The sequence below is a fragment of the Corvus cornix genome, chromosome 11, assembly GCF_000738735.6.
Source record: "Corvus cornix cornix isolate S_Up_H32 chromosome 11, ASM73873v5, whole genome shotgun sequence".
NCBI lineage: Eukaryota > Metazoa > Chordata > Aves > Passeriformes > Corvidae > Corvus > Corvus cornix.
In genome coordinates, this window is record NC_046341.1 from 3,460,704 (window position 1) to 3,532,037 (window position 71,334).

Genomic DNA, 71,334 nt, shown 5'->3' on the forward strand with positions numbered 1-71,334 from the left:
AAATCACTCAATTGCACACAGCATTTATTCATAGCTTTGGATTTATTCACTTTCTTGCCAGCTGGTTTCAGAAAAATAACCTTTAACAACACCACGCAAGGGCTTCACAAGGTAAGGAGGAAATGCTAATTGGTTTCATCCTTTTGTGCAACAATCCATCCAAAGTTAATTAGAACAGGTTTGCTTTTTCCTCGCAGAAATAATCCATAGGAAAGACTGATGGGCAGAGCAAGCTGCATCCTGCACAACGGTGGTGGGATTTAAGTGATTCCGAGCTGTGCTCCCAGAACTCTGTAGCCTTCAGGCATGTCTCTGGTCTTTCTCTGTGGATGGCATAATTAGGGCTTGAGTGAAAACCCCAGTGGTGCAGCCTGATAAGAAGTTAATCTTCTGGGCACCACGTGGGCCAAGAGAGATGTGCGCCAAAAGTCCAATTAGCAAAGGCTTCCCGTCCCAGGCTGTGCCATAGCCTTGCTCAGCCCTGGTAAAGAGCTGAGGAGCAGCAGCTCAGGGGTTCACCAGCCCTGCACACATCACAGGGGTGAGGAGCACTTTGTCCCCATCCCACTTCTCCTGGTGACCTTCACACTCCCACGTAAATCCCACAGATTCACACAGGTCTCTGGGAGCAGGATTCACCTCAGAGCCTTCAGCCACACTGGGTGCCAGCTAAGGTACTGACTGGGGAGCCCCACAGAGAATATTTGTCAATAGAACCTGACCCAGCTTTCCTGGACCCTCTGACCGAGGACAAGCAAGCAGAATTTGTGTGAAATCTGTGTCATCCCCATCGCAGAACCCAAAAGCATTACAGCAACTCAGTCCCTTGCAGCCGTGCATGAGCAAAGCAAGAAAACAATAAGGTTTGATTTCCCATCATCTGGTAAGAAGAAAGGAAAAAGTTCTTGGCTGTTGGAAAAGCACTGCAGATCTGGAGAAGAGAGTGCTCAGCACCTGTGCTTTACAAGCCAGAGGTCCTTTCGTTTACGGGAGGAAAGCACCTCCCTAATAGCCAAAGGAATGCTGAGGCACAGCACCCTACAAACTCCCCTTTCCATCTAGGGATATTAAAGAGCAAATCCCAGTTTCAAGAGGGGTGCAGGGCATGGAAACTGCTGCTGAGGTATTTAAGTGGTTTCTCTAGACCAAGCGACTGTAGCATGACTATGATGGAAGGAGTTAATAGACACTGAAATTGTTTTATTAAGTAGATTTGCCAGAATTTACTGATTATTAAACCTCATTAGCCGGGGACTTGTACTCCATGTTCTTCCCCAGTTGCTGCCTGCTGCCTGCTGGATACACGGACGGATGCTGGAGAGATTATTTCTAAGCCCTTCCCCCTTCCCTCTCCCCTCCTCTTCCAGGACCACACTGACAGTCCCGGGGGAAAGAGAGGAGAGACAGGGAGAGGGCAAGATCCACCAGCTCTCCCTCAGCATCTTTCAGCAGGAAGCCCCAGGAGCCCAGGAGAGGAGCTGCCCCTCGGGACACCTTCGCCGCGGATCCTTAGCACAACATATGTTACATGAACACGCGCGGCTGCTTTCCCCTTCCAGGAAAGAAGGAGAGAAGGAGGAAGAGGAAAGAGACAGCCAGCTCCAGAGTGCTCCAGCGCTTTCCCATGTAACCAGCCCTGGAGAACCCCCCCAGGAGCTCCTGCCGGACCCTGCTCCGCGGGCGGCATGTGAGCATCACCTGCGGGGCAGCGTCGCTCCCGGCAGCTGCCCCTGCTCGGCTGGTAAGTGACTTCGGGCAACTTTCCTTGCAGTGCTCGCACTTGGCTGACTTGGGGTAAAAAAAGTGCTTTTTAATCTCCAGAGACTACGGACAAAACCAGGGGTTTGTCCTTGAAAGGAGGCGGGGAGTGCTTCAACTGCTGCCCCGCTCCCAGCTGATAAGACACTTTCTGCCTGCTTAAAAAAGTTTTCTCCGCGGTGGGCAAAGGTTTCCCTCCAACTTCTCAGCAATTTGCGGTGGCGCGAGGTCGGGTTGATAACAATAATCATCATTTAGACAGCACTTTCCCACTTAAGGCATTTTGTAAACCTCTCCCAGGTAATCCTTGCAATCCCCCCGAGAGGCAGAACGGGCGTGCAGCGAGAGGCAGAGGAACCACGATCTGAGCAGTCCAGTTAAAGCAATTAGGAACTTTGCATCCAGCTGATGGCAGGTAATTGACCACTCCATCTCTAATAACTATTAAGCAGCTTAGTTGAGTCAGCGCGTGGTTAAGGGTTTATAGAAATAAGAAAGCGAAGCGACAACGACCGGAAAACACCGATCTAACGATGCCCTAGATCTCCCGGGGAAGAGCCCGAGGTGTTCCCTGTTGGATTTGCAGGCATCCGAGGCTCGGTGATAATTATGAATGAGGCTGTAGCTCTGCTCCGTGCCTGTGTTGCCAGACAACCAATGAGGCTGCAAACCAAAGCTCATTCACAGACTGCAGGTTTCGGGAAGAAGCACAGAGGTGACTTGTACTTACAAAACAGGCACTCATTAATTTTGTGGTTGAGGAAAGTGGCTGGAAACACCTTTTCTCTTGCAGTAACCTCTGCTATGTTTTCTCCTCCTCCCTGTATCTTCTGGCTGACAGCTCCCCCTGCTCTGATGCCATTCTGCATGTCCCGGTGAGAACTCTTAGAGATGCCTATTCTCTCCAGAGGCAGTGACCAAGACTATAGTAACATTAGCTACAACTCGTGTAATTCCTTGAGCCACCTCCTTCCCATCTGCGTGGAAACCCCTTCTGTCAAGGGCGTCCATTACCAGAGAGCCAGGAGGATTTACCACCCTGAACAAGTGTCTGCAGTTGATCTAAAGACAGAGATCATGATCAACGTCGGAGGCATCAAGTACCTGCTGCCTTGGAGTACTTTAGATGAGTTTCCCCTGACCAGACTGAGCAAACTAAAGCTTTGCAGCAGCTATGAAGAAATCATCCAGCTGTGTGACGATTACGATGAAGACACCCACGAGTTCTTCTTTGACAGGAACCCCAACGCTTTTGGGATGATTGTCAGCTTCCTAGCAGCGGGGAAGCTGATGCTCTTGAGAGACATGTGTGCCTTGTCTTTCCAGGAGGAGCTGAGGTACTGGGGCATTGAGGAATCCAACCTGGAGAACTGCTGCTTTCGGAAACTGTTCCAGAAACTGCAGGAGCTGGCTGAGATACGCAAGGAAGAGGAGCTCCGGAGGAGCAAGGAAGCCTCGTGCGTCTTGGATGAGAAAACCAGATTTGGACAGTTCATGAACAGACTCAGAGATATGGTGGAAAATCCCCAGTCAGGACTGCCAGGCAAAGTCTTTGCTTGTCTCTCCATCCTCTTTGTGGCCACCACAGCTGTAAGCCTTTGTGTGAGCACAATGCCAGACTTAAGAGCTGAAGAAGACAGGGTAAGTCAGTCTTTTTTAACTGGTCTAACCACAGAATTAATGAAACAGTCTGTGGCAGAAAACGCAGCAATGGCTTAAATTAGTTCTATCATTTTCAAGGTGATATCATGTTAAGAATAATGGGAATAAATATTGTACTGATTTTTAGCTAAAATACAAGAAAGCTTTTGGACAGAGCAGATATTTCAGCTCTCCAGTATAGGACTGCTTTTCCTTCTTGAGAAGCAGCTGCCAGTGTAAGATTAACTTGTTAGCACTGAGACTCTCAAACTGACATTGTGGAGTTTCCAAGATGCTTCACTCTCTAGTTACAAGCAGTCTCTCCTTTGGACACATCAGCTACAGAAATATTTTCCTCTGACATCTTTGCTTTTAAAACAGCTGGGTACCTTCCCGTGTGATAAAAGATTCAGGTGCTTAAAGAGGAAGAAATATTAATTAATTTTTATATGTTACATTTCAGAAGTTGCATAAAGATTGAAGGATGAGAGGCAGATAAAGTATTTTTGCACATGCTGATACTTAAAAGCTGTGCCTCCAAAAATCACAATTCCATGCTAAGAGAATCCTGTATTTGCCCCACATATATGTAGATATTGTAGGAGCAATACCAAACACTATCTGAACTGCTAACTGCCTTTAAACCCTTCTCGAACTCATCCACATTAATTCAGGGCAAATAAATCAAGCCCATATCACACATAAAGGATCTTCTCCATAACATTGCTGTAAATATTTCAGCATTTAAAAGATTTATTTTTGTAATAATGAACCAGAGGAAAGTCAGAATCCAAAGTTATTTCAGACATGGCAACGTCCAAATTCATCAAATAACCTTGACTAATCTCTATCATGAATCCTGCGCTTCATTTGCAAATTGCCCTTCCAAAAGTGCTGAGGAAATCTGTGTGAAATAAACTCCCTGCTGTAAGACAAGACACTCCTCAGAGTGTCATATATTGATGAACAAAGTCATTTTTACTTTTATAGCACAGCCTGGTGTGTACAATATAAAAATCTGTACCTATTTTACTGCTCAAGCCCTTGGTCGAAGCAGCCTTGTCATGGTTAAAATGTGTCCTGGTATCTGATGTCTCTGAGTAAAACTGAGGATTGCGCAGAAGGCTGAAACCTAAGATCATTCCCTGTTCCATTTTAACCCCTTGGATACTAACTTCCATTTGCTCAGGAAGGCTCTAACCTTTCAGGAATAAGCCTGGTGCTCTTGCAGTCTTCCTCAGCTATTACTTTTTGGCTGAAAAAAGGAAAAACTGTGTTCACAGGAAAAGCTGTTAACACTGTTCCAATGCTTCTTCCAAGGAAGCACTTTAAATATAGAACATCCTTCTTCCAGCTTGATGTACAAACATTACAAACTCTGCTCCAGCAAGTGCTTCCTACTAACTTTGTTAATGGAAGTGGCTTGATGCTTTTTATCTTCATTTCCCAACCACTGCAGAAAAAGCTTTGATAAGTAAGTCCCATGCAAAAGAACCAGCACATGAGCAGAGCTCAGCTAGATGTAAGAGGTTGTGTGTTTTAAAAATAATTAACTAAGTTAGAAAGAAAAGCATGCTGAGGGTTATAAGTGTGTCTGGGAGCTGCAGTGAAGCTGCTGCTCCTGGATTTCCTATAAAACACGGATGACATTACCTCTTAATAGATTTGCATATATACTACTACTTTAAAAACAAGCAAACTGCATCAAAACAATCTCAAAAGATGGATTGGTTCAAGTGCAGGGGAGAGGATGAAGGATGAACTTGAGGAAAGGACCACATTTGTCCAAATATTTGGAAATATTCCATTGTTTACACTTACAGCACCAGCCTAATGCACTTTGTCATCATGCCCCAGAAGCACAGAGTATTAAAAGTCCTATTCTTTGAATTATGTGATGTTCTCCCAGAGGAAACAGAGGGGAATATATGAGACAAAAGAGTCATGCCTTGTGGAAAAGCAGAGAATCTGAACTACTAAAGAGCAGTGTCTGCATCCGTAGATTCCCATCCCTAAATTCTTAACCTGCAACAACTATGATTTTCTTACTGGGATCTCAAAAGAGCATTTTAACTAGAGCTGGACAGATAACTCCATGAAGTTAATTGACTAAAATTAGGACTTCTTGGCTGCAGCTGAGTCATATTCAGCAAATTGCAACTCTCCGTTGATTTGTAACTCAGAACTGTTCACTGACCTCAGACAGGGAGTGCAAGGTGGGGCCACATTTACCAGGAACCTAAGACAGGCATGCAGGATCTGAAATTTTTCCTTTTTGGGCTGAACACAAAGATGATTCGATATCTGGTTGCCCAGTGACAGAAAACAGTCAAATTCCTTCACAAAGTTTCTGAACAAACTGAAATTCCACACCTGAATTAAAAAATGCCCTGTCCTGAGGTTTATTCAATTCTGAGTTAAAGCTTGCAAAGCCTCTGTGGTAAATGTCCTTAAAAGTACTTCAAGGATCCATTTTCCAATGTCACCAACACTGGAAATTGAATTTATCCATATTATCCATTCTGAAAAACAGACAAAAAAGGCTTTACCTCTGCTGCACATGTACCACTCTAGGGTCCTGTTCCTCCTCGTCACAGCCTCATTAAGAGAGTGGAAACTGGCTGGACTCCAGCTCAGGAAGGATCAGAATAAAAAAAATAAAGGAAAAAAAAAAAAAGGAAAAATAATGCAAGGTGACTTCCACTTCACTCACTTGGCTCAGAGGCTGCTGATCCCACCCTGCAGGCACAGCAGATCCCTTGTTCTTTTAGCAGCTGCTAAACCAGGTCTGCTCAGAAAGGAGAAAAGCTGCCTGGGCAGGCAGAAGAGCAACCAGGAGTCCTCACTATGTGAGGGAAAGTGAAAACTCCGGTCTGCCTCCGGGAGAGGGATGGCAGGGAGCCAAGAGAGAGCATCTGCATCAGGGAAACCCAGTCACCCTGGCAACCAGAGGGGAGGGATGGAGCCATCGCCAGGGGCAGCAGAGGGGAGCGGAGGGGGAGCTTAAAGTCAGGAATGCAGCTGAAAGCGAAATAAAGAAGGAGTTCTTGTACCTGGCACCATGAACACACTCCAGAATACGTCAAATGGCATTTAGGAACCTCCTCAGGAAAGCAAAACACAGAGATTTGGGCAAACAGTTCTGTAAGTTTATATCACATAAGCACACGCCGTGAATCCCCACCCAGAGACAACAGCCCCAGGTGAAGGGTGCACCAAAAGTTCAGCAAAACTGTAGAGCAGCAAATGAACAGCTCTGGTGAGCTCAAGTTTAAGTCTGACCATGACATAAATGCACAAAAGGTTTTATCACTTATGAGGCTAAGGAAAGAAGAGTCATCAGTAACAAGGTTCTGTTATTTAGGCATAAAACAACGGAATTATCACATTCTCCAGGGGCAATGTATCCTTGACCATAGCATTTGCATCTGTTCTTTATGGAGATCAAACTGTCTTTGGTTAAGAAGCAGATTTAGTATCATCAATGTGTAGTAATTGAGGCACGTAGAGATAAGAAAAAAGGCATATTTGGAGGTGAGGAAATCTGTTTTTGTTCTGACCAGGCAGCTTGAGAGAACTGCAAATCTGAACTGGAGACCAAGCATACAGAACACGAAAGCTGAAGTGACAAAATTCACCAGTATTACCCTCAAACGAAAGAATTCAGATCATCCCACTAGAGACAAGGCAGAAGTCCCACCAAAGTCCCCCAAAAGTCCCAGTCCCACACAAGAGTTACAATCAGGATCTAAGGGGGGGTCACTGAAACAGTCACTGCTCAGCACATCCAACCCAAAGGAAGAAAACATCATTACACCAGAAAACTGTGGAATAAAACCACTGCAGAAGAGTCTGGAGAGGGAGAACACTTTGAAGTACTCTTGGGACTTTCCTTAGGACAAGACATTTCATTTAATGAGTCCCTAGAATTGGCATCCTCTAGAGAAATGACTCAGCAGAAAGGCTACAGCAAGGTCTGCACTTCAAGAAGGCAGCAAATTAAGGTCAGGGGGAAGAAAACCCCCAGATATTTCCGTTCCCTGACCTTGTTACTACTAATTTTTGTATTTGCTCTTAGCTGACCTTGAGAAGCTTGATATTGCTTTAGGTATTTTATAGGACCTAATGACACATGACCAACATGAGCTGCAACCACTGTTGTTTCATGTGAAGATTTTATCCTGAAATTCACAATACTCATTTTTTTTAAAGCTTCTTTTCCTGGGATCATTTGATTATGTGAAAACCAAATTCCCTTTAAAAGAGTAAGCTTTTAGTCTCTGATTGCACTCTAGAATCCAGAAAACATGAACAGATGAGGAGAACCCAGTACTTAACACGTAGAACTACTTCTAAATTACTTTTTTTTTTGTTCCACACCATGATTCTGGAGGCCCTGATTAGTTTTTTTCCGTGCTTGATGCTGCTGAAGTTTTCTGTATGATACCAAAGAATATTTGGCTTGCACACTGGAGGAAACTGCCAAGAAGCAAGTTTTCTTTAAAACTGGAATAATTTTACTTTACAGGGGAAAAAACCCAATTTATTTGCCTTACTGTGAAGAGAAAGAAAATGCAGTGCTCACTTAAAGTGTAAGACTATAAAGGCATATGTGTACATGCCTAGCTATAAATACACTGCTATATACATATGACTTGAAATTACTTAGAACAAAATAAAGCTTTGGCTTTATTGCATCTGCTCAAGCACTTTATTCTGGGTTTTTATCAGGTCACTTTCTGTAGACAATCCCTCTCCTAAATTATCCAAGAGTCCAGGGCAATTTTGATTCCTTCTGACCATTTTGGTCAGCAAGGAGTGTAGGAAAATGTGCTTCACTGGAGCACCAAAAACCTCCTGGTCTAGGTGTACTCAGCACAGCTGATTTATGTGCTCCATGGACTGAATTAGCTAAATTAATAATGATTGAAGAAAGATTAAATAAGAAGCCACTAAACAACAGAAATCAGAATGTTCAAGCCTGGGACTTTGATGTACATTTATTTATAAATTATTGGGATCTTTATGGGATCTGCCTTTTTTTGAGGTCAGAAACACCAGGAGCTTTGACCTTCAAATTGCACCATTATGTTAAGACCCTGATTTCAGAGTTCCACATGATAAGTGACCATTTCCCAGGCACCCCCACCCAGAATTGCATAACTCAGCACTGAGTCTGTTCTGTACAACACTGATAAAGTTCGTATCACTTAAGCCCTGCTCTCCACAGCCACTGCGGGGGTGGTCGCCGCTGACCATCTGGGCCCCAGCTCACCCCCCCTGCCACACAAAATAAGTGTCTGCACAAACTCCTGACCCTCCAGGGAGGGAAAGGATCCTGCCTGGCTTTCCAAAGCCATGGTCCAGTGTTCAGAAAGCACAGTTAGACATTATTAGTTTGCCTTATGCTCATCCCCTTTTGGCTGTGTTCCAGCAGCGCTCAGGCTCTGAGCTTTGCACGCCATCCTGGGGGGACACCCAGCTGTTCCAGCTGTTCCAGCTGTTCTGCACTGGGCAGTGCACCAACAGCTGTGCCAGCACATGTGTCCCTCACTGGGAACCAGGATTTCTTTCCCCTCTTGCTGCTTTTAGGGTTGTAATCGTTACAAAGGGGCCGAAGCCTGTTCACTCTCCTCACCTGACTCACCTCAGGGGGCTCAGCACAGATGAGTGTTTAATAAATGCCTTCTTTGGGAAGATGGGTGTTCCCCTTCATGGAGCCATTCCATCTCTGCAAAACTCTGTTTGAAACGAATTCATCCTCCAAGTTCCTTCCCACAGTGTCAGCACCTCCTCTGAGCACCAGTATTTTCCCTAATAACAGATTCAACCATATTTGGGACCCTCTGTACTCCCTGTACTAAACAGTTACAATAAGAAGGAATTTCTGTCCCAAAGAATTTACAGTACAGTGAGAAAAGAAACAAAGAAACAGTAATAGGCAAAACGCTTTGACCAGCAGCAAAATTGTCAGTTGAAGGTTATCCTCCCACATCCCAGATATCCTCCTTGTCATTTTGATTATACCACTCTTCACAGTTACACAATTAAGTCTGCTAGATTCCTTACTAGAAAAACAAGAAAAAGTTTATTCTTTCTCACCTTTCCCCTAACACCAACACTCTGGAGTCCTGCTTTAAATCAAATTCAGATTCTTCAGACTGACTCTCACAGTGTTTGCAGACTAAGGATCCAAGTTTAAAAGTTAATTGAAACATTTTATTTTAAGTACGTTTCTGCCCCAGAGGGGATAATTATTTGTTGGACATAGAGCAATAATTTCTTTCTGTCTTCTTTCTAATGTCCACATTAATACAATACCAGTATTAGCTTAGTTTCCTCAAATGTTGTAGTAATTGTTTTCCTAAGGCCAGGCTTCTCTCCCATCAAGTAGGACAAGTGGGAACTCATTGTGTTCTCAGAATATGCAGCACTGCTTTAACAAGCTCATCATTCCCTAAATCAGGTTAGAGTCTCTTTCTCAGCAGCCTGTAACCTTCTGACTTTATTGCATCAACCTGAAACCATAAATCCAGGTGCTGATGTGATCCATAACACAGGGTTTTCAAGCTCTCCCTACCCATCATTTGATTCAGCAGAGCGTGGTTTAATTATTCAAATAGCAGCGTCAATGCGGCCGCAGTGATTCAGCAGAACCTGCAGCACTGCAGCTGGATCCCACAGCCCAGGTATGCAGGGAACACGGATTGGCAGCACATTTCCTAACCAAGCCATCCCTTCACAGCCAAAGGGGATTTCTCCCTTGTGTCTGTTCATTTCCTGCTGCCGGTGGGATAAGAACAGCCTGGAGCCAGCTGGGAACATCAGTTCCCTACACCGAGGTCTTGCTCTGCCTCTGCTCCTGCCTAACCCCTCTCTAGACTTGCAGCCCGCCCGTATTCCCACTGCCTTGGATCTGTGGGCAGGCAAGAGCGTGAACCAAAGCTTGTTTTCCCACTATCCCATTAGTTCATGTTTTCCCTGCAGAGGGAATTGCTCAGGGAGGAGTTCTAGACCAGGATGCACTGCCCAGATTTAACTCTGAGAAATGAAAAAGGCTGGAACACAGCCCCTGACCCAGGAAATGGCAACCTTGGGTTTAGAGAGGAGAATTCCTGCCAGTTTCACTTCTAAATCCTGCACCTAGAGGGCTGACTGGTTTTGGCCAAAGGGCCAGGCTGCAGGAAGAGCAGTCACGCTGGGATAAGTGCTGGACAGCACAAGCTGGCAGAAGGCAGGCTGGGAGCCACAGTACAGGCTGATCCCATCTGCTGCCACTCCAGTGGACACTGGCCTCTGTCCACAAAGCAGTGTGTGCATCACAGCAAGGATCTGAGCAGCAACTTGGCCATGCCAAACAAAACCTGGGCCTGCCAGGATAAATTTAGCAGATGTGAACCGTGACCTTGCATCAGCCACGGAGCCAGGCACGCTCCTGGTGTGACCGGTGATGTTCTGGCAGTGTCCTTCCACTGCAGAGGGATAAGGAGGTGCAGCTCCTGTGTCTTTTAGGACTTCAGGACTCCAGTAGAATGGAGCATATGCTCTATGGGCTCCTTCCCTGCCTGGTTCTGGCTCCATCAGGTACGGGTCACTGAGCACCAGGACTGCCTTTCCTCGGGAGCAACCACTGCTGCATCTCGGGCGGAGCTGGCTGGGAACAGGGCTCAGACCCTTTCAGTCCATTGCTCATTTGTTTTATGATGATGAGCCAGCTGGTTCCCATAAACATGCCCCGGGAATAACAGTGTTTGCACACAGTGCTTCAGTCATGACTTCTAGCTGGGTTCAAGGACTTTTATCAGCTTGGTTCATAAATAACACGAGATGCCCTTCTCACAAGTGTGCTGTGTGAGCAGCATAGATACCTTGCCCTGAGGTACACATTGATTTCCACTCTAAAGCTCTGGAAATATGGCATGATTGTGAAATAATCCAGATACTGATCAAGCTGGGCTTATCAGCAAAGTGTTCTACGAGCATTGGAGGAACTTTTGCTATTTAACTTGGGAATAGATCATTTGACACAAGAAACACTTGTGTCACACTGACACCATCCTGAGCAGTGTTCACTGGCAAGCACAGGAAGGAGACCACGGGAAGTGCTGTAGTTTTGCTTGTTTCACATCTCAGACTCCACCCCGTTTATAGAAGGTGGGAAATCCCAAATTACTCACCACAGCAAACAGGCTCAGATTGATGCCAATAAACTTCCACGTAGAGTCGATCACACCAAGGGCAGAAAGTTGGTACTGATCCAATTTTATCCTCACACAGCTGCAGCACTGCACTCCCAACATAATGGGAATAACAGGATTTCTTTACTTGTACTTCAGATTAAGAGGGAATAAAGGGCAAATATCCACTGCAAAAGGTATTGGGGTAAATCTCTGGCAGTAGGAAAGTAATTGGCGGATCAGGTAATGATTCAGAACAAGTTTTTGATTGTAAAGTGTCTTAGAGTGCAGAAATGTGGGACACAAATGATCAGCACAGAGCAGACCCTGAAGGAACCAGAGTGGTTCCTTGGTACTGTCATTTATTCAATAATAATACATTTTTTTCTTGTCTAGAACACATAAAAAAGTGAGCAGCATCTGGAAACCAGCATGGATAGATGAGAGATACATTCTGCAGGGGAAATTCTGATTCAGTCTCCCTGGGCATTACTAAAATTATTGATGCATGTAAAGATATTATGTTCACTAGATGAGATTTATACCTGTTGTAAGTTAGGTTAGCACTGCACAATTCTAGGATCTGATTTTGTTTTTTATCCTAGATGTCATTACACTTAAATTAATGTTTCCTGACAAATTAAGAGGCCAGATAATTTATCTCTTTTTATCTTGTGAGTGGCACATATCTCAAGCGCATTTAGCTGGAATTCACAATTAGTGAACCAATTTCTTTTTTGCTGCCCCATCCCTGGAAGTATCCAAGGCCAGCTTGGACAGGGCTTGGAGCAACCTGGTCTTTAAGGTCCCTTCTATCCAGACCATTCTTGGATTCTGTGAGTGGAAAACAGAAGCCAGGGGAGTTGCCTTGGGCCACTGTTTCCTCGGGCTGTTGAGGGAACTGGGCTCAGTACTGTTCTTCTATTTGTTCTTCTATTTTGTTATGAACCTATATTTTTTTCCCATTTAAGGAGAAATTAACAGAAATATCCTAACATGAGCAATCCCACTGTAACGCCATAAACACAACAAGCACATAAGAGAACATGGAAAATAAGCCCCTCTCTTATACACCAGAGGGGAATAATGAAAAGGAAGCTTGAATTGCTGACTATCTCTGGTGGTAGAGGAGCTTGAAACAACTCCTTTGCTTCTTTGAGGTGGTTTATAAGTCTATGAAACCACTCAGTATTTCAGGCATCAGGCTCAGTATACATCTTTTTACACACAAAATACTGTTTCATTCATTGCTGAGCCAAATGTTCATTTCACACAGAAGATCAATACCAGGCACTCATTTTATTACATTTATATCATAGGTTGTAGAATTTCTGCTGGAGGGAAGTTCCATAAATCCTGATAAAGTCTTGCATTGTTGAAAAGTAAATCTGCAGGGTGAATAAAGAGTTACATACTCACTGCTGGGCCTGTCATAGCTGTTCTCCCATCAAAGTCAGTGACAAGTAGAGTACTGATTGAAGCTATGGTGGTATAAAACATGTCAGGGGGTTTTGCTGGAAAAGAACACTCCCAAAAAATAAAAAATAAAAATAAAAATGAAAATAAAAATAATAAAAATAAAAATAAAAATAAATAGAACCTCATCTTCCCCTCTTGCTCACAGTCAGCACCACACCAGCTTGGAGCTTTTAGAGCTCCCACTCCACCATGCGTAAAACTGCAGCAGGAGGAGAAAGACCCCGGTGAAAATTTGACCCAAAGATCTGGAAATAAAAGCTCAGAATTCTGCTCTAGTTAATGGTGAGGTGGAGGGAGGGAGTTTGTTGTGGTTTGTGTTGGTAGGTGCTGAACACAAGAATATCCCAAATGTGTCTGGTTTGTTCAGAAAGAGGAATTGTATAGAAGTTGTTGTGGCACAGAGATTTCTTTTTTGGACATTTAGGCAAAAAAACCCTGTCATGGATCAGAGTATTTGGGCCATACTGAAAGTAACTAATGGGAATGTGGTGGCAAAAATATTGAAATCTCCCACTGACACAGGGGCATCAGTATTCCAGTGAGAACAGAGATTTGAAGTCACTGTGCTCTGCCTGTTCTTTGGACAACAGTTCTGAGAGCAACATAAAACACTGAGGTGTAAAAATCCTCAAAACTACTGGGAGAAACAGAAGTCAGCTTTGGTGCTTAATATTTCCTTTTTCCCCCCACTCTTATTTCAACATTTGCTGCTTTTGAACAGGATGTTCAAAAGGATGAAGGATGTTTGAAGAGACTGACATTAGAGAGGGATATTCTACATAAATCAAGTCAGGTGCATTCCATAATATATACAAATGTTCCTAATATATAAAACATTCACATGCAAACTCATGGGATGAAATCCATCTCCCAGTGTAAAGCCAATGAACATGTTCTCATTATGCTGACAGCATAAATTGCCTCCTCTAAGTAAATATAAATTTCCATAGGGAATACTGAGGTCACTGAGGGTGGCAAGAATTAAAAATCTCCCAACCAGTCTCTACATTGCTACACCTTGAAATTTCACACTCAGTCCAAAAGACACCCTACATCTTATTGGTTAAACCTTCCAGCAACCAAAATGTCTTTTCCTCTAGTTTCTAAGGAAGGTATAGGGAAAATCCCATGATGATCTGAGAGCAATGTCACCTGCAAATATCTAAAGGTAAATAAATAACAGATGTACTGGAAATTCAGCCCAGTTAACAAAAAATAAAATAAATCTTGAGGGGAGCAATGAATAATTCAGAGGCCACATCGCTGGAGTGACCAGAGGCAGGTCTGTGCAGAGTCCAGGCTGCAGTGCACAAATAATTCAGGGCTCAGAAAGAGTGAGCACTACATAACACAACTGCTGATTGCAGGCAATCTTACCAAGCCCAGTCAGCAGCTCTGCAAACATCAGTGCACTCCAGCACTGACTGCAAATGGAGCCACAGCCTGACCCGACATGCAGAGCTCTGGCAGGGCCAAGCCTTCATTAGCTTTTGTAGTGTTTCATTTTAGGGGTAAAATATGGCATTGACAGTTTACTGTGCAGAAAGGAAAAATCCCCAAATGGTGCTACAGAGCTAAATTGTTCTGAGGGTTAGGCAGGGTAAAACACACTCGTGAGGGGGGAACCTCAGCTGGCCAATTCTAGAACACAAAAAGACTTGTTACTCCCAAGTGCAGCAGAAAGTGGGAATTACTCAGGACTTAACAGCCTGCATGCCAGGACTTCATACAGAGATGGGTTTCATTCAAGTAGGCTGGAAGAAGCAACACAGTAAAATGAGGCAGGTAGAGAGATCTGCTCATTCAGCTATTTCCTGCACTCAATATTCTCTGTACAGCACCGAAGGACAGCTGCCACACTACCTGTGAGCTGCGACTTGTTGATCTCTGGTACCAGCTACTCAGGCAGATCCTTATTGCTTCTCCCTCAGTGTTTTTGGATACTGGTTCACAGACCGTTCTTTTATTTATTTCCCTCTCTGTTTCATGTCAGGGTGAGTGTTCCCAGAGGTGCTATTACATCTTCGTCATCGAGACCATCTGCGTGGCTTGGTTCTCCCTGGAGTTCTGCCTCCGGTTCATCCAGGCGAGGAGCAAGTGTCAGTTCTTCAAAGGACCCCTGAACATCATTGACTTCGTGGCCATTTCCCCCTACTACGCCTCCCTCATCTTCTCCGAGGACGACTCCAGCAAGGAGGAGGACAGGCCGAGCAGCAACTCGTACCTGGAGAAGGTGGGCTTGGTGCTACGGGTTTTACGTGCCTTGAGGATCCTGTACGTCATGCGCCTTGCCCGGCACTCCCTGGGCCTGCAGACCCTGGGCCTCACCGTGCGCAAGTGCACGCGGGAATTCGGGCTGCTGCTGCTCTTCCTGTGCGTGGCTGTCACCCTGTTCTCTCCCCTGGTCTACCTGGCCGAGAACGAGTCCGGCAGGGTGCTGGAATTCACCAGCATTCCCGCCTCCTACTGGTGGGCCATCATCTCCATGACCACCGTGGGCTACGGAGACATGGTCCCGCGGAGCGTGCCGGGCCAGATGGTGGCTCTCAGCAGCATCCTCAGCGGGATCCTCATCATGTCCTTCCCCGCAACGTCCATATTCCACACCTTCTCCCACTCCTACTCCGAGCTGCGCAAGGAACACGAGCGGCTGCAGTCGCGGCTGAACCGCGCGAGAAACGCCAATCGCTCCGGTGAAAGCGACACCTTCAACGAGACTGACAGCCTGACCCTGGAGGGCCAGGCATCCCCCATCAAATACATCTACACAGGGAACTGAGCCTGGCATCCCCCATCAAATACATCTACACAGGGAACTGAGCCTGGTGTCCCCCATCAAATACATCTACACAGGGAACTGAGCCCTGGTGTCCCCCATCAAATACATCTACACAGGGAACTGAGCCTGGCATCTCCCATCAAATACATCTACACAGGGAACTGAGCCTGGCATCCCCCATCAAATACATCTACACAGGGAACTGAGCCTGGCGTGGAGCGTTCCCAAAAACACCGACAGAAAGGTGCACGTGTGAACATCAGCAAAATACGCAAAGCAAAGCAACGACCCGGGTTACAGCACTATCCTCTCTCCTGGCATAGGTATAAGCAGCAGCCAACCCAACATGGCCAGCTCCAAAAAATCCCCATGGAGCTGGAGGTTGGGAGAATGTAAAAAAATCAGAGTTTATTCAGTGATAAATGATCATTCTTCTCTATGACTACTAAGAATAAACTTTGTCTCTACCACTCATGCATCTTGCTGATTACCTAATGCTGAATGAGTAACAAAGCCGGCTTCTGTTGGTGCAAACACACTTGTTATTTTATTTGCCTTTGAGTTTCCAATGTTCTTGCAATTAATACCTTGAGCCAGGCATTAGGACACATTCTTTCCGGGCTACACACTGGTGTGGTTATCCACAGCTCATCCACCAGGCATAGAGATACAAATCTGAATTCTGTATTTAAAGTCAGTAACAAGCTTAAAATAAAGGCCCTGTATGTGACAGCTTTCAAAGTTTGCCTGCAGCCAGACGATCAATCTGTAACTAACAAATTGCACTGCTTTGCATTAAACACATACTGTTTGCAAGAGCATTTGCTTGAAATGCATTTGTGGTCTGCAGACTGTAAACATATCTTACTAGACAGCAAAAGTCTTCAAATTTCTTTTTCATATATTTATTTAAAATAAAAACAAGGAATAAAAGAAGCCCAAGCTTATTGACCATATCAAAAAGCCTTGGTGTTATATTTTTTGTTGAATGGTGATGGTTTCTCTGGAAGAAAGATAAAAAATAGGCTTCTTGAAAATGTGATGACAGCTCAGAAGTATCCAAAGGTATAAAGAGTAAAGAATGAGGGGAATGATTTCCAGAGAGGCAGTGGGAGTGATTTTCTGATGGGAATGGAAGATGCCCCCTTTGGGATATCCATGTATAGCCAGAAGGAAGCAACAGGGTTTTGCAGAGGTCAGCAACACTCCTTTGTGGATAGTCTGGATGGTTTTGTGCAACTTGACCCTTTGGATGGTGTGAATGTGGTCAGTGAATTCCATACAGGTCATGAAGGCCAGGGGTGCACAGACACCTGTGTGCTCAGGGCCCCTGTCAGCCACAGTGGGAGAGCGCTCTTGATACCCACAGGACTCTGAATTTCAGGCATGTAGTTAAGCACTGAGATTAATCAAGGCCTAAATTAGCTTTTAATCAGTTTTTCAGCTTTCATTACTCCATTTCTTAAACCTTGCCAAGGTCCCCATGTCCCTGTGATGGGGCAAAGCTCAGTGAAGTGACCATTCACCAGGGCCAGCTTTTGGCAGGCACCACTCATGCCCAGCCTGGTGCTGTTGGAAGCCTGGGGACGCTTCCAGGCACTGCCCCATCTCCCATCTTGACACCTAAACCCAGTCACCTGCAGAGTTCTGCAGCTTCCTGCAGGCATTTGGGAGCCTTGGTGCTCAGATATTCCCCTCCCTCCTGCACAGCTGAAGTGGAGAAAAGCACAGTTGTTGGCACAGCCGGGATGACGTGACTGGAATTAATCTCTTGGGCTTATCTTGCTATTGACCTTATGATTCAAACCAGAGGAACTGTAGCGGATTATTCATGTGGATGTTCCAACACAAGAGGAACAAGTTGACTTCAGATGACAGGCATTTACATTTGCCCCATTCAATGTGCAATTTCTGCTGGTTTATGCACAGGTCCATCTGATTTTTTATTTTTCACAACCAGCACTTATTTTTTGCTGGCACTTCTCTACAGTAGGTCCACTAAGATGGTAAACCAGACAAAGTCCTGGTCTGGGCTATGAACCAGACCTCTCCAGGGTCCTGTGCATGGTGATGCCACCTGGATTTCTCTGGAGATTCCTCCCCTCTGGTCCCGCAGTGCCAAATCTGATGCTTGCTCCTGCTGACTGGTGGCTGCTGGGACACAAATCCTGATGCAGAATCACTGCAGCTTTTAAAAGGCGCTTCTCCCACTGACACATACTTTGGAGATACAATCAGGCAGGGTAAGTGATTATTTTTTTCCAATTAACAATTTCCTTATTAGCTCAGGAGTTAGTTCAACATGGTTGCACATAAAATTAGCCCAGCCACATGGTTCTAAAAATGTACATATCTGGTGAAATATTGGGGGTTTTACTGCTCAGGTGCTGGTAACAGCTCCATGTCCAGCAGGTTCTGTGAGGTAGGTGGGACTGTGGACAGTGACAGCGATCCAAACCTGACTCAGTCAAATGTTTAACCCCGTGTCAGTTCCAAAACACAACCCGAGAATGTGCTGAATCACGGAGTTCGAACAAACAAAGCACCAGTGCTTGACAGGGAAGTGAGTGTTTGCACTTCCAGCAGAATTTGGACCACCACTCGCATTTCTGATTTTAACCTAATCTCCTCCAATAGCTGGGTCTGGACTGCACCAGCTGTCACAGAAAAAAAGTCCTGCATGATTCATGGTGTTACAGGGGAGGGAAAAATATGTTAGGAACATTTAGTGCCGGTGTAACTCAACTGAGTAACAAATTCAGAACAAGCAACAACAATTAGCAGATACTGTTGTTGCCAAGATCGTATCATTTCATAACCAGATTTAATTAAAAGAGCAGTTCAGCTGCCTGGCACCCGGCTTCTCTTACTTCAAAGCCTTTTCCCTGGGTCTATATCCTAGAAACAGCAGAGGAACAGCACCCATTACCCAGGGGAACCACATTGCTCAACCCTCAGCAATGCATGACATCTCTTTTTAAGCTTCTGATTGCTACTCTGACACAGAAAGAGCTCCTATTGTTGTAGGAACCTGCAAAACCCCCCACCACGATGCTTTTTTGGGGAAGGCAGGAATATCTCCTGCTCTGCAACCCAGCTGTGGACACCAGAGTGTGGGAGTCACCTGAGAACAGAACACAGGACCCTTCCAGTTGGTCTGACCTGGACCCAAAACACAGAGAGGGGCTTTTGATCAGGGGCTAAATGTAAATTTTCTGTGATGTTGAAAACCCACTGAGGGGTTGAGTCCTTTGCTCTGACCTAACTCTCATTTCCTCAGGGGTTCTGCAGATTGTTCCAGGTTTCCCTGCAGCCCTGGTACCTCCCTGCTCTCCTCCAGCTGTTTCTCCTCTGTGGCTTTCACCAGGTCCTCTGGTAGGGAAGCATTACATATGGTGGACATATAATTATCTCAGTAATTAACTTCCTTTCATTTCATGGGTTCAGTATTTTATTATTTCAGCCTACTGTCAGAACTCTGCAATGTGCTTTTCACCTGTCTTTGCATCCAGTTGCTAATATTCATAACCTAAAGTTATCAGGCTTATTACATCACAAATTCATTGAGGGAACAGTGTTTTATTTTAGGAGCAAATTGCAAAAGAATTCACGGTGTGTACTGCATATGCTATGCATTAAATATAGGAGAACTATTCAAAACATTGCATTGGTCAACAATTTTATTTCAAACACACCCAAACACTGTTCTGCAGTTATTTTGATCACATTAATTAAGCACATCTGCTGACAGAAATTACACTCAGCATGTCCCTTCTGTTTTATTTTCCCCATGAAAGATTTTCTCCCTTTTTTTTTTTGGTTCAGAAAATTATTTTAATACATTGCAGTAATCTACAAATAATGGTGAAAACCTAGAAGGTCAAGGAGAGGAAGAAATACAGCACATTTCCAGGTTTTACTTCTACAAGTAATAAATTGTTAGCCACATGTTGAAGTTAGAACTGATAAAAGGCTGATATAAAAGCCATGTTTCCTAAATGAAAACTGGTTTCTGCATGGTAAAATTCAAGATATTCCAGCACATGTTACTGAAAGTATTGAATTCCTTCCTGTGAACTGCTTTATTTTGGTAGCAGTGTCTGATCCGAGCTAGGTGGGGCTTTCACCCCTTCCAGTCTCTTCCACCCCTGAGTCCCAGCCGTGGCACAACACCCAGCAAAGCCCTGAGGAACAGGCTGCAGATCTGCTGGGGAAGCTCCAGTCCTTAATTTGCAATATTAGGATGAAACTTAATACCCTGGGTTACTCTATTTCTTTTTTTCCTGGGTGATTAAAATGATGCTCACAAGAAAGAAGAAGAACTGAGGTGTTTCCCCTCCCTCTGCGCTCCTTTCTTTACCATTTTACTTGTGATAGAACACAGCTCTCAAAAAACTTATTTTCTCCAAAGTTTAGTGTTCCTGTAGTTTCCTTATGCCAGGGAAATGCTCATAGAAGGGGGAGAAGCATGACCCAAAGCTCTTGTGCTGTAAGAAAGGTCTGCAATCAGAACAGTACCACAGGAACTCACTCAAAAATCCAAGCCTGGATTATCAGCACTAAGAAGTGCTTAAGGAGCACTTCAGCAGATTATTACAGCAGATTCAGCAAGAGGGATAAAAATCCAGCTCAGATTTCATTATTTTCATAGTTGATTCCTGCCACAACTACAGCAGTTGTAAAAGTCAAGCACACATCTAAAAGGGAAGGGCTATAGAAGAGCCCTCAGGTGTTTCTCCTCTGGAAGCTGCAGCCTGTTACACCATCAGTAATAAAACATAATCATCCTGAAACAACACTGCAAATGTTAATGAAAAGCCTTACTGCTTCATACCTGACAAATTTTGTTTAAGAAAAATCATTTAGGACTTAATGTATTAGCACAGAACTCCAGACATGCATATAATTAAGTCATAATGTCTTCCAAAATGTCTTTCTTTCCACTTGTAATGTTCAGCCAGATATTAACCAGTCAGACGAGCCAACAGGTTTTGTTTCAGCTTCTTCAAAATAATTTCACTGCCTTTCAAGAGGCTGTTCTCAGCAAGAACAAATGGAGCAATACAGAATTTTTCTTCTGCCTGAAGCTCAAGCAGATGAGGAACAATTAATGTTGAACTTGCAGGGCAGTGAAGCCTCTGTGAGAATCCAGGGATGTTTAAATTTATTTCAAACTGCAGGAGCATTTGCTGATGTTTCACATTTGGCTTTAACTCTGCATCCAGGCCCACAGGACAGACAGGACACAGACCAAGTCCTTCCCTAATTCCACGGCTTCTCTTGCTTTCACCTGCCTGCATCAGGAATTGCTCTTTTGCTCTGCAAAGCTAAAGAAATTTCTAATTAAAATTCATAACCTTGTGTGAGAAATGCTAAAGATAATTGGGTTGTGCTCATGGATAGAGACTATTAATAAAACAAAGAAAGTGCTTTTATGTTCTTCAGCCAACAGCTCTTGTAGTGCCCTGTGTCTTATACACTCTTTTAAGAAAATAGCCATTAAAATTTTCTAATTAAAGTTTCATTTGCAAATCCCTGGTTTTGAACTATCTTCAGCAGAGCAACAAAGCAGGTAACAATCATAGGAGTTCATGCCTCGAGGATCTGCTTTTCCAAATCATTGGTGTTTTCATTAGTCTGATGCTTTACTTTCACCTGACTGTCCCGAAGCTTTCTGAGATGTCTTGTTCCACACCAAATTAGTCAGAGCTCTTCTACCTCTGAGACACTCCTGTATGAGAATTTCACAAAAACCAGCTCAGCTCAAAGACAACAAACTCCAGGAAATTTCAAAGCTTCAGAGAGACAAAAAGCTACGAGCTCATGATTAAAGAAAAAAAAAATATTTACACAGTTCCCTGAATACATTCCTACAGCACAATTATTATGATTTTTACAGGATATTTTTAGGGAAGAGAGGGTGAAACCACACAGGCTGAAACCACTTCATCTGTAATTCCAAGTCAGATATAAGGGTTCATACCCTGAATGGGGCTGGCAGGATTTAGAACAGTCATTTCCAGAGCTGATCAAGATAACGCTATCAGCTCATTAGGGTGTGAGTATGCATGCTTAAACAAATTAAACTCATTTCATGCTGATACAAAGATATCTGAGGAAAATTGAAGGTCAAAGAGATTTATCCCATGAGATTTCAGAGTTTGAGAAATGTTCCAACATATTTAAAACTCCAGAAACCATGCATTTCTGAATAAAACTGTAACAAGGGTCCATTCCTCTGAGTTATTACACAAATGGCATTAAAAAAAAAAAAAAAAACAAACTACCCAAAACAGGAATGAAAATACACAGAAATGCATCTTTCAAGCAAGGATATTGAAGAGAACACTACACAGAACAGAAGAAAAATAAGTTCCAAATTATCTCCCAAGAGAGCAAAATATGTCAGTAGATAAATTTGCTGGTCTTTAATCCTTTTTATTGAAATAACAGCAAATTAAAGGCCCATTTTTGCAGGCTCTGGGATAATTCCCATGCTAAGTGCTTCCAGCTTTTTGAAAGTCTAGAGAGCTTCAATCACCCAGTGCACTGAAATCTCTAAAGAGTACAACTAAATATTATGATAAGGTAGTTAAATTTTATACTTGATTTTATTGAAGTAGCGCAGATTCTGACAGATATTTCTTCCTGCCTGCCTCTATCAGTGTGGGACAGCAGAGACAGAAAGAAAAGCAGCCCAGACATGCTGTAAATCTGTGTTCTCCTAAAATCCAGAGGCTCAATCCAACTCAGCCCAGTTCAGCAGGAGGCTGTGAGCACTTTGACATCACTGCTGAGTGTTCACTGCCGTCCTCATCCTTCCCCCAGGGATTCTGAAATGTCACAAAGTTGATCAGGAAGCTGAAGAGAAAGATCAGTGTTTCTTTTACCACCAAGATCAACACTGTGGGTTCACAAGTTTTGTTGGACTTTTGTGAGTCCTGCAAACTGCTCACGTGGTTTGCAAACGCAGACACAACCTGCAGCCTTTGCATTCCACTTCTATCTTTATTCCTACCACTGCACCCTGTAGTTTTACATTACATACTGACTGTATATATCTAATGGTTACACAGAACACTCCCAAACACTTGCATTTTCAAAAGGGAGGGAGTTTCACAAGGTCTTCAAAGATTTCCAGGATGGCTAATTCTGGTGGGAAACAGGAGCAGAAAAGGATGCAATTCTTGATTTGTTCTGTTTCCAACAAAAAGGATCCACCAAAGGGCCACCACCAGCAAGGAATATCCCAACCTGTAAACTGTTAGGCAATAGTTGTGTCCCTGTGTATGAGACAGAATAGCATCCAGTCATAACTACAAGGAGGTGCTGAACCTGCTCCTCAAGGGCATGTTCATTTTGAGAGAGAAATTGGCACAGTCTGAGCTGTTTGCTGGCTCAGCTCTGGCTAAAAAGCATCACCGAGGACTGCCAGTATTTATGTGATCCTCCTGTTTTATTCAGAGAGCAAGAACAACCAGCCAAAAAGTCCTGGACCAGCACACTGAACAAGGCAGATCATTTCTCGTAACTGCTTTTCTGCTGAATAATCAAGCTTATGTGAGTTTGGGAAGTTTCTTTCTTGCCAGGTGTGGTGGGGAAGTCAAATGGCTTCTATGCTGAACACTCTGCACAGGGCTTAACCCTGCCAAAATCTATCCAAGGAAATTGTCCCAAGGTACTGTGTTTGCATGGCTGGGTCTCATGAGATAGCAGGGAAGCAGGTCTAGAGGAACAATACTAATGGGGGTTTTTCCTCATGAAACCTCTGGGTTTGCCCATAAGAAATTACTACAATTTCTACAGCTCATGGGGTTGCCACAGATACAGTTTGCTCTTTTTTTCTTCCCATTCATTGTTGTGCTGCTGCATGGGGCAACCCAATTTTCCTTCATTGGCCATAGGAGGATCAGTAATTCCAGAGTGCCAGAGCAGGCAGTTTTCAAGCTGGCACCTCCCCAGCTGTGACCTGCAGCTGCACTTCTTGAAACCCCTGTAACTTTGCCTTGGCTCCCCTCCAGCAGAGTCACTCGGTGACTTTTACTGACTGAAGGAAATTACGGAGGAAGTGTCTTATCAACAGATGCTCCAAATGTCCCAGTGAGCGCAGCTGATTCTGCAGGAACAGTGCTTTGGGGCTGAGCCAAGACTCAGGCATCAGTGTTGAGGATTTTCTCCCACTCCTCCAGTCTCTCAAGGAAGTGCAGCACACATGGATGGATGATGTGCTCACTCTCCAGGGGCTGCGTTCCAGCTCTGTTACAGACAGATCTGAGCCCAAGGCTGGGGCCAAACAGGACCCCCCAGTCAGGTCAGTGTGAGGGTAAGCTTCTTATTTCCTGTCTTTTCTGTTTTGTTAACATTTGAACTACCAAATCAGAGCACTTAACCTGACAAAAGGATATCTCCAGCCTATGAAAGCCCACAGCAGGCTGTGAGCACCCTGCTTCTGAGGCAGACTTTGGGCTGGAAGGGATCTTAAAGATCATCCAGTCCCACTCCCTGCCATGGGCAGGGACACCTTCCACTGTCCCAGGCTGCTCCAAGTCCTGTCCAGCCTGGCCTTGGGCACTTCCAGAGATCCAGGGGCAGCCACAGCTGCTCTGGGCACCCTGTGCCAGGGCCTCAGTACCCTCACAGGGAAGGATTTATTCCTAGTATCTAATCTAAATCTCCCCTCTCTGAGTTTAAAGCCATTCCTCCTTGTCCTAGCATTACATGTTGCTTTACAACAACACTTCCAACAAATGCATCTGGAGTTTTCCAGTTTCCTCCTCAGTCACAAACTGGATCCTTTGGTAGTCTAAATGCTCCAATTTACACCAGAAGCACCTCAAGATCTTTGTCATGCCTTTATCTTCAGTTCTCCCCTCCTGTAATCTCCTTTCACCTGAGCTTTGCTCTGCACAGTCCCCAGCAGAAACCAGAACAAATCCTTTGCATGACAAAGTAGCAGAAGCCACACAAACCTGGGCACATTTCCAAGCTCAGCAGAGCGTGGCACCCATTCCTAACTGGAGACATCGTTCACCAGGCTAGAGATTTTACAGGTGCTGCGTTGCCTTGAGGTTCTGAGAGCTGTGAAATGAACAATAAAATACCTTGGGTAGCTTAGCGTGAAGGCGAAATTGCAAATTAACATTAAGTTTTATCCAGGTTTACCCGGAGGGCAGGAATGTTGAGGGATGGAAAAAAAAAATTAGAATTGGAATCACAGGGACCTACAAGGAGTCCAGCTCTGAAGTGAATGGGGATCAAACCCACATCCTTGGCATTATTAGCACCAGGCTCTAACAAACTGAGCTAATCTCAGAGCCAGGTATGATTATTCCATAAATTACCCACAGAACACCCACTGCCAGCAGTGTTTGCCTTTAGCTGCACATGGAGGGGTTAATTCCCAGACTAACTCTGGATGCTGAAGTTCAGGGGAACAACTCATCACCCAAAGTGTGATTTACCCCAACACAGCACCTTGCCAAGCTACCACCTGCGTGGATCAGGAACATTAATTAGCCCAAGGTTCCTGCTGGAAACAAAAGTTGTAAATAGGATTGGGAGGAGCAGGAATTGTGGTCAGCTACCAAGATAAGGATATCGGGCAGCTCTCAGCACACTGCACTTCAGGCCTGCTTTTCCTCTACATTCAGAGCATTCAAGCCCTAAGTTAATTAAAGCCCTCAGTGTCTCATGGCAGAGATAACTTGCATGCACTGTTTTCTTCCAGCACTCAGAAGGAATACCTGAAACCCTCAGGCAACAAATAATGCAAGAGAAACTGGTTCTAACTTTAAAGCTTGACAGAGAAAACCCAGCTCATTTCCTCCAGCCTGAATTCTCCACAGAAAAGAAGATTTTTTTGCCCTCCTGTCAGCCAGCATGGTGACCCCTCAGCCCAGAATTCCCCATGAAGGCCAAACTGCTCCTGCTCCTAATAATTTATAATGATCCTGGCTTGCCTTCGCCCCAAGCCTGATTAATTAACTTGGAGATGTCTCTTCTCTTGTTGGGGCTCTGAGTCTCTGTAAAGGGAATCAAAAGGAAGAAGAAAAAGGGAAAAGCTTTAGCTGGCACTCATCCAAACCCACATCTTTATGTGGAAGATAATCTCCTCAGGGAGGAAAAATGGCACAGTAAATTTCCCAGGACACAGTGCAGCAGCAGAATGCTGTGTTATGCACACTCTGGGCTTTTCTGCCCCTATTAGAAGAGTCAGGCTTTGTCACACACCTTTTACTGTCTCCTTTCACACTTCAGATGCATCAATTGCAGAGAAAGCTCAGGCCCAGCCCTCCTTCACAAAGAATTCACACTGAAAGCGCACACAGACTTGGCTATTGGTGTGTGCCTTTCCCGGATGGAAGCTCCAGCTAAGAGCTGAAAAGCTTCCTGGGAGCTCCTGGTGAAACAAATGACTTCTCCTTTCATGTATGAGAACAAGTGGACCAAATTACAGAAGTACTAAAAACCAGTCAAGTATTTCATCGTCTACAAATGCAAATACAATGTGTGCAAGCTTAGAGAAAGGCAAACAAATTACTCCTGAAAAGGTGGGTGGGGAGAAAGAACAAAATGAATTATTTTTAGACCTCAGCCTTTCCTCTGCAGATAAATCTCTGTTGAAATTAAACCAGATTAAAAATCTAACCACACCACCAGAGGAGAATTCAAGTCAGTCATGTAAGAGCAAACATGATTTCGATCACCCCAACCTGGCCTATAGGTTTTTGCTCACATGAAGCTGCTGAAATGACTGAATTGAGGTCTGACCCAGGGTTACTCTTCACTACCTCTCTGTAGGGCCAGCAAATTTTACACTGAGGGTGTTACCTGTGGAGAGGATGGGTGTCTGCTCACTGGAGCTCACAGCCCAGGCAAAAGGTGAAGAAGGGAGAGTGATTTGCTATGAACTTTCTTTTCTCAAGAAAGATGTCCTCAAATTATCAGAACGTATTAATGATATTTTGCAGACCTTTTTCTATCTATTTTTTTTTATTTTAACAAAACAGCTGTTTTCTGCCAAAGACAACAAGTGCTGATTGATGTGAAGCGAGATCAGAACTTTAGATATGAACACCACCTGTAATTAATAGGATTTCCTTTCTTACTTGTTTACTGATTAAGCAGAAGGGTGGACCTTCAGTTTGCTCTAAGAGAATATAAAATAAAACAAAACACAGTAAGAGCTGACCTTTATGATGAAGATGCCTGAAATAACTGGGAATATATGATCACAGAATTCACTGGGAGAAAAAAAGAGGAAAAAACCCTTCCACATTTCATTTTTTTCTGTGTAAAAGCAGAAAGCTCAGCCTAAGCTTTTAGCTGGCAGCTAAAAGTAAAGCACCAATTGTTTCTCAGGCTGAATTATCACTACACGTTTCATAAGGATTAAGTGGTATGTTGTTATTAGAGTAGTCAGTGATTCAGGATGCCAGAAGATTGGAAGATTAAACAAAAGCTAATCTCTAGAAAAGTAGGGCGAAATGCTTTGTTTCTTTTCCAGGAAAAAGGATTCCTAGGTTCTCATGGGCTGGCTTGGTAATGTGACTTTTTTCCAACAGCAATATTTTCAAATCTAACTCTTCCAAAAGAATTACTTTTCTAAAAACTGTGTGTACAGAACAGTAGGGATCAGGAGGCACTAGTGGTGTTAATTTTTTTGACAATTTAGCATTAATAAGAATAATAAAAATAATAATAATGAATTTTTCTATAAATGAGGCAACTCTGGTTGCACTGGTGGTCAGAGGCTGACACAACTGGAAAAGACTTTGTTTGAAGGGATTTGCAGAGGTGTCAGCAAACCACTTGCAAAATGCCTTGAGAAGTGATAATTTAGCAAGATATTGAAATAATGTTAACTTTTTTATGTGAGAAAGATGATGAGTGTAGAACCAACCTCCCAGTACAATCCTACATCAGGTTTGCCTTTTATTTCTAGCACATTTTCAGCAGCATCTCTCACCAAGTTCTCTCTTGCAGTATCAGTGGCATCCAGGACTAATAAACAGGTAAAGGTGACAATGATAAATACAGTTCTTGGTAACATAAAACACAGAGAAACTCCTACAAAATACTTAAGGTTTTGGAAGGTTTTGGACCTTATAAAGAGATTTAGTGCTTAAGGCACTTTTGACAGCTATCAACAAAAAAATTTCCAGGAATTTGGCACTCAACTCATGCAGAAAGTTCTGAAAATGGTCTGAAATAGCCTTTGAAATGTATAAATATCTTCAGTACCTCTGAGAAATGTTTATTATCCTGCTGTACGACAAAGAGATGGCACATATTAAGTAGATCTCTTATATACATCCATTAAATATTCTCTGCACAGGAAGAAACTTCCTATCCAAGTGCAGGACACTGACCTGGAATGGGAGCAGCACAAATATCCCAGCCCTTGGAAGCTTTCAGCCAGGAGAGAGCGAAGCTTTAAAACATTTGCAATTCATATCTGAGTGATCTCTTCCTTCCCCCCAGGCTCCCTCTTCTGCTCAGAGTCCCAATTAAACAGATGCAGCTGCTAAAATTAGGGATCCTAACTGGGATGCATCGGGTCAGGACCTTCCTTGGGATCAAAGGCACCTCAGTGGGAGGGACTCTGGCAGCTGGGAAGGTTGCCTGGGAAGTTCAGACCTTTCCTGTGGCAATGTCTGGCCCCAGCAGTTGGCACTGGGTGCTCTGTGCCTCAGGGAAGCTCAGTGACCTGCTAGGAAAAGGATGCAGCAGGACTGGGGGCGTAGGGCTGCACAGAACCTTCCCTTCAGCTTCAGAACCAAGTTTGACTTCCTGAATTAATGAATTTCAATATTCCTTGTCAGTCTGGCAGCTCACAAGCCTCTATCCCTGGAGCCTGGGACTCAGCACAGACTGGCAAGCCGCGGAGTGGTAATCTGCAGGAGAAAAATGTTAACACTGCTATCCGAAATAAAGTACATGAACCATTCCTCTCAACGGGATTAGGCAAATTACAACAGGCTTAAAAGCCCTTGTTCCTTTTATCTCTGTTTTGCTTTGCTCTCCATCTCCTGCATATCCCACTCGTGGTACCCGACTTGCTCTTGCCTTGTGCCTCATTTTGAGAAACACGACCCAAATCAGTGCTCAGGGAACCCAGGGGAGGCCTCTTTGATTTGTAGTTTCAGGTCGGTGTTGAAGCATCATTGCAAAAACAATTGAGAGTCTGAGCTGGCTCTAAATTCAGGATGCTCCAGGCTAAGGGCTGGTGTGGAATTTTTATTAATCAGCTCATATATTCACTTGCTAACTTCTCTCCTAAGTTCCTCTAGCCAGTCCTTTGAAATGAGAGTAACCATTCCTCAGTAACAAACGACGTTTCCAGCATTTCAGATCTCAAAGTACAAAACTATCAGTGCTGCAATATTTAACATCTGCTGCAAGTCACAGCTAATTATCAGCTCCTCTATGGCTCCCTAATGAATTTCTTAGGGAAAGAGAGGCAAGGACAGACTACATTTGACCTGCAGGGAGATGACAGAGCCCATGCTGGCAGGGAAGTTTGGAAAAAATTTCTCTACAGTGAGGAGCAAGAAAAAAAAAAGCTGCGAGGAACAACTTAGTAGATATTCCTGTTTGCAAACAGCCACTTTGGAAGATTAATAGCTCCTGTAGTCTGAATTAAATAGCAGAAAATAACTTTCCTAACAGACCCCAAATCAGAAGGTAGAAGATCTGTTCGATTTTACATGCAACATTCTAATTTCAATGAATGTTCCATTCCAAGATCAAAGATATGAACAGCGTCATTTCCAGGGTGTTTTGGCCAAAATGCACCTGCATATATTTGGTAGATGGGGCTGAGAGTCCTTCCACACACAGCACATCTCAAAACCCACAGAATAAAAAGTCAGAACTTTTTATTCACATTCCCTATTGGATTTGCAGGAACTGGTGGAAAATCCAAGGAAATGGCTATTATATCCCCAACTGATGTAAACAGTGTAACTCCACTGAAATAAACACAACCAACTTTATCAGATTTAGTGGATAACCTCTGAAATGGACTGTGTGAGGTTGCTCTGCACAGCTCGTTTTTAGGGGACAAGAACGATGACAAAACCCTGTCTCATTTTTAACAGGCTACAAACCCCAAGAACCTACTGAAATGATGAAATTATGAAACAGGAATGACTTCCATCCCAGCAGCTGACCTCATTCTGTGATTCAGGCCTGGGTATCTGCCTGCTCAGTTACTTGAATTTTCTTTGAATAATCATTTTGGTTGACACCGATTCTGTTGTATTTTACAATTTTGAGCTCGCCATTCACTTGGATAAAGAAGCTGGAGAATTGACTATTAATGTCAAGGCTTCTGGAGTGATGTAACAAAGTGTTTTGTTAACTAAACACACATCAAGAGTCAGAGTTATGGTGGCAATCCTTAGTCTTCCTGAGACAGCTGGAAAATGGAAGAGGCAGAATCTGGAGAATTTTATGATCCTTTTACTGAACATAAATTAGATAAGAAAAATAATTTTCTGCATACTGATCTACAGTTACTTGAAAATTCAGGCTTGAAAATAGGGGTAATTCTTTCTGAGGCAGACTGATTGTTCTTTCCCAAATCAGCTTGGTTCCCATCCATTACAGCTCCGTGCTGGGCAGTTTTTTATCCTGAAAGCATTGAGGATTTGTAATGGACTTTGGGCTGCCCACACAGGTAAATGCCACAAGAAGTTTTTCTGTTTGCATCCAAAGTTGCAGGGACAGGCTGGGATCTGAAAACACATGGAAGCAATCCATCAGGAATGTCAAGCATGGCCTGGAGAAGAGGGGAATATCACAGGCAAAAATCAGTGGCACATCCCTCCACCAAAACCCAAACACAACCTTGCACAACTGGAAGCTTTTGGAGTAGATCTGACTATTAAAAAAAAACCCCAAAACACCAACATGCCATATAACTCAGTTATCTGGGCCCCAAATTGTCACCGTTTCCACTAATCCCTTGTATCCCTGGCATTAAAAATCCTGGACTACTGTTTGAGACTGTTATTCAGGATGAGGGGCATTAATAAGGCTCAGACTGAAAGGGCATTAAAAATCAAAAAGCCTGAATTTTATTCTTTGCCTCTGTCAGAGGTCCCAATAACAGGGTTATTCCGTACTCAGTCCACTAAAAGGACACAGAAGGAATTTCAGCTCTCTAGTTGTGAATGATTGATTACTCTCTGTTGTTTCTAATTTCTTCCTGAGTAAATATTTCAAGTCCTGGTATTGATGTTGTAAAATAAATCACGATATAATTATACCTTGCCAGGGTTTCAGAAGAAAAAAGTGCATGGATTTATTATTTCTGATAAGCAGCCTTATAGCAAGAGAAGCCTGAGCGAGACAAACAAATTTACAGTTTCTATCCATGCATTTCATTCCAGATTAAAATGGCTAAACCCAGAATTTAAACCTGACCTACTGGATTCTGGAAGATGAGCAGGCTCATCTGACACAGGATCATGGAGCAGGACAAACACTTTGGAAGGCAGCTGGTTTCAGCCTGCCAAACACATCCAGCCCACCAGTGTGCACTGAAGCATTGGACCCACTGCCAACGGTTATAAATTGCTTTATTTCACATAATGAAAGTGAAATTTGTGAAGCCAGCGTTTGGAACTCAAGACACTGAATTTGTGTTGTAAGCTGCCTGATTTCTGGCTGTCAAGCTAAAATCTCCCTGTAGAGGATTCCACCAAAGGCTGAGGTTCACTCAAACTCCAGAGCAAGATTGCCATGACAGGCTGGACACAAAGTGTGCAGCAGGAGAGAAAACCATGTAATGGTTTGTGATAATTCTGTATGTTCGGAGTGGGGAGTGTAATTTCCCCGTAGCCTCATCACTGAGCAGCTCCAGCTTTCTCTCCTTTCCTTGGGCACAGCCAGTGCACAAATAGGAGTTGGCATCAGTCAGCTGCAGAAGCAAAAAAATTGCAATTTGGAATGGCTGAAAAAGCTCAGACAATTTTGATTTACCTGAGCAGAAGCATGAAGGCTCGATCCTGAATTCATCCTCAGATTCAAGAGGTGGACACTCCTCCTGTCCACCCAGCTGTTGGAAAATCTGGGCCTTACTCACCAGCCTTGAGAGAAAATAACAACCCAGCTCTTTGCCCCCTCACCCAGCCAGAACATGCCTGTGCCTTGCAGCAACCACAACCCAGACCCATAACAGCACTTAATGTCACCAGACATCCCAATTTCCTGTGATAAATGGGATATTTCAGTGGATCCCTAATGATTCCTGTTAGGAGAGTGTAAAAGGCAGAGACCTGAAAACCCGAAATCACACATCTCTCTTGCTGTTTGAATGAGAATGGCTCTGCTACCTGGGTGAGCTGCACAGAGCAGAACATCCAAGCTCTCGCTGCATTTCTTCTTTCCAACCCATTTTTATCCAGCAATGCTTGATCTGGGAGACATCCATGGGGAATATCCTCAGAAAGCAAAGGGAACCACGGCTTGCAGAACTGGAGTGCATGCTCTGGACAGCAGGCAGTCTCTCAAGGTGGATTACTTTCAGCCTTCCAGCCTTTTAAATTATTTTCTTTTTTGAAAAGGTCTGAATTATCTGAGTTATCTGTTTTAGCAATGGAAAAAAACCTCATTTTAACCACTCTGCTTCCTAATCTCATTGCACATGTAGCATTCAAGAACGAAAGGGTCTCAAACGACTTTAAACTCATCAGGAGACACTCTGAGCAATGCTGTTTTAAACAGCAGATCCCAACCTGAGCCACGGACTCTGAACAATAGACTGTGCTAAGCAGATATGGAAAAGAGACTTAATTTCAAATTACCTCATTTAAAAAGACACTTCCCATAATCACCAGACTAATTCTTCAAGGGCTGAGCTCAGTTAAATCATGTCATCTACCTAGCGTGGTTCCTGCTGTAATTTATTTCTTGCTCATTTAGAAGGGATCATTAGACCAGCTCTGTGAGATTTTTACTAACTACCATTGGTGCTTCAAAAGGGGAATGGATGGTAAAAAATCAGGGGCATGCAGATCTGAAATAATGTGTTTGACCAAATCCAGATTTCTGGTGAAAACACTCCAGAGTTTTAGCTTAGGTAGCATCCAGTTTGAAAATGAACATACTTATAAATAACCTGTCACAGAAGTAAAGGAAAAAGAGGAAAATCCCCAACAACTCTAATTTTGAATGCAAATAATTACAAAGATCCATGCAGGTATGTACTGGGAGACTGAAATTTACTCACAGTGGGTTGAAAACAGAACCCAAGAAGAACAGTGATGGTGAAGAGCTTCATGAGATGCCCTTGCTCAAGGCTGAGTTCCTCTCTGTATGCCTAATTTCTGAAAAATTCCTGCTCATCCCAGGCTTTTGAAACTCTTATGATCTCTCAAACTGGTGGCTGGCCTCCATATTCAAATGAATCCCCAAATATCAATTCAATTCTCTTCTGTTTGCTTCAAAACTTCCTGTTTTGACCAAAACTGCCAATTTCAGAGCACCAATGTAGTGATTGGCATCCCCTAAACCACAAACAGAATTGCTCTGGTGGTGGTCAGACTGCTGCAGCTCTGAATTACAAGGCTGTTATGACTCACTGTGGATAGTTAATTAGTTAATTAATCTTTCTAGACAATGTAGAAATGTAAAGCCAAATGCTGATTACCCTGTGAAAGGCTTAAACCTCAGCTTAACATTAAATAAAAAACAAAGGTAAATGGCACAGCATCTGCATGGCCAGTAATGCCAAGAACTAAAAGTTTACTGGGTGGAAAAGGAATTTTAGAAGAAGATCTTGTCTTAGAAAGCTATTGGCTCTTCAAGGATATTATAAAAACAGTTGGCACAAGGCACTGCTAAGCAATTTAGTTTTGTAGGAAAGCCACAGTGAATTGCAAGAGTTTGTATAATGGTCAAGGGGAGATTAAATAACGGAATTTTGACCCCACAAGATATTTGAAATCATATGATTGGGATAAGGCAATCCCATTATCTGGTTCAAAATCTGATATTACTGAGGAAAAACATTTCAGAGTGGATTAGATGCTGTCAATAAGGACCTCACTGGCTATGAAAAAAAAAGTCCAGAGGGCAGAAATCCATCCCTTGGGCTTTGCAACAAGTGAAAATGCTGAAAATAATGTATTTAGGGGGACACTGAAACTCCTACTTGCAGGGAAGGATGGGAAATAGATGGAGATCCCTAATGAATCCCATAATGACTTCCTGAGAACTTGATATCCTATAAAAGCACTGGAACCCATGAGGATGTTTAGCAACAACCAGCAACAAAAGCGTGTAGAATAAATAATAAATGCCACATCCTACAAGCAATCAGACATTCAGAAGTCTCGTTTTCCCTTGTGGGAACCATTAACATCATCAAAAATTCAAAATGGCATTACCCAAAGAGAATTTTGCAGACATGTCTGCCACAGAGTCCAGTCCTTCTGACTGTGGAGGATTCCCAAGGTGGGACACAGAGGGTTTCCTGCCCAGATCAGTTTTTAGGAACACTTATGACTAAAAAGCTTCATGGTAGATGAGTCTGAGGCCCATAGCACTTAGCACAAACTTTCCTGTTGAGTGAAGACGCCTTCTACAGACAATCCCATTAAAAAGAAAATCCTTGTCCCAAACTGATGACTTTTTTCCCATGGAAATAAGACTTTTAATAATAAGCAAGAGTTTTTATGACAACAGGTTTCTGGTTCACAACCCAGGCTACTCAAGTGCTAGAGGAAAAGGACTTCTCCACAAACTCAGTGTTTATGAGAGAAAACAGAACCACGGCTACTGAGAAAAGGGAATTTCATGACAAGCCCCAGAACTATTTATGCTCTCTTGAAAGAGACAGTCTGGAACATCATCTCATCCTTCTTGTTTTTCCTGCTCTGTTAGTAAAGCCCCAGTGTTAACCCTGCCACTCTGATGACTTCCATTTAGCTTTGCATTTCAGATAAGACTTATCACCTCACTTACATGGACAGAATATCTTCCTTTTCAGTGCACACGCAAAGTCTGCAGCAAGCAGCATTGATCATTCCATTATCACTCTGTTCTACTTAATTTCCTCTTCATCTTTCAAGTCAAACTCCATCCCAGACCACATCAATAGTGCTGGCAACACCCTGATGGATTACCCTGGCTCTGGCGTGCTGCAGGTACGGTGCAAAATTGCTTTTGTGTTAGCCCAGCACAGCCGAGCTCTCCTAAACTATTCAGAGCAGAAAATTAACAAGTGCATTGTGATTTTTAAGCGCTCTGATGTGACTTTGTAACAAGCATTTAACTGGTGCAGCCAGACAGTTTGACAAAGCACCAGAACTCTCTGCCAATCTGGGGGCTCTGCTGTGAGCAAAAAGCAGCTTTAGCATCCACCTGGGCAGCTCCTGCCTCAGCTGTGCCCCAGGCAGTGCCAGGCAGGGCCCAGGGGATCCTGCCCAGTGCCAGTCAGCCCAGGAGGCTGGAACGGCAGGGATTGCCAGCGCTCTCCACTCAGAATAAACGAAGGCAGAGCAGAAAATTCAACACAAGAGACTTTGTGAACTGAAGCAACTCCATCATCCTTTGAGAGCAAAGGAGCTTTTGGGAAGGAATGTCCCCAGAGTTCCTCCTGGTGGGAGCAGCAATTTCCTGTTGAAATCAATGGCTGCCTTTGGCTTTGGTTTAAAGGCTGAAAAAAAGGCTTTTCCTTCTCCTTTCCAGATCCAGCTAAACCATCAGCACCTGGCTCACCCACAGCCCAGCAAAGCATCCCATTGGCCCCAGAAATTACAATACTGAACACAGTGGACGTTTGGGATTATAAGAGAAGCCAATTTAAAAATTAAGTAAGTCTCATCTGCCCATTTTTTTCTGATACCCGAAGACTCTTTGAGCCAGGCTGTTCACAGCCAGGATGTTTTCAGTGACTTGATTCCAGAGTTTATCAAAACAGTATCTTTTAAACTGTCCTGCATTAAGAGCAGTCCTTGGCAATGCAGCTCTGCGAGCAGAGCAGAGCAGAGGCTGAACAGCGGGGCAGAAGCACAGCCTGGAGACCCTTTCTTCTCTTGCTCTGTGAAGTTTTTGTCCCCTCATATTCATCTGTGCTGGCTCAGGCCCAGAGCCAGGGAAGTTTGGTTCCCACAGCAGGACAAGAATTACCTGCAGATGCTGATTTCAGACCTGTGTTGCAATCTGCAAGACAGGGCCAAGATGAACCCACTCAAACAAGAATATTCCACAATTCCCTTGTCACCAGAGCAGAACTGCAAACTGTTATGGTGCAACAAGTCCTTTTCAATTGACATTGTTAAAAAACCTTTTTATAACATTTTAACTAATTTTCTTAAGATGTGGGCACGCAGTAACTGTGGTACTCCTCAAACTGATAGATGTAAAAATGCAATGGCCAAATTGCTGAGAGCACTGCACCCCCATTTAACACCCTAATGCACCTCTTGGGTGCCTGCCTTTTCTTTAGCTGGCCTATCCCTACGCAAGTGAGAAAAGCACTTGAGAAGATGAATTAACAAAGAAATTTTTATTCTTTTTTTGGTTTTTTTTTCTGGCAAGGTCAATTCAGTCATTTGCAGCAATAATTCCTGCTCTGAGTCTTCTCCTCTGTGAGTTCCCAGCCACTGGGGGTGCAGGTCTGAAGGGATAATCAAAGCAGCAGAATCTGTCATTAACTCTGCACGGGGTTCATGTCAACAGCCAATATGATCATGAGCATGGGAAGTGCAGGGAAACAGCCACCAGCTTGAGATGGAGCTTTACTCATGGCTGGCTGAACAACAAAATCCCAGTGTGCACAAATAACACATTGACAAGTGTTGATTCACAAGCATTTATCACGTTGTTTCCAGGATTGTTTTCCAGCTCCAATTTATTTTCCAAATGGGATTCCTCTCAGTTGCCATCATTCTCTTATTTACGTGCCTGTGTTACTGACCCTGCTCGAGTTATGAGTTTTGACATTTGAAAGCAGGAAACTGATAATATATTAACCTTAACTCTTCCCTTGGCACTCATGCACGCACATACAATTTTTGAAACAATCCACAGCTTGAAATTTTTTCAGCCTGTGTCGCCTCAGAGCAGGGAAATGAAAGATGACCTCAATGTCCCTTCCAGGTTATGCTCCTAATGGATTTGTTCTACAGCTTAAGATACACTAAAAGCCTTTCTAAGCTAGAGTAACCAGAATGATAAGAGTTGAATTTTCCTGCCATGCAATTAGGGTTATAATTTAATTTAATTTCTTCTCAAACCTGCTGGGTGTTTCATCCCAGTGGGCTACAGCTGTGTGATCCTTTCAACATCCTGCTCGGCACAGGCACAGAACTAGACAGAGCTACAGTCATGCAAGGAGATGACAGCAGGAGTCCTGCCCACACTTCTACGGCTTGATATTGTATATTGTTGTGCATTTTACTGCACAAATAAGCACTTCCAAAGTATGGCATCCCAGAACTGGAAATAATCATCTACTATCAATGCAGTCTAAAAACAGGCAGTGTTTTAAGGCCCAAGAGCAGTTATGTTCTCTCATATGCACATAAGTGTAACTCTCACTCATCACATGCTCCAAACATCCTTTTATACTTTATAATAACACAAAGAAAGAACCAGTTCTTTTCAGTGTTAGCCACTCATGTTACTGATATAAAGGGGAAAGAGATCAGGGAGATAAAACCAGTTCTTCTTCGTATCTGGCAAGGGAACAGCCCTACAGCATATTGCTAGCACTGTATCAGGGATAGAACAACACACTGAATGCAGGATGAGGAGCTGGAGACACAGCTTCCCGTGGGAAATGCTTGCTTAGGAACAGAAACAGAAAAAATGTGGATCCATGGTCATTTCTTCACAGCCAGAAATTAAGTGGTTTCCCTTCACTGAGAGTCTTTATCTCAGCAAAAATGTAAGTCCAATGTTAAATTCTCAAGAGGAAACCTTGTTGCTTTATGATGAGATAGAGACTGGACAGCAGTGACATAACCTGAAACTAAGACTGAAATGAAATAGTTGTGAATTAATACAGAGGTAACAGGTTCTTCTGGTGTCTGGGTATGTAGGAGCAAGAAAGGTCTTTTACAGCACAGCTGGGGCAGAGACTGGAATGCTGTGCAGGTCTGGTCTCCACCTTGGAAAGGGACATTGAAAGCCCAGGAAATGATGGATGAGCTGTGCCTGGTACCCAGGGCTCTCTCTGCCTGTTGCGTGGCAACACGAGGTGCTCACTTTGGGCCCTGCTCCTGCTCCCAAAGCAGTGCCTGGAAAGGGAACAGATCCTTCCCACAAACCCTCCCCCGCAGTCTGGCCCGTGGATTGGCACATCAGGCTCAGGAGAATGGGGAAAAGTTTCATTCCTCCTGCAGGTAAAGTGAAGAGGCTTAAACAAGAGACAGTCTAGGAATGTTGTGCTGCTATGAGATTCTGTCTATAATTAAAGCAGGGTTTGTTTTCCTTTGAAGCACTTCACATTGCCAGCTCTGATGTGCTTGAAGAAGTACTGGTTTTTCACTGGTGGCATTTCAAGTTTGTCTGTGATAATAATTTTCTGTATTTTTCCTACTGAAGACATTGCAAAATTTTCCTGAGAAAGAGAAGGGACCAAAACAAATGGTAGGGGGTTTTTTTCCCAGTAGTAGAAGGAGAAGAAAATCCAATATTCCTTGTGCTATCAGCTTTTGCTGTATGGTAGAACAAGTGATACCTGTGTGGCTTCCATGTCACATTTACAACTGCAGGAGATCTAAATCTCAAGGCTTAAATTTTACAGTACCATTGTGCCACTTTTAACACACATGACCTTCCCTACCTGTGGCAGGAGCAAGGGTAGAACAGGGGCACACAACAGGAGACTTTTACACTCCACCCCATTCCTTAACCCTTTTTTTGTGAGCTCAAAAAATAAACCAGTCTCCCACACTGAGGCAGCTGATCTGGTGATAACCATGGTGGGTGTCTCGTGCCAGTGGCTTGGAGACTCAAAAATCAAAAGTCAGGCTCCAGCACCCACGGGATTGCCCCAAACATGACTGAAATAGGTGCACTTTGTTTTACTACCCCACTGTGTTCTGAAAAGGATCCATGTGAGCCCCAAATCCCACCAGGGTTACTGGAGAGACCCTTTCCCTTCTGTGGTGTCTGGTGTGGGTTCCTGTGAGCAAATCACCTTTTCCTTTTCTGATTCCTGCTCATTCTCACCCCATCCCGATCCAATCTGGCCTAAAGGGAGTGCACTAAAGGAAGAGGATCTTGCATCGACTCTCTCCCTTGGGAGAGCAGGGACAGACTGGGAGATGATCACATCATCCAAAGCTCTATTCCTCAAAGAGACAACTCCGGAGAGTTTGTTTGGATGGGGTGGAGTGATTGAATTTCACTTGACATGTCAAAGCATCCAACGTGCTGGGCACAGAACAAAGTGAATAATTTAGCAGGGAGCTGCTCTGTGCCAAGCAAACAGGTTGTAAAGCAGTTCTGCTCAGAATCCAGGGAACCAGCTGTCTGGAGCCGAGGCACAGCAGAGTATTTATTGCCTCATGCTGAATTGCTAACCACATGGCTCGAAATCAGCAAAAGGATGATGAACATGGGTTCGTTTTTTGGTTTTGGTTTTGGTTTTTTTTTTGTTGTTGTCCATCACCAAAAACTCTTCAAGTACATGAAAAACTACAAGAAGCTATCAGCATCACTTTTGAGGTTGCTAAACTCAAAGGAGTCTGGGCTAAAGCAGGTACATTCCTGCTGCAAATGGGAATAGCACAGTCTCTCCACAGCAGATGAGCCAACTGCAGATTTTCATGTGCTGAGAGTTTGGGCAGAGAATGAAGAAGTCATTCTAATGAGTAATTTGGGAGGCTAAATGTAGACCCTTATCAGCCTGGAATCTGCAGTTAGAAACCCTTTCCTCTCCTATCATGACACTGAACAAACAAATGCTGGTTGTATTCACTCCTCAGTGGGAGGATTTTGCAAAAGAGCTCAGCATTGATCTAACTGTGATCAGGGGAGTTTAACACCCCATTCAGCCAGAGCAGGAATGGGCTGTCACTGCTCCAGGGGTACAGATTTACACATTTTGCAAAGCCTTTAGGATTGCCCATTATTCAGAGTGGCTGCAGAGCCTTGTAATTGCCCCCTTTTCCTGGCCAGGTTTCCTTGCTGGCTTCCACACTGGCTTCCATGGTTGTCCATTTGTTTTCCAGATGGCACCTCTGTCCATCTCCAAATGGTACCTTTCTGCTGGTTTTATAGAGCTGGAATTGGAAAGCAACATTTCAAATTTCCATGAGGAAAATATTTCAACTGTCCTTAATTTCAGCCTGAGATCTGTAGTTGTAAATTCGTGATTGATTTGCCAAACTTCCTTTAACTCAATAACAGAGGGAAAAAAACATCTTAGTGGAGCAGACACTGAGAATAATTACCTATTCTCCTCCACACATGAAGTATTTATAATCAAATCACCCAGCTTTGTCTATTTAAAGCAGCAGAAATGCCAATGGATTCTACAAGAAATATTCATGAAATGTCATCCTTTAAATTTTCATCTAATTCTGGGTAGATTGTTAACATTCAAAAGACAGGACCTACCTAAGCTTAACTGCTCACCCAGAAGAGAGCAAGATATAAAATAAAGGGATTATTGTGCATAAAAAAATACAAAACTGGGGAATAAATCATTATTTTTTTTCTTTGTGGAAAGAAATGAAGGCTTCAGCAACCAAGTTGTACATGGAGATATATTTAACAGAGATAACAGCTGTAATTCAAACAAAAATGTATAAGCGTTAGAGCAGAGAAGGTCTTTAAATAGAATGATTAAAAATATTGATGTCTCTCAGGAAACCCTTACAATTAACAGCATTAGTAATTTTTCAGGAGGAAAAAAAGGTGAAATAATCTTACTTTGTTAAGATCAAGCGACTGATTACTGACTTAGTTACAGTCATTGTTTGGACACAGTTTACAGCACTCAAGCCAGGCTTATCTGTCTATGATTTAAACCATAAAATAACTTCATTGTACTGTACCCTTGTGAACCTTCACGTAATTCCCTGGCTTGATTGATTAGACTGGAAGTGCAAAGGCTGCAAAATCAGCATTCAGTTGTTCTATTTGTTATAATTTCATTTTAAAGCCAGCCTGCTGCAATCCGGTTGGTCCAGCTCAGGAAAGCTGCACGCGTTACTTGGCACATCCTTTGCTTAATTTGGGAGCACAAACAGTAAAACTGCATGCTCACAAGTCAAGTTCAAAATGGTTTGGCTACATCTTAAAAACTCCTGACCAATTTTCAGTGAATTGGGGCAGATGCTGGTTTGCCCTTCACCCTGAGTTGCTCCAAGGAGACATTGGAGAATCCCCTGCTGTGAGTGGGAAGTGTTCCTCATTTACAGGTTCATATCCAATGTGGCTGCTAAACATTCTCCATTGACAGGTTCATATTCAACGTGGTTGGTTGTTAACTTCACATCTTATTTGGCTGCACCAAGGTAACCAAGGGCTCTCTTCACAAACGACATCTACAAGGGACTCGTTTGGGTCTAAAAAACCCATGAACTGACACTTATGGAATGTCTCCCTCAGAGAAGGAGACTCCAAGCCCTCCCTGGGCAGCTGTTCCAGGGCTCTGCCACCCTCAGTGTTTAGAAGTTCTTCCTTGTGTTGAGGTGAAACTTGTGGTTTAGTTTATGGCCATCCTGTCACTGAGCAGCACCAAAAAGGGTCTGGCACCATCCTCTTGGCACTTCTTGGAGATATTTAAATGCATTGAGGAGGTCCCCTCTGAGTCTTCCCTTCTCCAGACAGCTCCTGCAGTCTCTCCTCATCAGGGAGATGCTCCAGACCCTTCATCCTCCACTGGATCCTCTCCAGTAGCTCCTTGTCTTGTATGGAGGAGCCCAGAGTGGGTAAAAGGTAATTCTGGCAGGAGGAGATCACGGCCACCGAGTCAAAAGAAGATAAAGACAGAGCAAGGCACTAATTAGCATGGGAAGCGAGAATTATTACAGGATATTCCAAGCTGGAAGGGACCCACATGGATCACGGAGTCCAACGCTTATGTGAACGGCGCACGCGGGGATCGAACCCCCGTGCGTTACCAGCACCACCCTCCAACCATCGGACCTAATAACCAATAGAATATAGAACGCTAATTAATAAGAGAACTACGCATCTTTCAGCCGAAATGTATAAACAGAGAAAAGCTTTAACAGTTGAGCCCGATTTGGGGAATACCGGGGGAGGGGGACAGGACTACATTTCCCACAATGCCCCGGGCCGGGCACTCTCGCGAGAGGCGGCGGAAGCGGCGGGGCGCGGCCCGGAGGTGCAGCCGCAGCCGGAGCGATCATGGCCGAGACCGACCCGAAGAGCGTCCAGGACCTGACGGCCATGGTGAGGGCCCGAGGGGCGAACGGGCCGGGGACGGGGTGCAGGGGCTTGGGAGAGGGAGGAAGGAAGGGAAAACCCCTTTCCTGGATGGGGCTTGGAGCAGCCTGGTGTGCGGAAGTTGTCCCTGCCCATAGCAGGGAGTGGAAGGAGATGGTCCCTTCATCCCAAACCATTTCGTGACACCCCAGAAAAGTGCCTCCATGCGATTAACAGGACCATGGGAGCTGCTGTCGTATTTTTGGTCCTGGTTGTGGAACACGGGCGGTTTCTAGATCTTATAAATGTTTCCTGTAAGTGTCAGTTCATCTCTGTGTACATATATTTAAGAAGCATTTTTACGTGTATGTGTAATTATACTGCAGAGTTTTGAGCGCAGCAGTGAAAGGACAGTGTACTTATTACATGAGATTGGGTACTGTAACAGCCTCTGATGGAAACAAAACATTTCTTTTTTTTCCCTTTCTATTAGGTGCAGACATTGCTCCAGCAAATGCAGGACAAATTTCAAACCATGTCTGACCAAATAATTGGAAGAAATATCCTTTCCTAAACTCAGATGGATTACAAGTGTCCTGAAGTCTCTTTGCCAGTGGGGTTTGTAAGATAAATTTAAAGCGACCGTAAGAGTTTGAGCAGAGCTGTAATAATAACAACAATTAAACCAAGCCAGTGTTACCCCCTTGTAGAGTAACATTCCCCACTTCCAGCGCTGGGGCCCTGGGAAAGGAAGGATGTGGAGCTGCTGAAGTGAGTCCAGAGGAGGCCCCAGGATGGTCAGAGGGATGGAGCAGCTCTGCTGGGAGGAAAAGCTGGGAGAGCTGGGATTGTTCAGCCTGGAGAAAAGCTTCAGGGTGACCTCGCTGTGGCCGCCCAGGGCCTGAAGGGAGCCCACAGGAGGGATGGGGCAAGACTATTTACAAGAGCCTGGAGTGACAGGGTTCAGATTGAAAGAGAGCAGGGTTAGATGGGATATTAGGAGCAAATCCTTCCCTGTGAGGGTGGGCAGGCCCTGGCACAGGGTGCCCAGAGAAGCTGTGGCTGCCCCTGGATCCCTGGCAGTGTCCAAGGCCAGGCTGGATGGATCTTGGAGCACCCTGGGGTAGTGGAATGGGGTGTGGTGAGAGGGCTTTAAGGTCCCATCTGTGATTGCAAGACCCCCAGGCAGGGCTGGAGCGCTGTCCTTTCCTTGACCGCGGGGCAGTCGATGACATGAGCTGCCGCATCGATGACCTGGAGAAGAACATCGCCGACCTCATGACGCAGGCGGGCGTGGAGGAGCTCGAGGGCGAGAACAAGACCCCGGCTTCCAACAAGGGCTAAAGTGAGGCAGTTGCTCCTTGGCCTTGGAACAAAGTTGTGGGTGTTTGGAATTGCTGGCTTCAACATAGAGGGAACTTTTCCTTCGCTCGTGAGGCGGTCTGGGGTTTGTGCAGAGCGGAATTGCGCAGAGAGATAATTGTGCTGTAGTGTAGAGAGAGAGCGTGGCCAGGGAAGGGAACGGAGCTGGGGAAGGGCTGGAGCACCAGGAGCTGCTGAGGGGGCTCAGCCTGGAGAAAAGGAGGCTCAGGGGGGAGCTTCTTGGTCTCCTTGACTCCCTGACAGGAGGGTGCTGCCAGATAGGATTGGGCTCTGCTCCCAGGGAACAACAGGACGAGAGGGAACGGCCTCAAGCTGTGCCAGGGGAGGGTCAGGTTGGACATCAGGAGGAATTTCTCCATGGAAAAGGTGGTCAGGCATTGGAACACACTGCCCAGGGAAGCGGTGGAGCCACAGGGGCTGCTGAGGAGTAACAGTCCATTAGCTGTAAGCTGTAAATTCCTCCTGTGTGTAATCTAGGAGCTTGCAGGGAGTAGTGACTCACACACAGCTGCCAAGCAGCAGGTCCTGGCAGTGTGAGATAGCACTCAGGCATGAGGCAGTATGTGTCCCAGGGCAGTGCTCCCTGGAGAAAGAGATTTACTGAAGGGCAAATTATATATTATGTTATATATTCTTACAGCATTTCTAATTGCTGACTTGCCCCTGTATTGCAGCAGGCCTGTGTGTTTGGAGCAGACACATTCTTGCTTGTTAAGTGTCTATTTTTGTGATACTTTGATAAAAATACAAATCATTATGGGCTTCACTGCCCTCAGTGTCATTTCCACTAGCCTGAACCCCAAAAATGAAAATTTCTGATGAGCATGATTCTCTTAATTCTCAGTAATCTCCTTTCTTACTATATTTCCCCCAACAGGTTGCCAATAACTCAAGATGAATCATGGAAGATGACTTTTTTTCTACAAATCCTTGGAATTAAAGAATGGCTTTTTGCAACTCCTGTGTGTGAAAGCATTTTTATATTGTAACAGAGCTTGCATTCCTAATGTATAGTTGGGGTAGGGTAGTTTCTATTTTGATTTGTGTACTGTAATTTCACTTTTTGAATTCTTGTTACGAGGATCACTTGGTTGTGTTATTAAAACACAGATCTTATGGATCTCAACTCCTGGGTGTATTTTTTTGTGGAGTCACTTTTTTCTCTTTCCTGTACTTTTCTAGACGTTTCATGTTTGATAGCTCAGCATTTAGTGACTCCCACCAAATGGGAATCTTGCCTTGTCCTACGTGAGTTTGTGGAGTGAAGCACAAGATTGAAATTTAATTAATTGCATTAATTGTAGCTCTGAGCATCAGGCACTCACTAGTTGAGGATTGTGTTGTCTTTCATACATGTAATAAGGTGATTTTTGGAAACATGAGACACTGAACATCAAAATCATCTCTGCTACTCCTGGTATTACCTGAGCTGTGTGTTCCTGGAACATAAACCAGAAATGCAGATTGACCATGAGAGACATCTGAGCAACCACTGCCACCCCAAGCTGTGACACCTGGACAGACAAGGAACTATTAACTGTGCACAATCTCACAGTGGGAGTGAAGGTTTTGAACATTCTGCTTTGAAACTTTGTCCTTTGGCATCATCTTTGACCAAGAACTGGGACTGAAGAGGATTGGGATTGATAGTGGACAGAGCAGGGATGGGATTGTGGAATGTCTGTGTGGGTTTTCAGTGGGAATCACTGGCTCGTTGGACAGAACAGTTTGCTAACAAAGCAGTGATACACTGAGGAACAAAAAAGGAAAGAATCCAGATAGATTTCTAAAGCCTTGCTTCTCTTGGAATAACAACTTACTGCAAAATACTTTATTTAGAGGAGTGTTTGCTTTTCTAATCATACCCACATCCTTGGGCCTGGGGCATATATTTATTACATTTTGGCAATGGAAGGTGTATTTGGGAGAGTCTGTACTGTGTCACTTGTGGAGAAAAATGACCAATGTCAGCTGTTCCTGACAATCATTGCAATGCTCCTCCAGCTTCAAATGCAAATTTATCAAGCACTAGTGGCAGGCAGCAGTTGCAGGTGGCCCACGCTTAAACTGCTCCTTGAATGCCACCAGATGAGCAGCTGAGTGCTGTGAAGGCAATATGACAGGTCATTTTTCCAAACTCATTGTAATAAAAGCTCATAATAACAGGGGACTTTTGTGAACATGAGAAATGTATCGATATATACTTGTAATACCAGCTTTAGGTTCTTTGTAATGTCATTTCAAAAAAAATTAATAAACTGTTATGTGGTAACAAATAGGTCATGTGTGTTAAAGCACAGTCTAACAGAAGTATATCATTATGTGTGAGATTATATTTGGTTGTAAGTTATAAAACAACTTTAGCACAGCTGCTGCTCACAGGATGCAGTCAAAAAATACAGGTGTGCTCCGTGTAATGAAAGGGTGATGATTGATTCCCTGTCAGATCTGGACTTTAGCAGGTAATTAGAATATACACCAAAATTCATAGGAGAGTGTATTAAAGTGGAGGATCATTTTGTATGATTATACATGCACATTCTCTCATCATTTATGATGTATAATGTTATAAATCCTCATCTGGCTGTGTTCCTCCTGAGGCAGAAATGGGCATTCCTGAATTTGCCTGCACGCTCCCCTGTGCAGCAGCAGTAGCTCTGCTTTCCTCAAGTTTATTGTGGCAGAGTATCTTCCTGGAAAATTATATCAGCTTTAAGAAGCAGCTGTATTCTCCCAGTCACTGGAAAGATTCCAATTGTTGTTCAGTGGGGATATTTCCCCCTCATAAATTTAACACTTCACTGATTTTAACTGCTCCTCCCTGCACCTAGTCTGGATTTCCATCACCACCATCCTCTTCCAGCCCTGCTTCTCTTCCCCTTTGACTCTTCAGTGCCCCATTTCAGCTGTTCCTGAGGAAAGAGCCGTGGTTTCCAAACTGTCTCCAGGTACCTACAAAGTGTAGATGCTCTTTCACTAAAGATCTGCACTAGGAGCAGCAAATAGGATCGGTGTTTTTCTGTGGCAGGAATTAGGAGTGACATAATGCAAGTCTTCAGCCACAGATGTTGCAGCCAATCTTTAACAGCAGTGCTGGTTTTGAATGCTAGAATTAAGACCTGAGATCCCAAAATTAAGTTGATCACAGGAGCTGTGTGGCCTGTGTATTTTGCACTGGGCAACACAAATAGAATTGAAACTGTTTCGTCTCTTTTGGTGTCTTAATTCCTGTCTTTATAGCAGGAATGTTCCTCTGTACAGAGGAACAGTGTTCTAATAAATGCGTGTTTTGACACACTTAGTCCCACTGATAAACGATCCAGAATTATGATATCCTTAAGAGGATTTTTCATTTAATCTCTGCCCTAAAGACAACGTGCAGTAAATAAGACTGCACACGCAGCTTCCAGCCAATAGCATCTGGTGCAGGCACTAAATGAAGCTGCTGAGAGCCAGTGACACACTGAACTGTGACACTCATGCCCTGCAAGAGCCAGGTTTGGAACCTCCTTTTTCCACAGGGTGAGCCCAGGTCCCCCAGCTCCTGGCACGTATCACTGCCTGCTGTGGGACAGAGGAATTGCTGGACTTCGTCCTGCCACTCTGGCACTCTGGTTTTGGCAGGGAGCCTTTGTGCCAACTGGTGTTTCCTGTCCTCTGCTAGATTTACTCTCTCAACAGCCCCAGGAAAGTCCCCTTGGTTCCCTTCCTTTGGCTGAGCCACGGGGAATTGGTTTGCCAGAGGTTCCTATGGAAATCAGCAAGCGTAACATGCCTGTCCTCCAAACCCTGGGCGAGTGCTCTCTGGGTCGTCCTCCAGACTTCAAAGCTCATGGAATTCAGTCCTTGCAAGTACATTTGGCACTGCCTCCCAGAGGAAAATAATGTTGATTCTATAGTTTGGCTGGGAAAACCCTGTAACCACGGCCAGAGTCACTGTCCAGCATTTCTCTAATGTGGCACCGGAGTCTGCAGTTTCCCTGGAGGTGTCCACATGGAATTATTTAGTGAAACGCTTCTCTTTTCCCAACTTTCTGGCAGATAGTGCCTTCTAGTGGCACACTCCCTGCGAGGAGCAGCGCCGCTCCGATTAATTACTCAGGTACCTTTAGCGTGGGGTCAGATGTTGGGGCTCGAACGAGCCACGTGCTGCTGAAATTTGGTTATTGCACAAGGCACCGAGGCTTTGTTTGCAATTAAGAAAATGAAGAGGATGCACAAATCACTTCCTGAGCTTTAAGCCTCGCTGCTTTGAAAAGATCTAATGCTTGCTGATTTTTTTTTTTTTCTTTCTGACTCTGGTGTAGAGTTAATGAAATGAGGTCATTAGGAAAACAAAGAATGGGAATAGATACTTTACCTCTTATAAACACTCTGACATCAGAAAGGTTAGCTAGGAATTGTCTTGCTGAAAAATGTGCATGTAATAATCGAAAGTGCTCTTTTATTTAAGTATTGTTTTGCTACAGACCTGACATTTTTATTTATTAAGTTCTTGTAGTTAGGTACAGATACAAAAGTTCCTTCAGTTTACAGAGCTGTGCAATATGATGTCCTTGCTCGAGAGATTCAATCCCGTTGGAAATAACAGCTGGAGAAGTGATGGAGTTAATTTCTCCAGAACTGGAGGCTGACCTGTGACCCTTTTGTGTCCAAAGGAAGGATCTCATCCTCCACCTCTGAATTCCCCCGAGGGAATCATCCCCCCCCAGCGCTGCAGAGTCTGGTGTGTTCAGCAGAGGTGTCCCAAGCTGTGGTGCAGCACAATGTTCTGTCACAGTGGTGCCAGGTGGAGGAATGTTGGGCCAAATGCCATCTCGTGGCCCAGGAATATCCTCATGGACAGCTCCTGTCTGGTGTCCTGCCAGCTGCCAGCTGCCACCTCCAGCTGCTCCAAGTATTCCACCTGCAGAGCTCCTCCAACTCCTCCTCAGACCAACTCCTTCATCTCCGAGAATATGAATTTCTCAATAAATGAAACTTCCTGATTTCACTTGTTTCTCTTACAGAAGTGTTTTCTTTTGAAGACCAGCTCCCTGTCTCTTTAAAGCATAGCAGCAGTGTCATTAAAGCTTTTTGCATTTTAACTTGCCCAGTGGAGGAAATCACTGAACTCAGCTGCTCTCTATCCTCTGGTACAGAAACATCAGTTCCTTTGGAGCAACACAAGAAGGTTTCGAGGAGGATTTTGTTGGTTTGATTACTTTTACATGCACTTCAAGAAGTCAGGAGGCCAAGGACATCCATTAGAGATACTGTGTAATTTTGGAAAATTAAAGCAACTGATAGCACAGAAGAAAAAGAGACCAAGTTTAAGACATGAGGTTTGCTGGCTTTTAGGCAGTTAAAACCCCAGGAGCGAAGCCTGTGTGTGATGGAGTGTGCCCATGGCCTGAGCTCTGGCGTGTGCCACATCCCAGTGGCAATGAAAGGAGGGCTCATTTGCTTCCCAAGAGGCTGCTCAGCAGCAGAACAGCAATTCCTGTAGTTTGCCAGCTGCTATAAAACAGGAGAAGTTCTGTGTCCTATTCAGTTTGACTGTGAGAGGCTGAACCCCGGCTAAATCCTGTCTTCAAAACATTTTCACTCTAAAAAGTATTCCATGATATTATAAGAGCTCAAAGAGCACAGCAATAGTTAAACATCTAAGGCCTGGTCTGTCACTGATCTTTGCAAACAGATTTGGTCTGCAAGGATTTGTTCTTGCAGACTGGGGAAGGAGCAGAAGGGCTTTTCAAGGCTCATCAGCAGACTTTTTTAGGAAAAAGAATGTGAATTTCTTCCTGGCTCCACAGGGCAGTGCATTTTTAATGCAAATCACTGGGCACCAGAGATAAAACAACCTGAGTGCTTGCTGGCCTAAATTCCTGCCGAGAAACACAAGTACAGGCCCTCAGTCATGTTGTTATCTCTTAAAAAAATACCTACTTCCAAGAACAGGAGAGTGATTGTCAATGAATGTTAATGTGGTGTAAGGGGGGAAAAACAAACCCCAAAATAGAACACCAGCCCTTCTGCCACTGAACTCAAAAAACATCATAAACCACACCAAGTGTTCTTAAAAAATGAATGGGACTGGAAATGTTGGAATTAATGACAAATTAATGGAAGCTTTGATAATCTGGTTTTAAATGTTCTAAGTTGTGTTTTCATGCAAGGTCTTCACATGAACATTGGGGTTTTTTTTCAGGCCAGAACCACTTTTAAATAAAAGTCAGGGCAGCAGTTTAAGACTTTTCTCCTGAGCAACTGTGGAAGTGTATCTGACCTTGAAGTTTGAATTGCTCCACAGAGATCTCAGACATGATCAAGGCCTTCTCCCCCACATTCTTACTGAAGACACTTTGGGATTCAAGGGGATTGATGAGTTTGATTACTAATGCTGCTCATTAGCCAGAAATGTTGGAAATTGAAGTCCTTGCACAATAAAACTCGTTAAGTTCCATGTTGAGCACTTCTAAATCAACAGGCATCAGCAAAAAATGTTTAGCAGAATGACACCATCTGCCATTTCTAATTTTTTTAATCATCTTTCCAGTGTTTTAAGCAAGAACTTGGTTATAAATGCTCACAATTGCCACCATAAATTATGATTTTCTGCTCTCTGGATAGTGGGGAGCACAAACAAATAAAGTGCAGGGTTAAGTCTCAGTTTTCACTCATTATTGAGCTTGGGAGATGCATTCCCAGATTAACCCTCTGCTTTCTCTTGTTCCTGGGAGGGGTTATGGACACTGTTGACATGGACATGCCCTGAGGTTCTGCATTTGGGACCCCTGGAGCTGGGGACAGGGTTCCTGGAGGGGAGGATGACGTGAATGGCTGAAGGAGTGGAGAAGACAAACCACAGTCACCTTTTCCTGTTTATCCACAGTCCCTTTATGTCCCAGAGCTCTTCTCCCTAAAGGTCAGAGTAGCAGCAGGGTCACAGTCACAGCATCTCAGGATGCTTTGGGTTGAAGGGACCTTAAAGCTCATCCCATTCCACCCCCTGCCATGGGCAGGGACACCTCCCACTACCCCAGGCTGCTCCAAGCCCCATCCAGCCTGGCCTTGAAGATTCCTGCTCTTCCAAACAGGAAATTTATGGATCTCTGTGTTCTTCCAGAGTTGCAAAACAGCAAAGAGAATGGAAATTTCTCCTGTCTTTACACATTTGCAGCCTCGTCGATCCAGAGTGTTTTAGGAAATCCTGCTCCACCCCCTTGAAAGCATAGAACAAAATCACTGCTCCACACATCACACAAAATTAAAAACAAATTTATTGAACCTGAGGCGTATTTAAAAACCAGGAGGCTTTTCATGCCGTAAGTTATTTTAAAACATCTTTGAAACTACTCTGCAGACTGGAGTTAAACAATTAAAATGCATAATCACATTTAAAAAGCAGCACCAAAAATGTAAGTCATTTTGTCACAGAGGCTGCTCCAGCGTGGTTTGATTATTTAATGTTATGCTCCAAAACCAATTTATACCCTCTACCCTTGATCTCTGTTTCAATTTCAGGATGTTAATGCATGCACCATTGCTGTATTAGCTGATAGGGCAGAACAAATACTTCAGAAAAAAGTCATGATTAGAATTTGAAATCTCTCTCATCCGTGTTTAATCCCCAAATGTTCTCACCTCGCCGGCTTTTCCTGCTGCTCTTGCCCGCTGGAACCCCATGTTTTATACCTGGAAAAAATGATTATTTAACATCAGATCCAAATGAATGTACAGCTCTGCAGGGAGTGTGGAGGTGCAGCTCCTCCTGCCATGAGTGTTAACGTTGTCAGGCATCAATTAAATCTCTTCAAGCTGATCTGTCACCAACAGCCTGTGTGTGTGGGCAGGGAGAGCAGCCTCCATGCCACAGAAATCCCGGGATCCAGACAGCTGAGGCTGAGCCTGCCACGGATATCTGCTCATTTTCCTCTTTCCCTGCAAAGCCTCCTCTTGGTTTGGCTGTGGCCAGCCCTGGGATGAGCAGGAATTGGGGCTGGGGTCACTGGAGCAGGGTTTGCAGTCCCTGAACACAGCCCTGGGCACCATTCATTCCCTCCCAAAGCACACACCACACTGGAAAAACACGGACACGGGAGCACTCGGGCAGGGTAAATGATTTTGTATTTCCAGCATTGGCAAAGGAAGGAGTAAAATTCAAGGAGAAGCTTATTTGTAGGAATTTAGCTGGCAGGCAATGCTGGCTCAGGGGCTGCTATCCCTGGATCATTAATGCTTTATTAATTAATATGCATGCCTAGAGCCCATGAAGTGATTCACTGCCTTTTCCTGTCCCAGACATTTTGTGTATAAACACAGCCTAATGTTGGAATCTGCATTCCCAAGCATCCCAGACTAACCCCTTGGCCAGCAGAGGGATAGGACATGCACTTGTGCTCTTTGCAGCAGGCACAGGGGGGAACTGTTCGCATCCTCCCTGAATTCCCTCACCGGGGTATTTCTGCGAGGCCCAGGGAGATGGGGGCAGTGGAGCACGTGAATCCCTGTCTCAAACCCCGGCTGGATTAGGTACAAGTCTTTCCCCCTTCAAATGGACGTGTAGGTGGAATTCAGTGCCAGTCACCCACTGGCCAGGGCCCATTTCAGGTAGCAGAGGGACTTGCACTGGAACTGGGATTTACAAGGCCTTGGAGAAGGCAGAAGTGTGAAGTGTGAAGCTCCACAGTGGCACAACAAAGACTGCAACAACCTTTTCTATATCTGCAACAGGGCTGTTTCAAAAGCCCTGCTGAATAAGCCTGATTCCTATAAAAAGCAGTGGATAATTTGGAGGCAGCTTTGCCAGGAACTAAGTGAGCAGTTATTTTCACTGCGAACTCCAAATTTGCTCCTAAAGACTGCCTGGTGTTTATATAATGATTCTTCCTCACTCTTAGGGCAGAAAGCTTTCGTTTTTGGTATCAGTTAGTCTTTTTCTTACTGATTTACAGCTTGTCTCGGAAAAGGATGGAAATATCTCTCTACAGCAACCTCTCAAAACCCACAGGAACAAGTGGCTCATTCTTGATAGCGACATCCATGTATTTTCCAAGGAAGCTTCACTAAGCACAGGGACTGTGACATTTTGCAAAAGTTCTGCAGTTTCTCGTGTACAAGATGGGAAGGGATGGCAAAAGGAGAGAGCTGTCCTTCAAGTGGCCTTGCCTAACCAAAATGAACAGCTTGAGTGCCTATCATTAGCAGGCAGAACACCTCTGCAGGAGGCACATGGCTTGAAACCCAGAGAATTCTGCATGATTACAGCTAAGCAACTCCTCAAAAATCAAGCAGGAAGTTTTCCTGAGGGAGTTTATCTCAGAAAAAAAAATGTTTACACTAAGGTTAGCATGTATTAGCTGAGCCTGAGTAGAAAAATTGTTGTTTGGAGATAAACAGAGAGTTTCAGCTCTCAGAGGGAGGAAGGGTTGAGGGCACACGGCCTCGCTGCAAGGACACAGATGATAAATGCTGCACCCCAGGGTACTGCAAGCAGTATCTCCAGCTCCAAGGTGATGGGTGAACAAGCACTCACAGCACAGCATCAGTGTATAATTACTGGAAATTTTCTTTAAAGATGGGAAAGGCTGTGGCCACACGACGCCAGTCAACTCAAAAACGGATTGTTTCTGTTATGTGGGGAATTGGAACTGGTAGCCACAAACACACCATAGCAAGGGTTTTCTAGCTTTGTCTGCTCTAATTCTGTCTTTAGAGTAATAGAAAAAAACTAGAAAGTACCTTGAGAAGTCTGCTGCCCCTCAGTCTGCTCCTAAGAATAACCACACCACGAAGTCTGACAGGTTTAGTTTAACTGTTACAGATGCTCAGTCCTAGAAATCCCAGTGGGTTTGTGGTCCTGGAGCACTCCAGCTTGACCCTCCTCCTGGGCCAGCCTCAAGGATGATGTTTATCCTTTAATTCTTTGGGCTTTGGATGGTGCATGCCAAGGTCAAAGACCAGAAACAGTGAGAAGAGGTCAAGCAGGTCAAATTTTTTTATGATAAAAACGGCTCTTGTACTTTGTAGGAGATCCTACAAGGTTAAGCTTTACCACAAACGAAACACACACAGTGTAATTCCCCAGAACTGTTGTACAAATGTCACTAGAACTTTTATTTGACCAAGGAATTCGGATCCATGACTAAAAATCCTTTAATCTTCACCCAACTATCTCTTGCTATTTAAACATCAGTCCATCTCACTCATTACAATGTTAAATCCTCCTCCTCTGGTGATGTGATCTGATATGATTCCCACTGTGCTCCACTGCCTGGAACTGAATTGTCAACTGAGTGGCAAACACCTTGCTAACACAGGAGATATTTCTATAGGTTCACTGGCAGAAATCTGTTTGTTTTTTCCTGAGCAGACTGGTGCTACATTTCTATTACAGCAGCTGACTGCAGCTGAAGCTTTCCTTTGGAATGAAATTAGTCCAGGTTTTTGGGAGTAAACTGGTGTGCATGGAAAGCTCATAAATCCTCTCCTTTAGCCATTGCTTTGATTTGACCACTTTTCAGGTGTAGTTGCTGGAACTGATTATCTTCCGAAGGGATCACGTGGGCCAGACCCAACTTAACCCTGAATTTTGTAACAAAACAGAGCCAAGCTTCGTCCTCTCTACAGCCTTTAGCAAGATACTTCCACAACCTACAAATGTGCAGTTGTTCCACTGGAATCAGAGCCTCCTGACGGCAGCAAGAACAGTCCCTGGATTTTTCCTGTTGCAGAGAGCAGGCACAGATTTATTGCCTGAAGAGAAGAAGTGGAGCAGCACTAAAACACTCAGAACCATCAGCGCCAGAGCCCGTGGGACAGAAACCTCCCAGGTTACACGAACAGAGCAAATCCCATCCATTTCCCCTTTGGATGCCAGGTGTGTGGAGCCTTTAAAAACACCCAGGACAGGATTATTTCATTAATTAGCTATAGAAAGCCTCAGTGTTTGTTTGAGTTTAGAATCCATCTGCATTTACTGTGGGATTTTGGCCCACCACGTAGATTCCATGTTCCCATCCTCTCTCAGAGCAGCTGTGATCTGTGTGTTTGTCAGTGTAACTGGGAAGCTTTACAGCTACAGTATCTGCAATAATCATTCACAAACAGCTAAATCTTCAAGAGCTATACACCTACAAAACAGCCCAAAAACTGATGGAAATATGTGTGCTTTGGATAAAGATCAGGCATTTCCTATGAACCCTGTCAAGCAGCCTTCAAAATGGCACAAAACCATACGGGAGAGTGGTTGGAATGACGTGATTCCTAAATTTCTTGTGTGGCTATTGTGTTGTTGTCCATTATTTACTGTCAGCATGTTCAGCTCCAGGCAGAGCCCACAGGAGGGCTCAGAAAGTGCTGTCTTAGAGAGCACGAGGATAAATGGATAAATGCACCAGATCCTCTCACATTTCTGAGGCAGGTCCCACAGCCAGGCTGAGTCGGGGCTGTAGATGGCACTGTCCCCTCTGCAATGAAGGCAGCTCGGTGCTGAGGGAGCAATCGGGCTCTGGAATTGAAGCACAGCTGAGATCCCTGCTCGTGGTGCTCATGAGATGCTCGGATCCCTGTTCCTGGTATTCATCAGGTGCTCGGGTCCCTGCTCCTGGTGCTCTTCAGGTGCTCGGGTCCCTGCTCCTGGTGCTCTTCAGGTGCTTGGATCCCTGCTCCTGGTGCTCATGAGATGCTCGGATGCCCTGGAGTCAGTGGCACTGATGGCCTGAGCAGATGGCAGGAGCCACAGTGGCTTTCAGGCTCGGTGGCCCAGGAGCCAGCTGTAGGTTGGCTATTGACAATCTGCCTCCCCAAATTGCTGTGAAGTGGAAATTGGGCACAGTGGCAGTGGCATCGTCCATGCCCTGTCCTAAAGTCCCTGGTCTTTTCAGTGCCAGTTCCCAGCCCAGCAGTGCATTGTCCTCCAGGCTGTGCTGGGTGATCTCTGGGTGTTGCAGTGATGACCCACTGAGGGTGAAGTGACATCTCTCACATTTCCTTGGGCTTTGGGGACGAGCTTTACAAGTTACACAATTAAGCAAACGAAGACACAACCCTTCAGTTTGTCCCTGGCAGCCTCCTTCTGGTGTGCTTCCCTTTTTTCAGCTTTCTTTGCTGAGGGCAGTGACTCTCTGACCTCAGTCTAAAAGAGGCAGACAGACACATTTCACTGGAAGCAGCTCTGTGGATGTGCCCTCGTGCTGCAGTTTGGGGTCAGACTGCAGCCAAATTCCCCCTGGTGTTAAAACTGAGCAGAATGGGGTCCTTTACAGCAGTGCTCCAACCCAGGACTGGGATGAACATCAACCATGGATAAAAACAACAGTCAGAAGGGATTTTACTCACTGTAAATTTGGTGACTGAAGTATTACATCAGTCAGAAGCTCAGCAATGAGATTGTGTTGGTGACCAAATGGGGAGCGGCATTTCTGTCCTACAAAAATAGAGAAGATTTTTAACTTCTTTCCAAGCAAATCAAGAATCTGTAGCATCTTTGTGTTCCTCTGGAAAAAAAAAATTAAAAATCCTCTTGTATTTTATTATCCCAGCACAAATCAAAACCAACTCACTTCCACGAGGCAGAATCAGAATGGTGTGAGGGAATAAATCTTTTTTTCTGGAGGGAAGGCACCATGACTGAGGTGGGATGGATGGATGCATTGCTGATGTCTTCCTCCTCCTCCCAGCTTAGGTGACAGTTTGGAATATTAAAGACCCATAACTCCAGGGGTGGTGAGACAGGGAATCCATAGAAGAAAGCCACAGATCACACTGTTATCTCACCTTTGGATGATAACAACCTTCTGCCTTCCTATATTCACTAGAATTTCAAACCTTGTCTTGACAAACACAGGATGAGTACAATTTCTGATTACAGTGAAAGTCAAATTTATGTTGCACTTTTATACCTGCATTGTGCCACTCTCCTAACACAATAAGTGATCAAGAGAGATGATGTTCCACCCATCATGCTACTCCTATTTTTCCAAGCAAAACCATGAAAGAATGGCAGAGTCAATGTTCTTCTGCTGAGAATTCATCCTCAGGGTTTTGGGCTTTCACATACAAAAAAAAAAGGCCTCCACTTCAGTTTTGAATAGGGATTTTTCAAAGTGAGCTCAGTCTGCCATGATTCTTCCCATGACACTTTCCCTCTTTTTTTTTTTCCACATCAGCAACTTTCTAATAGCAGCAGGGAAGAAAAGAAGAGCTCCATAAAACAGTATTAAACAAGGAGGCTCATTGGTAATTAAAGTGGGAATGGAGATGAAGGAACACTGGGTAAAGCCTGCTGCAATGCCTCTTTGGGACATTTCAAACAGTTTTTTGAAATAATATTTCTCTCTTTCTGGAGCTAATTACACACGTGCCGCACACTGAGCAGAAGGCTCAATTAATTGGGAGAACAAAGGTAATTTGTTGTGGGTTGGAATGAGGCCATGGATGCCTGTTTCCCTAATGGGAGAGGAACTGATGACCTCTCCTAGGTTCGCCATGGACAAAAGATGGGATGCAGGACCAGAATGTGCGTCTCAACCCTCCCTGTGCCAGCCTGGGTGCCACTGAGGGTGGATTTGCAGGTGGAAAGTTCCTCTGCCTTCCCTCTCCATTCTTCCACCATCTGGCAGTAGATTGCTTCCATCAGAGCTGCCAAACCAAACATGTCAATATTAATCACCAGAGCCACAATGGAGTATTTGTGAGGCCCCCACTCACGTTGTGCCTGTCAGATTGATCATCTCCTTTGAGCTGGTTCTTCATAAACAGCTGGAGGTTTTTAAACACCTTATTAAAATAGAATAGATCAGCAGCAGCGGGAGCATTTCAAAGATGGATGGGCCTTATGCCAGTAAATATAGTACTTGCCAAAAAGCAGGTGGCAACTCTAACTGCACCTCTCTACACGAGTGCTGCCCTTCCTGTTGTATTTATTGATCTGGACAGGAAATACCATGTGGGACAGGTATTGAATACTTATTTCCTTTCCCCAGCTTGTCAGAAGTTGCAAATATAAACCATGTATTCTCAGACTTCCAGAATGTCTGCTGAAATATGATGCAAATCAGCAATTCCTTTTTCTGATGGGAGAAAAAAAAAGTATAATAAAAAACCCCCTGCTGAACATTTGCAGAAAATCAACTTCTCTCAGGAACAAGAGAGCCTATAGTGCCAAACCTGGAAGCCTTTCAAAAAAATATACATTTCAGTTTGAGGTGTTAATGCTTTCATGTCAGAATATACACATGTAGTTGGTGTCTTTAAACTCATTTTTTTTCCCCTGTGAGAAGGATTTAATTGGCCTCAAAGCAGAAATTGCTGTTTTACACAGTACAATCTACCACTTGATACCCAAGAACCCATGTCAGGAGTTTAAATTACAGGTAAAACACTCGCTAATGAGCTAATGTTTTGCAAGCCCCCCCCGAAATATTTGAAGTTCACCACTTTCCTGTCCAGCAGGACAGGGTGTAGAGGGAAGGCAGATTTCTTGGGCAACCACAGTGTTGGCGAGAGAACAGGGCTGTTAAACAGAATTGTGACCCTTCATTTCACTCTCAGCATTTCCCTCTAATTCCCTGTTTAACTTCAGGAAAGACACTTAACCTCTACTCGCCTCAGCTCACACGTCTGTAAAATAGTAGATAAGTCACCTAATTCACAGGGATGTTATGGAGATTAATTAACTAACGTCTGGAAAATGCCTCCAGATCCTTCTGTGAAAGGCATTATAAGGGCAAATGATAGCAGTATAACCATATGCAAAAGGTTTTATCACTTGGCACAGGACAGTTTGGGTTTATTCTCTTCCCTCTGCACCATCACCGAGGGTTTTTACGGGGACCATTGGCTAAGAGCAGACTGGGGCAGCTTTAAGCATTATCTTAAGTCAAAGGACGTGTTGTTTCAACCTCAGTAAAACTGTTTTTAGTTAGTTCCTGAGCACGCTTCCAGATCCCCAGTGAGATCAGAGCCCTGGCAGGCTGGATGCTGAGCACACAGTCCTTGAAAACAGACCTTGAATATGTAAGAAAGCCGCATCTATTTAACAGAAGAGATCTTTTAAAGCTAATTTAATTGAACTGACAAATGTGCTCTGCAGGCTGCCTGTAGCAGGGCTGCCTTCTCAGGGCCAGCTCTAGGCAGAGGCAAAGCTTCCCTTGGGCTGGGACTGCTGTGAGAACCAAACTGGCCACGAATCTGCCTGGCTATTGCTGCTTCCCAGCAGGACAAGAGCTGGGATGGGCTGGGGTGTTGTTAGTGACCCCTCCCACCCCAAAAATCACCGACCGCAGACTCCCAGCCCTGCCCTTGCTTTTCAATTGCCATTGCAGTGAGTTTGAGCCAAGCCAGACCTTACATCAATCCGACTTTGCAGTACCCCCAGTCACTGCTCTTTGGCAATTACATGCACAGAAAAAAGAGAAATGTGGGGCAGAGCAGGGACCAAGTGGGGAAATGATCTGTCCTTCAACAGCACAATCAGAAATAATTCCCTCGTGCCTGGTGTCCTAATTCCCAGATCCAGCTGCTTCCTACCACGTTTCACTGATCTGTCTTGGTCTACCTGCTTTTCCATCAACACTTTCTTGTGCTATCTGATAGAGCTTTGACCCAGGAAACTGAATCCTATGATGTCTCCCTCTCCCCTGGGCTCTGCAGGCAGCTTACCATGCTCCACTCCCCTCCACTTGCTACCTGCTCTAAAAGCCAATTTAAAGTAGAAAAGTATCTGTCACAAACATCTTGCTTTCAGCTGCAGCACGGCACGTTGCAGTAAATTTTTATATTCGGAAGACATCTGGGTAACTTTGTTTTAAAGCAGCTGTTTATCTTCCTGAGCTGTTCTGATTCAGTTTCCTCTTTGAGCAGCAGACCTGGAAGGGCAAGGGAATGGGGAGAAAGAAAGATTTGGTCACAATTTAGAGTCATTTGTTCCTGTCAGAATTTATATGAGCTAAATCTCAAGCCTGGACAAGCCTTAATAACTATCATATTTAAAGTTCAGCTTTACAGGGGAAGACTGCACGGCCCAAGGGGATCAGTAATAGAATACAGAATAGTTCACCTTTCGTGTGCCCATTCGTACCCAACCCAGCAAGGACAGGCTGGGGCAGGCCTTTCCCAGGGTACATGACATGAATTTAGCAGCCTGGAGCTAATCCCACTGGACTAAAGTGCTGCTAATTGGGGTCCCTGCAGGATAAAGTCACTCAGCAGGTCACTGCCACAGTCAGAGGAGCTGGCTGCACTGCCAGCCCTGTGTCATGAGGATGGCAAAGCTTGGCTTTCCCATGATGAGCTGACCCACCCAAACAAAAGCTGGTGTTCCTACCTGCTTTCTCTTTACAAGGCTTGTTGCAGGAAAATGAACACCACTGAGACAGGAAGGTAAAAGGGAGAACAAGCAACGTGTGGGCAGGCAGATTTGCTGTGGACTGAGGGGCACAGGGGGTGGTGAAGACAAGAAACAGAGCCAAAGGTTGTCCACTGAGGTGTCACAGGTCAGAAATGGAATCATCCTCATCAAACTCTCAGGAATGGCTTTAGCATATTCTTACCACTGCAGACTGCCACGAAATGAATGATGCCAGAGCAAAGCAAAAATCTGGCAATGACCTCTTCAGAAACTGCCCATGAACAAAGAAGTGTCTCTCATTACCATCTTCAGTTCAGAGCTTCCCTGCTCGAGATGACAACATGTTCTTGGCCCACAACAGAGGGGAGCTAACACAGGCAGGCGGCCTTGACCAGAAATACTTGGTTTAGTGGACAGAGGTCAGTGCTTTCTGAGGGGAAGGTCCCTGAGTTGCTCCCTGCTGCCCTGTTGCTGTGAGCTTTATGATCCAGAGACACAAACAACGCTGCTGAGAAATCCTCCTTGCCAAAATCACTTCTGACCTTAAAGCAGCATTCGGAGCTGGCCTGTTGAGCAGCAACCTGTTTCTTGTTAGCGGTTCCGTCACACAAGGTCTCCACAGCAGCAGCAGCCAGCATTCCCTGTGGAACCCAGTGGAAGAGGCTGTTGGTACAGACAGGTGGTTTTTCCAATAAGAGGGGGAGGTAGAGTAGAAGAGAGAAAAAGAAGAGGGGAAAAAAGGTTGTTAGGAAGGAAAAAGTAGTAAAAAAGATAGGGGTGAGCCTCGCTTGGGCAACAGCCTCAGTGGGAGGCGGATGAATGCTAATGGGCTTTAATTATTCATGAATTCTTCTGGAGTGAAGAGGTTCAGACCAATGGCCTTCTGTGGTAACTCTCTGGAGCAAGAAAGCTCATTAAAAACAAGATCTGAGAGAGACTCGCCTGGTGAGAAAACAAGAGTAAGAGGGATCTCCCGGAGCAGCTGTACTACAGCAGATGCATTTCTCCAGCACTAGGAGCTGACAGCTTTCCCCAGAACGAAATCTGTTTTGGCAAAAGGACAAACACAGAGCAGAGGTCTGACATTCTGCAGCCGGCCTTTAACCTCTCTCCCCATGTCCTCAGCTCCTGCACAGCCTTGGAGCAGGTGAATCCTGACAGCAGCAGCTTCCACACGCGGGTTCCCCTCCCTGCTCCACACGGACACAGCCCAGAGCTGCATTGTTAGTTTTTATTGATGGCCAGAGCTCTGCACTACCAGCCCAAGCCCAGTGCAGGGTATCAGTCACACAAACACCTCCCCGTTTTATGAGTCTGCTGATTGAAACCCTTGCTTCGTGAGACCCCTTCTGTATTTCCCCAAATTTCCTTCTGGTGGAAGCTGGGACCTTGTGAGAAGCTTTAATCTGTAATGTCCTTACTGCCCACAGTGCAGAATATGTCTGCATGAAAGACAACACAGAGGAAAAGCATAATTCCTTATTTTAAGAAATCAGTTTCATACTGTTTTAAATTCTGTGAGTTGAAGCTGGAGCCAGCTTACAAGTGGTAACACCAGGTTTGCACAGATGAGAGAAGGGAACAGCTCTAAAATTAGAAGGCTAAATAATATCAGGTTTAAAAGCATCACAAATGCTGGTCTTGTAAACACTCCCATCAGGAGGAACACAGGTATGCTTGCCATGCAATTGCACAGTCAGAAATAAAATGGAGAGAAGCAGCAGATCTGTCAGGACAGAGTTCACCCATGGTCCTTCATCCTGCCTCCAGGGACAGCTGCTCAAAGACAAACTACTGGCTGTCATAACTTCATTTCCTTAGGCCTCCAGGCTACGTGACATCCAGACAAAACCCTTGCTTTTCCTCTCTTTTACCAGTAACTCCATATTTCTCCAAATCCTTTGCACCCTGAAGAAAAATGAATAGGGGAAGATATTTCAATTTGAGGGAACAAAAGGGTTAAAATAACCTCAATTTTCAAACACTTCAAGGGGGTCTGGTGTAGGCTAAATCTATTTCCAAATATCTCTAGTGCCTCTGGGATGTTTAGGATCCAAATATGAATTTAATTAAGAGTCACTCCTGCCTCTTTAAACTGAAATATATTTCAACCATTATGAAACTGAGGTGCTGCTATTCCACTGATCTCAGCCCAAATGCTGCTGGTGGATGCTCAACCTTCAGACCCAAATGTTGCAAATTGGAATTATCTCCATTTTTTTCCCACTTACATAAAATGTTGAGGAGGGGATGAGTGAACAGAGGCATGTTAGGAGGTTTTGCAGAAAGCTTCATCCTGCAGCTTCAATGTCTCAAAAGGATATTTGCTAAAATAAACCAAAACATCACAATTTTAAACTTCTGCTCGTGGCTTTGACACAGGTCTAGGGTCAGCACAGAGCTACCAGATGGTGTCACACTGAGCTGCAACACAGGGACCAGACTGGATTGGCTTAAAGAACAATGAAGAAAAACCCTGTGTCTGCTGTAAATAATAGATTTGCAACTCGTGCAGCACATTCACACACGGACGTGTTCTTCAAATCAAATCTGAATCTCTGCTATAATCAAAGGATATTGAGCAGCACATTATGCAGCTTAAAAATAGACCCAGAAGCTGGTTGTACCAGTTAGTGTAACTTTAATCTGCAAGGAACTTTTTTACAGAGGCATAAATAGTGCCTGTCAAGAGCATAATACAAATCCTATCTAACAAACCTCAGCATTTAGATCCCTTTTGAATATGTGACCTCATTTACAGTGTGTAAGACCCAAAGCGAGTCCTGCTGAACAATGTTTTCCATGTTCAACTTGAGCACTATTCTTCCAGGCTCATGGTAGTGAAATGTTGGTTTATCAGGGAAACTACAGAAAGGGAAAAAAGAGAGAAAGGATGGATGTGTTACATTCTCGCTGACTTTATCCAGACACATGGTGGATGCATTTTTAGAAAGAGGGAGATGGAAGCTTTGGAAAAATCTCTTTGAAAAGATTTCAGTGGGCATCTTCTAATGAGATTCATGCAATAAGGTCTTGTAATTCTGTCTCTGCAGCTGTGTCACTCAGAGAGATGGGGAGTGATAAGTGCAGCACTGGAGGTCTCCAAGTGCTTCCAAAAGGAATTCTCCATTTTATCTCTTCCCGTGTGATAATATGTGCTTGTAATAGTGCCCAAAGTCTTAAAAAAGCTGCCCCGAGGGCCTGCCATGCCAAATTCTCCAGTTTTACCTACCAAGACACAAGCCCTGGAAAGCTGTTTTATTTAGCCCTGCTAGGACAACGTGCAGTGTCTGTGCTGGGAACAGGAGCACGGCGTGAATAAAGATTCCACTGGCATGAATATGAGCTGAGCAACTTTTTGACAAAGCAGCAAGGTTTTGTAGCTGAGTTTAGCAGGATCTACCCCAAATGTGAAACAGGGGCATCCTCCTGCCTCTGGCAGAGGTCAGCACCACCCAGTGGTGCCAGAGAGCATCCCAGGAGTTCAGCCACCTCCAGGCTGCTCCTCCCAGGCGGAACCAGCTCCTCACTCTGCAGTGGAGGCACTCGGAGCAAAATCCACGAGTGATGCTCAGCCGAGCGCTGGCTCTGCACGAGCAGCCTGGTGCTTACATCCTGGCCCAGATGGAGTGCAGCACTGAGTGTGTGAGCTCCCTCTGAGGATTAATCACCAAAACTGGGCTGCCACGGAGCTCAAAGGTCACTCAGTCCCTCTCCCAGCCCGAGGCAGGCTCAGCCCCACAAACTATTCTTGACAGACGTTTCTCTAATCTGTTCTTGGAAGCCTCTAAGGAGAAAGACTTCACCACCCCTAAGGAAATCTCTTCCATGCTTAATCACCCTTGCAATTCCAAAGTTTCTCCCAGGAAGTGAAACCTCCCCTGATTTAAATGACTCATGAAATAGCAAAACAGTGCAAAGCATCTCCATCCTGCACATTTCACTGCAGGGGTTTGTTGGGTTATTTTTTAGCTAGAGCACATGGCCAGGATATATCTGATAGATCCCTGTTCCTCTTCTGTCCAAGACATTAAACAAGTGATAGGAATTTTGTGATGAACTTCTTTCCAGTTGTGGCTTTATCTTTCACATTGTAATGGAACAATAGAAAAAAAGTTTAAATTCGTGCCTGTAAAAAGAGTGAATCTATGGGCTGAAATGAATTTAGATTTTATCCTGACCTGATTGTTAATTGGGCCTTTTTCACATTTAATGTTTCTACCTGGTTTTATTGTGACAGAGGTGTTGATTCAAAAGAGATTCTTCTGCATTCAATTTTTGAAGACAGGCTTTTAATAATGTTTCTCTTGACCTGAACCAGCATCAATTCCATCCAAAAATCTCTCCCAAATCTTAAATCAATTATATAATCTCGTATGAGATCAAAATGAGATCTTAAGAGAATTTCTTCTTCAGATGTTCAGAGTGTTTCTGGTCAAGATACACTGATTTTAGTGGTCAGAAAGCAGCTCTCAGGAATAAAATCAAGCCAGAGCAACCACATAAGAGCCCAGAAGTGGGAACTCACTGCAAGGACACCAGGAATAGCAGGGCCATGCAGAGAAGTGTCCAAAGTCAGCCAAGAATTGCAAGGAATTCTAAAGGCCCTGCCCAGCTGTGCCAGCAATGAACAGGTCAGGAGGCCACACCAAAGCAAGTGAAAATGGCTCAGAGAGAGCTTTGGCCTTTTTAAATAGGGAATGTCAGCGAGAGTCCCGCCAGGCACAGCTTTACCAGCTTTACCTTCTCCTCACCACCCGCCCCTTGCAGCAGAATTGAGCTCTGCTCCCAGAAATGGAGAGCCAGAAGATGGTGCTCTTGGGCAAAGCACGTCTGGACCAAAAAATAAATAAAATATAATGAAATGAAATTAAGATTCCTTTGGCTTTCATGGTGTAGCAATGGCTCCTGCACAGTTTGCTCCTAATCCACAGAGGAAGCCCCTGTGATGATCACCAGCAGCAGAGAGGGAGGCTCAGGAGGCACAGGATGGAAATGGGGCTGTGCCACTGAGAAATGCCCCTCACCCCTTCGGGTTCATGCACACAAACCACAAAACTGCAAAAACAATAAACAATTTTGCTGGCAGCTTGGTCAAGACCTGCTCAGAATCAAAGGACGACTTGGAGTCCTCTAAAACCCAGAGCAGAAAGTGTGGCAGAGATTTTGTGGGGAAGGGAAGTGGTCAAACATGGAGAGCACATCCAGCAATTCCCTCAGTATCCACAAAATTTTCCTGGGAGGCTCTGGTGTGCAGTGAGCATCACCTCTGACTCTCCCCACAGAGGAGGAGGATTTATTACCAAGGAATCAGGAAAGGAAGCCTCGTGAATCAGTATTATTTAAGCAGAGCTTCATAAATGCATCATAATGCAAAAAAAATTCATGTTTTCTTAAAAAAAAAAGATGTGTTTTTAAATGCATCTCTTTAATAAACAATATTTTCTCTTGAGGATCTCCAAGTATTTTACATAAGAAAAATAAATATAATTATCCACGTACCAGAGATTGAACTGAAATTATTTTCACTGCCGAGGAAATCTGTTTTCCTTCCCTTTTAAAAGAGCAAAACTGTTATTGTGCTGGGGAGATGAAGCCTTGGAGGAAGCAACTGTGCCTTGTTCCTAGATTTCAATACAACATATGCACACTCCAGAAAGGAAAGGAAAGAAAAGAAATGCTTATGTAGATAAAATCTAAAAGCCTGATTCACAGGAGACCTGGTTGTGCTTGCATCCAAGGCATAGTGAAATTAAAAGCAGGCAGAAGAGTTAATGGATATCAAGGTAAGTGTCCAGGGCCTTCCAAGGCCAGAGACTGAGTCTGTGGTAGGGCATCTCTCCATTCAGCACCTTTTTTTTATTAAAAATATAACCTTGTAGCTCAGGCCTAGACTGGAAGAAAAAGACTTCACCAAAAATAAATTAAGATCAGGCTCAGAAACCTCTATTCCCTAAAGTGAGAGTCAATTAGTTATAATCAATTAAATAAAATTAAGGAAAACACAGTCACATGGGCTTGGGAAAGGGAAAAAAAATGATAAATGAACCACCATTGGAGCCACTTGGGGAAGAAATGTCACCATCAAGGAGAAAAAAAATGGAAGCAATTAAGAAAGTTAAAGACTTTCCTTATTGCAGGGTGACGAGGGAGAGTGCCAGCCCCACAAGGTTTTCAAAAGGCTTTGGAATTAATTTCATTTCGTGCCTTTGCTGGCAGTTTGGGGCAGGCTGTGGGCAGCACAGCAGCCAGAGCCCTGCCCTACTTTGCCAACCCCTCGTGCTGCCACAGCCAGGTGCTGCAGCTGACCCCAGCCCAAATGTTCTGTCCCCATTTCATTTTGGGAACAAGCCTGGAGTCTGCACAAGGGTGAGCTTGGGGAAATGGATGTTCAGAAATGGATGGTGAGACTCTGTGACTGCTCTTCCAGGTAAGAAAGAAAATATTTCGGATGATTCCATGCAGGTTACAGTAAAAACAAACTCAAGGAAAGCCCAGCATGCCCAGGACAAAGGGCAGCTCCTTGATGATCCCACTGAAGCCTGCACTGTCTGGATGGGAGTGCAGACACATCTGACAAGTCTGGTGTTAACACATCTCACTTTTAGCATGGATGGGCTTCCACGACACGCTGCCAACAAGAATGTCAATGAACAGCAGCCTTGGTGGTAGGTTTCAAAATCAATATAATCAGCACAGTGTTCTATTCACAGCTTATAAATTGCTGTCACAGTGGCAAACTCCACAGTCCCCTCGGCTTCAGAAGCCTTGTTAAACCTCCTCGTGCAGTTTGCTGGACGTGGCTTTGTCAAAGCCCATTTCACCTGCAGCACACACTCCAGAACCCCCCTGCCTGGAGACAGAGAGGGGCCACAGGAGGGACAGCAAACGTGCTGACAACATTTCAAAAGATGAGGCAGGAACAGAAGTGGCGTGTTTGGAAACGTTGGTTGTTTCCCCTGCCCCCTCCCCAAGGAGGCATTTGTAGATTTGGGAATCTTCAAACAAAGCAAAAGGGAGAAAAAGAAAGCAGGTGTTGTGTAGTGTTTTCAAGTGTTTTCGATTTTTCACCACAGGACAATTCTACACCACCCTCAGGGCAGGTATCCTTGCAACACGAATTCCCGTTGTTCCCAACCCACTCTCTCAGGCTTTCACCCTCACATAATTAGGTGGAGGTCTCACCTCCCCTGTCAGTTAGATGAAATATCATTTCAGGAGTCCTGTGCTGTGTGCCTCGGATCTGATTTTCACAATATTTCCTAATCCCTCAGTCACCACTCCACAAGTATCTCATTTTTCAAACAATTTGAATAAATCAGTTCTTGGGAGAGCTCCCTTGATTTCAGTTAAGTTGCACTTTTCAGGTTCAAACTTATCAACATTATTCTAAAAGTTTTGAGGAATAAAGCACAGTTCTTCCATCAGAAATCCCCCGAGGCCATAATGTTTCCTCATGGCTCTTATTGATGAATTTCATTTATTAAAATAAGTTTCCTATGTCAGATACTTTACCCTGCTACTACTGTTAAGATCTTCAGAAATCAAACCACCACCACAATAAGGTGTAAAAGCACTACTGCAAATCTGCAGAGGAGAAAATAGACACAGACATTAAATGATTTGCCTGAGACAGTTGAAGAAAACTGTATCAGGGCTGGGAAATGAAGTGATGCCCCTTGGCTCTCCATTGAGTGCTTTATTCGTGGGATCAGTCTAATCTTTCTCAGCTTCAATAGCCTGGAAAGACAACATTTAAGTGCCTCGGGTGGTGTCATCTTCTTTCACTCAGCCCTGCAGCTCCTACAGCACTGACAAGCTCAGAAAGCAGGAGTCCCTTCCACAGACAAAGCAAATTTTTGCTCTCAACAAGGACACTTGCCTCAGTAATAAGTTTTAGTTTCACTAACTTGGAATTCTTTGAATTATTCTTTGAGTTTTCTCTTTTATCCACGGTGTTGTGAAACAAATCTGTTGTCAAACTCATGATGCCAAAGCACCAAACTGCTACAGCTTTGAACTTTGTTGGGTAATTTGGCATTTATCCTGAAAGAGAAAGACCATATAGGAAATATCCAGCATGAAACTCCCATCTATATTAAAAATATCAATATAGTTTAGGGTCTTAGTATATGAATTTAGAACTGAACTGATTCTTCCTTCATTTCTTTACCCAGAAATCCTTGGAGAAGTTGTACAGAAGTACAAGATGGACTTGCTGGAGAAAGGAATCACAGATCACTATCACCTGTCTGTCATCTTTGCTTCCCTAAAGGATGGTAAACACACACAGTCTGTGCTGGTGATATCCCACTCTAAATGCAGGAACATGTCCTCACTTTCTTTCCCCCACTGATTTGTTTACAGGCATCTCTCACCTGCCAGAGATGGACAAACACTTCCCCTGTTGTACTTAACTAAGTGGAAAGAGAGTGTCTGCCATCCAACCGGAGCAGAAAGCTGAAACCCAGAGTTCCCATTTTCACCTCTTTCCTTTCATTTCTGCGCTATCTCCTCCAAGCCATCACATATCTGCTGTGAATTTGCTTCTATACACCTGCCTGAGCTTTCTCATTTTTTCTGGAATATTTTGCTGCGTTCAGGGCTGTGCTTTGATCATATCCTCCTGCTTCTGTCATCTCATTGTGAACATTAAGGACAGATGCAATGCAAATGCTTGCAAACATCAGCTGCCACTGTTGAGAATACTAAATCAGATGAAAAACAGCTCTTGCTAGATTTTCACCCCTTTTCTGTACTATGCCCTCACTTACTCACAGATCTGTATCAAGATACTTCTATTTAAAGATAAATCTCCACAATTCCTGCTACAGTTATCCCCCAAGATACAAGTTCTCTTTCCTTCATGCTGTATTCGTGCTCATTTTTAGCATGCTGAACTCTCTGCTGTGCAGGACTTTCAGACAGGCCTGGTTTCAGCATGGACACAAAGATGTCCCCATTTCAGCCTCACCTCACGCCTGCAGCCACTGGCACAGGTAGGCAAAGGCCTCTTCCACAGAAGGATCACATCCTTCCAGCAGGAATGCAGGACATCAGCTCCCAGCACTGTCCTTTCCTGAGCCTGCATTCAGAGTCTCACCTGCCTCTAAAAAAGGAGAGGGACTGAGGGCTCTGCTTTTCCCACAGTGGACATTTCTGTCCACTCAGAATCCTCAGCACGTGTGACGAAACTGAGTTATTTGGAAGCTTGGGGGAGCTGAATTCTGCCTTAAATGCTGGCTTGATGAATTTACTGGGAGCTCTTTTTCACCCCTGCCTTTGCTGAGAGTGTGAGACCTGGGCTGTCTCTTCAGGGTGAGAGTTAATTTATCTGCTCCACTGAGCCAAGCTGGGTGTGGGGCCTGAGCCACCCATCCCCAGTGCCCTCAGAGATGCAGGAGGGCTTCCAGAGAGCAATCAGGCACTCTCTGGGCATGGAGTCATCACCTTCTGGACTATCTTCCCATTTGCCAGACCCAGCTTGAAGAAGACATCTGAGGACAAGTGAAGTTAGCTGATGGACTCCACCCTTCCCTTTTAGAGCACCCAAAGAAGAGTTCACGCCTTTCTGCAGTGCTGAACATGATCCTGGACATACATACGGGATAAAGACCTGTTTTTCCAAGGCAGTAATTGAGGTAAAATAAAAATCTGTGTTCTTTGCCTGGGTTTGTCACCGACTGTGCATGTCACCTGTCACCCTGGGCAAGGCCCTTTATTTCCCTCAGGTGGGTTAGAACCCCAAGTGCTTCCTGTAAGTGAAAGCAATAAGAGGAAATAGCAGTGCCCAGTGTAAAATTAATGTCTGCAGCCAACACTGAGTCCCAGGAAAGAGGCAGGATCAAGACAAGGCATCACTTACATGTGGATTTTTTAAGAGGCAAAGGCTATAATGCAGCTTATTCCATCTGACAGGTATCACAGCCCCCAATGAAGTAACCCTGGGTTCCAGCACAGCACTTTTCTATAATTATGCAAATTACCCTGGTTACAACCACTGGAAACATTCGTATAAATGACCCTGATTTTTCAGGAACACTCCTCTTTTTCGAGTGTAATTTTGCATGCACAATAAACTGTGGATTTCAGAGCACCACTTTAAGTATCTAAATATCAAGCTGCACCTACAAATTGTTTAGACAGACATTTTAATACTGTAATTTGTTAGTGCAATTACTTAAGTGGGGAAGGCTGTGTGCAAGGAGGCAGTAAATAATTAAGACCACCAAAGTGGAGCCTAGGGCACCATTTTAAAATCTTTTATCTAATACCTAAATTTGGCAAGCAGAGGGAAAAAGATGCTTGAGGAGAACACACAGAGCCAATCAGCACATAAACCTCCCATTGCACCATACAATCTAGTTTCACTTATTGCTGGAGATTATTTTTGAATGCTCTGATTCTAAAGTTATCAAAATTGGCTATTGTGAGCAGTTGATGCTGCTTGGCTTTTCAGGGCCTCATCAAGATTTTAAAAACACAGATGGCTGTTCTACAATAAAAAAGAATCTACCTGCAGTGGTGCATTTACACCGGAATAATCAGGCTGGAACAAGAGCAAGAACAAGCTATATATTCAATATGGGAATGTTACACCCATGGACTCCAGTGCTGGCAGCATAAGCAGGTGCTACGCTGAAAATATAAAGCCTCATTAATGCATCATTTAATAAAATGCCCCATTTTCTTATATTCCAGGTCTCTTTGCATCTTCCATAAAGATGCAAATTTCTCATCTCAACTCGGCGATGTGATCCATCTTGAGTCTCAGAAATGGGTCTGACTACAGTAGCTGACACATAAACACCGCACAAAAGAAATACTAAAAACCTTTATGTATGTGATTAAGGCTACTCAGAATGCTCCATCTATAGCCCTGAAAATAAAAAGCTTCTCTCTGATTGAAAATGTTGCTCCAGCAGCATTTGAACTCCACAATGTTGTAGAAAAACCAAGAGATAGAAAGCCTTCAAGAACTCCCTCTTGCAGAAAACCCATTAAACACAACGAGTTTCACAATGTCAAATCAGCGGCTTGCAGCATTTTTTTTTTCCCGGGCTCAGTGTTTGGAGTGGGGAAAGTGTCCAAGCCAGCAGAGCATGGTAGGAAAAACCCTGTGGAATCAATGCGGGAGAAACCCTGGAGCCAAAGAAATGAGAGGCAGCGGGGTGGAGATAAAACCACTGCTTTCAAAGTCATTTCTCTGTGGCCAGCAGAGAAATCCCTTCAGAGGCAGCGAGACGACAAAGCTCTGTGTGCTCCATCAAGAGGATAAAACAAGGCAGTGTGGTCTCTGCCCGTGGATTGTACAGGAACAGACTCCCAGCCCCTGGACATGAAGGGGAAATAATGACTGGGTTGCTCTGAGGCTGCTTCTGGGAAGAAGCTGATCTACCCCACAAAAGTGAATGGCAGTT

The 71,334-nt window shown here is 44.3% G+C and overlaps 2 protein-coding genes across 6 annotated transcripts; both read left to right on the forward strand.

The window, feature by feature from the left end:
- The first annotated feature begins 1,292 nt into the window (after positions 1-1,292).
- KCNG4 (potassium voltage-gated channel modifier subfamily G member 4) lies at positions 1,293-16,767 on the forward strand. Of its 4 annotated transcripts, none has more exons than XM_039558587.1 (5): positions 1,293-1,741; positions 2,059-2,173; positions 2,600-3,399; positions 15,049-15,812; positions 15,978-16,767. In XM_039558587.1, the coding sequence occupies exons 3-5, from the start codon at positions 2,650-2,652 to the stop codon at positions 15,997-15,999; spliced, it is 1,536 nt and encodes a 511-aa protein (XP_039414521.1). In that variant the 5' UTR covers positions 1,293-1,741; positions 2,059-2,173; positions 2,600-2,649; the 3' UTR covers positions 16,000-16,767. The 4 variants fall into 4 exon arrangements, with proteins under 4 accessions (XP_039414521.1, XP_039414520.1, XP_039414519.1 ...); XM_039558586.1 differs by having other exon boundaries at positions 1,294-1,741; positions 15,049-15,816; positions 15,982-16,767; XM_039558584.1 differs by having other exon boundaries at positions 1,297-1,741; positions 15,049-16,767.
- A 25,351-nt stretch (positions 16,768-42,118) lies between these two features.
- HSBP1 (heat shock factor binding protein 1) lies at positions 42,119-45,859 on the forward strand. 2 transcript variants are annotated; one of them, XM_039558529.1, is made up of 4 exons: positions 42,119-42,225; positions 42,692-42,758; positions 43,424-43,578; positions 44,459-45,859. In XM_039558529.1, exons 1-3 carry the CDS (start codon positions 42,181-42,183, stop codon positions 43,540-43,542), a joined length of 231 nt encoding a protein of 76 aa, XP_039414463.1. In that variant the 5' UTR covers positions 42,119-42,180; the 3' UTR covers positions 43,543-43,578; positions 44,459-45,859. The 2 variants fall into 2 exon arrangements, with proteins under 2 accessions (XP_039414463.1, XP_039414462.1); XM_039558528.1 differs by having other exon boundaries at positions 43,424-43,543.
- The last annotated feature ends 25,475 nt before the right edge of the window (positions 45,860-71,334 follow it).

Excerpts from the sequence above, each read along its gene's own strand:
- HSBP1 (XM_039558529.1), top strand. The coding sequence starts at position 42,181 with ATGGCCGAGACCGACCCGAAGAGCGTCCAGGACCTGACGGCCATG. Across the intron at positions 42,226-42,691 it reads TCCAGGACCTGACGGCCATG|GTGCAGACATTGCTCCAGCA; the intron begins GTGAGGGCCCGA and ends CCTTTCTATTAG. Across the intron at positions 42,759-43,423 it reads TGACCAAATAATTGGAAGAA|TCGATGACATGAGCTGCCGC; the intron begins ATATCCTTTCCT and ends ACCGCGGGGCAG.
- KCNG4 (XM_039558587.1), top strand. The coding sequence starts at position 2,650 with ATGCCTATTCTCTCCAGAGGCAGTGACCAAGACTATAGTAACATTAGC. Across the intron at positions 3,400-15,048 it reads TAAGAGCTGAAGAAGACAGG|GGTGAGTGTTCCCAGAGGTG; the intron begins GTAAGTCAGTCT and ends GTTTCATGTCAG. Across the intron at positions 15,813-15,977 it reads GGCCAGGCATCCCCCATCAA|ATACATCTACACAGGGAACT; the intron begins ATACATCTACAC and ends ATCTCCCATCAA.